We start from the raw sequence: 72,089 nt of genomic DNA on the forward strand, positions 1-72,089 counted from the left end.
CAACGATAATAGATGGCAACAAAACTCAACATCAAATTTCAAGGCCATTCAAATAGTGCAAGATGGCTTCATTTGGATGAAACATGGCCGTAACAACGATAAAAGATGACAACAAAACTCAACATCAAATTTCAAGGCCATTGAAATAGTGCAAGATGGCTTCATTTGGATGAAACATGGCCGTAACAACGATAATAAATGACAAATAAACTCAACGTCAAATTTTAAGGCCATTGAAATAGTGCAAGATGGCTTAATTTAGATAACACATGGCCGTAACAACGATAATAAATGACAACAAAACTCAACATCAAATTTCAAGGCCATTGAAATAGTGCAAGATGGCTTCATTTGGATGAAACATGGCCGTAACAACGATAATAGATGGCAACAAAACTCAACATCAAATTTCAAGGCCATTGAAATAGTGCAAGATGGCTCCATTTGGATGAAACATCGCCGCAACAACGATAATAGATGACAACAAAACTCAACATCAAATTTCAAGGCCATTCAACTAGTTGCAAGATGCCTTCATTTGGATGAAACATGGCCGTAACAACGATAATAGATGGCAACAAAACTCAACATCAAATTTCAAGGCCATTGAAATAGTGCAAGATGGCTTCATTTGGATGAAACATGGCCGTAACAACGATAATAGATGGCAACAAAACTCAACATCAAATTTCAATGCCATTGAAATGGTGCAAGATGGCTTCATTTGGATGAAACATGGCCGTAACAACGATAATAGATGGCAACAAAACTCAACATAAAATGTACAAGGCCATTGAAATGGTGCAAGATGGCTTCATTTGGATGAAACATGGCCGTAACAACGATAATAGATGGCAACAAAACTCAACACCAAATTTCAAGGCCATTGAAATAGTGCAAGATGGCTCCATTTGGATGAAACATCGCCGCAACAACGATAATAGATGACAACAAAACTCAACATCAAATTTCAAGGCCATTGAAATAGTGCAAGATGGCTTCATTTGGATGAAACATGGTCGTAACAATGACAATAGATGGCAACAAAACTCAACATCAAATTTCAAGGCCATTCAACTAGTGCAAGATGGCTTCATTTGGATGACACATGGCCGTAACCACGATAATAGATGGCAACAAAACTCAACATCAAATTTCAAGGCCATTCAAATAGTGCAAGATGGCTTCATTTGGATGAAACATGGCCGTAACAACGATGATAGATGGCAACAAAACTCAACATCAAATTTCAAGGCCATTGAAATAGTGCAAGATGGCTCCATTTGGATGAAACATCGCCGTAACAACGATAATAGATGGCAACAAAACTCAACACCAAATTTCAAGGCCATTGAAATAGTGCAAGATGGCTCCATTTGGATGAAACATCGCCGCAACAACGATAATAGATGACAACAAAACTCAACATCAAATTTCAAGGCCATTCAAATAGTGCAAGATGGCTTCATTTGGATGAAACATGGCCGTAACAACGATAATAGATGGCAACAAAACTCAACATCAAATTTCAAGGCCATTGAAATAGTGCAAGATGGCTTCATTTGGATGAAACATGGCCGTAACAACGATGATAGATGGCAACAAAACTCAACATCAAATTTCAAGGCCATTGAAATAGTGCAAGATGGCTCCATTTGGATGAAACATCGCCGCAACAACGATAATAGATGACAACAAAACTCAACATCAAATTTCAAGGCCATTGCAATAGTGCAAGATGCCTTCATTTGGATGAAACATGGCCGCAACAACGATAATAGATGGCAACAAAACTCAACATCAAATTTCAAGGCCATTCAACTAGTTGCAAGATGCCTTCATTTGGATGAAACATGGCCGTAACAACGATAATAGATGGCAACAAAACTCAACATCAAATTTCAAGGCCATTGAAATAGTGCAAGATGGCTTCATTTGGATGAAACATGGCCGTAACAACGATAATAGATGGCAACAAAACTCAACATCAAATTTCAATGCCATTGAAATAGTGCAAGATGGCTTCATTTGGATGAAACATGGCCGTAACAACGATAATAGATGGCAACAAAACTCAACATAAAATACAAGGCCATTGAAATAGTGCAAGATGGCTTCATTTGGATGAAACATGGCCGTAACAACGATAATAAATGACAACAAAACTCAACGTCAAATTTTAAGGCCATTGAAATAGTGCAAGATGGCTTCATTTGGATGAAACATGGCCGTAACAACGATAATAGATGGCAACAAAACTCAACATCAAATTTCAAGGCCATTGAAATAGTGCAAGATGGCTTCATTTGGATGAAACATGGCCGTAACAACGAAAATAGATGGCAACAAAACTCAACATCAAATTTCAAGGCCATTCAACTAGTGCAAGATGGCTTCATTTGGATGACACATGGCCGTAACCACGATAATAGATGGCAACAAAACTCAACATCAAATTTCAAGGCCATTCAAATAGTGCAAGATGGCTTCATTTGGATGAAACATGGCCGTAACAACGATGATAGATGGCAACAAAACTCAACATCAAATTTCAAGGCCATTGAAATAGTGCAAGATGGCTCCATTTGGATGAAACATCGCCGTAACAACGATAATAGATGGCAACAAAACTCAACATCAAATTTCAAGGCCATTGAAATAGTGCAAGATGGCTCCATTTGGATGAAACATCGCCGCAACAACGATAATAGATGACAACAAAACTCAACATCAAATTTCAAGGCCATTCAAATAGTGCAAGATGGCTTCATTTGGATGAAACATGGCCGTAACAACGATAATAGATGGCAACAAAACTCAACATCAAATTTCAAGGCCATTGAAATAGTGCAAGATGGCTTCATTTGGATGAAACATGGCCGTAACAACGATGATAGATGGCAACAAAACTCAACATCAAATTTCAAGGCCATTGAAATAGTGCAAGATGGCTCCATTTGGATGAAACATCGCCGCAACAACGATAATAGATGACAACAAAACTCAACATCAAATTTCAAGGCCATTGCAATAGTGCAAGATGCCTTCATTTGGATGAAACATGGCCGCAACAACGATAATAGATGGCAACAAAACTCAACATCAAATTTCAAGGCCATTGAAATAGTGCAAAATGGCTTCATTTGGATGAACCATGGCCGTAACAACGATGATAGATGGCAACAAAACTCAACATCAAATTTCAAGGCCATTGAAATAGTGCAAGATGGCTTCATTTGGATGAAACATGGCCGTAACAACGATAATAGATGGCAACAAAACTCAACATCAAATTTCAAGGCCATTGAAATAGTGCAAGATGGCTCCATTTGGATGAAACATGGCCGTAACAACGATAATAGATGGCAACAAAACTCAACATCAAATTTCAAGGCCATTGAAATGGTGCAAGATGGCTTCATTTGGATGAAACATGGCCGTAACAACGATAATAGATGGCAACAAAACTCAACATCAAATTTCAAGGCCATTGAAATAGTGCAAGATGGCTCCATTTGGATGAAACATCGCCGCAACAACGATAATAGATGACAACAAAACTCAACATCAAATTTCAAGGCCATTGAAATAGTGCAAGATGGCTCCATTTGGATGAAACATGGCCGTAACAACGATAATAGATGGCAACAAAACTCAACATCAAATTTCAAGGCCATTGAAATAGTGCAAGATGGCTTCATTTGGATGAAACATGGCCGTAACAACGATAATATATGGCAACAAAATTCAACATCGCATCTGAAGGACATTGAAATAGTGAAAGATGGCTTTATTTGGATGAAACATGGTCGTAACAACGATAATAGATGGCAACAAAACCCAACATCAAATTTCAAGGCCATTGAAATAGTGCAAGATGGCTTCATTTGGATGAAACATGGCCGTAACAACGATAATAGATGGCAACAAAACTCAACATCAAATTTCAAGGCCATTGAAATAGTGAAAGATGGCTTTATTTGGATGAAACATGGTCGTAACAACGATAATAGATGGCAACAAAATTCAATATCAAATTTCAAGGCCATTCAAATAGTGCAAGATGGCTTCATTTGGATGAAACATGGCCGTAACAACGATAATAGATGGCAACAAAACTCAACATCGAATTTCAAGGCCATTGAAATAGTGCAAGATGGCTTCATTTGGATGAAACATGGCCGTAACAACGATAATAGATGGCAACAAAACTCAACATCAAATTTCAAGGCCATTGAAATAGTGCAAGATGGCTTCATTTGGATGAAACATGGCCGTAACAACGATAATATATGGCAACAAAATTCAACATCGCATCTGAAGGACATTGAAATAGTGAAAGATGGCTTTATTTGGATGAAACATGGTCGTAACAACGATAATAGATGGCAACAAAATTCAACATCAAATTTCAAGGCCATTCAAATAGTGCAAACTGGCTTCATTTGGATGAAACATGGCCGTAACAACGATAATAGATGGCAACAAAACTCAACATCAAATTTCAAGGCCATTGAAATAGTGCAAGATGGCTTCATTTGGATGAAACATGGCCGATACAACGATAATAGATGACAACAAAACTCAACATCAAATTTCAAAGCCATTGAAATAGTGCAAGATGGCTTCATTTGGATGAAACATGGCCGTAGCAACGATAATAGATGGCAACAAAATTCAACATCAAATTTCAAGGCCATTGAAATAGTGCAAGATGGCTTCATTTGGATGAAACATGGCCGTAACAACGATAATAGATGGCAACAAAATTCAACATCAAATTTCAAGGCCATTGAAATAGTGCAAACTGGCTTCATTTGGATGAAACATGGCCGTAACAACGATAATAGATGGCAACAAAACTCAAGATCTAATTTCAAGGCCATTCAAATAGTGCAAGATGGCTTCATTTGGATGAAACATGGCCGTTACATCGATAATGGATGGCAACAAAACTCAACATCAAATTTCAAGGCCATTGAAATAGTGCAAGATGGCTTCATTTGGATGAAACATGGCCGTAACAAGCAAATTTCAAAGTCATTGAAATAGTGCAAGATGGCGTCATTTGGATGAAACATGGCCGTAACAACGATAATAGATGGCAACAAAATTCAACATCATAATTTCAAGGACATTGAAATAGTGAAAGATGGCTTTATTTGGATGAAACATGGTCGTAACAACGATAATAGATGGCAACAAAATTCAACATCAAATTTCAAGGCCATTGAAATAGTGCAAGCTGGCTTTATTTGGATGCAACATGGCCGTAGCAACGATAATAAATGGCAACAAAATTCAACATCAAATTTCAAGGCCATTCAAGTAGTGCAAACTGGCTTCATTTGGATGAAACATGGCCGTAACAACGATAATAGATGGAAAAAAACTTAACATAAAATTTCAAGGCCATTGAAATAGTGCAAGATGGCTTCATTTGGATGAAACATGGCCGTAACAACGATAATAGATGGCAACAAAATTCAACATCAAAATTGAAGGACATTGAAATAGTGAAAGATGGCTTTATTTGGATGAAACATGGTCGTAACAACGATAATAGATGGCAACAAAATTCAACATCAAATTTCAAGGCCATTCAAATAGTGCAAACTGGCTTTATTTGGATGAAACATGGTCGTAGCAACGATAATAGATGGCAACAAAATTCAACATCAAATTTCAATGCCATTCAAATAGTGCAAGATGGCTTCATTTGGATGAAACATGGCCGTAACAACGATAATAGATGGCAACAAAACTCAACATCAAATTTCAAGACCATTGAAATAGTGCAAGATGGCTTCATTTGGATGAAACATGGCCGTAACAACGATAATAGATGACAACAAAACTCAACATCAAATTTCAAGGCCATTCAACTAGTGCAAGATGGCTTCATTTGGATGACACATGGCCATAACACGATAATAGATGGCAACAAAACTCAACATCAAATTTCAAAGCCATTGAAATAGTGCAAGATGGCTTCATTTGGATGAAACATGGCCGTAACAACGATAATAGATGGCAACAAAATTCAACATCAAAATTCGAAGGACATTGAAATAGTGCAAGATGGCTTTATTTGGATGAAACATGGCCGTAGCAACGATAATAGATGGCAACAAAACTCAACATCAAATTTCAAGGCCATTCAAATAGTGCAAACTGGCTTCATTTGGATGAAACATCGCCGCAACAACGATAATAGATGGCAAAAAACTCAACATCAAATTTCAATGCCATTCAAATAGTGCAAGATGGCTTCATTTGGATGAAACATGGCCGTAACAACGATAATAGATGGAAAAAAACTCAACATAAAATTTCAAGGCCAATGACATAGTGCAAGATGGCTTCATTTGGATGAAACATGGCCGGAACAACGATAATATATGGCAACAAAACTCAACATCAAATTTCAAGGCCATTCAAATAGTGCAAGATGGCTTCATTTGGATGAAACATGGCCGTAACAACGATAATATATGGCAACAAAATTCAACATCGCATCTGAAGGACATTGAAATAGTGAAAGATGGCTTTATTTGGATGAAACATGGCCGTAACAACGATAATAGATGGCAACAAAACTCAAGATCAAATTTCAAGGCCATTGAAATAGTGCAAGATGGCTTCATTTGGATGAAACATGGCCATAACTACGATAATAGATGGCAACAAAATTCAACATCAAATTTCAAGTCCATTCAAATAGTGCAAGATGGCTTCATTTGGATGAAACATGGCCGTAACAACGATAATAGATGGCAACAAAATTCAACATCAAATTTCAAGGCCATTGAAATAGTGCAAGATGGCTTCATTTGGATGAAACATGGCCGTAACAACGATACTAGATGGCAACAAAACTCAACATCAAATTTCAAGGCCATTGAAATAGTGCAAGATGGCTTCATTTGGATGAAACATGGCCGTAACAACGATAATAGATGGCAACAAAACTCAACATCAAATTTCAAGACCATTGAAATAGTGCAAGATGGCTTCATTTGGATGAAACATGGCCGTAACAACGATAATAGATGGCAACAAAACTCAACATCAAATTTCAAGGCCATTGAAATAGTGCAAGATGGCTTCATTTGGATGAAACATGGCCGTAACAACGATAACAGATGGCAACAAAACTCAACATCAAATTTCAAGGCCATTGAAATAGTGCAAGATGGCTTCATTTGGATGAAACATGGCCGTAACAACGATAATAGATGGCAACTCAACATCAATTTCAAGGCCATTGCAATAGTGCAAGATGGCTTCATTTGGATGAAACATGGCCGTAACAACGATAATAGATGGCAACAAAACTCAACATCAAATTTCAAGGCCATTGAAATAGTGCAAGATGGCTTCATTTGGATGAAACATGGCCGTAACAACGATAATAGATGGCAACAAAACTCAACATCAAATTTCAAGACCATTGAAATAGTGCAAGATGGCTTCATTTGGATGAAACATGGCCGTAACAACGATAATAGATGGCAACAAAACTCAACATCAAATTTCAAGACCATTGAAATAGTGCAAGATGGCTTCATTTGGATGAAACATGGCCGTAACAACGATAACAGATGGCAACAAAACTCAACATCAAATTTCAAGGCCATTGAAATAGTGCAAGATGGCTTCATTTGGATGAAACATGGCCGTAACAACGATAACAGATGGCAACAAAACTCAACATCAAATTTCAAGGCCATTGAAATAGTGCAAGATGGCTTCATTTGGATGAAACATGGCCGTAACAACGATAATAGATGGCAACAAAACTCAACATCAAATTTCAAGGCCATTGAAATAGTGCAAGATGGCTTCATTTGGATGAAACATGGCCGATACAACGATAACAGATGGCAACAAAACTCAACATCAAATTTCAAGGCCATTCAAATAGTGCAAAATGGCTTCATTTGGATGAAACATGGCCGTAACAACGATAATAGATGGCAACAAAATTCAACATCAAATTTCAAGGCCATTGAAATAGTGCAAGATGGCTTCATTTGGATGAAACATGGCCGTAACAACGATAATAGATGGCAACAAAACAACATCAAATTTCAAGGCCATTGAAATAGTGCAAGATGGCTTCATTTGGATGAAACATGGCCGTAACAACGATAATAGATGGCAACAAAATTCAACATCAAATTTCAAGGCCATTGAAATAGTGCAAGATGGCTTCATTTGGATGAAACATGGCCGTAACAACGATAATAGATGGCAACAAAACTCAACATCAAATTTCAAGGCCATTGAAATAGTGCAAGATGGCTTCATTTGGATGAAACATGGCCGTAACAACGATAATAGATGGCAACAAAACTCAACATCAAATTTCAAGGCCATTGAAATAGTGCAAGATGGCTTCATTTGGATGAAACATGGCCGTAACAACGATAATAGATGGCAACAAAACTCAACATCAAATTTCAAGGCCATTGAAATAGTGCAAGATGGCTTCATTTGGATGAAACATGGCCGTAACAACGATAATAGATGGCAACAAAATTCAACATCAAATTTCAAGGCCATTGAAATAGTGCAAGATGGCTTCATTTGGATGAAACATGGCCGTAACAACGATAATAGATGGCAACAAAACTCAACATCAAATTTCAAGGCCATTGAAATAGTGCAAGATGGCTTCATTTGGATGAAACATGGCCGTAACAACGATAATAGATGGCAACAAAATTCAACATCAAATTTCAAGGCCATTGAAATAGTGCAAGATGGCTTCATTTGGATGAAACATGGCCGTAACAACGATAATAGATGGCAACAAAACTCAACATCAAATTTCAAGGCCATTGAAATAGTGCAAGATGGCTTCATTTGGATGAAACATGGCCGTAACAACGATAATAGATGGCAACAAAACTCAACATCAAATTTCAAGGCCATTGAAATAGTGCAAGATGGCTTCATTTGGATGAAACATGGCCGTAACAACGATAATAGATGGCAACAAAACTCAACATCAAATTTCAAGGCCATTGAAATAGTGCAAGATGGCTTCATTTGGATGAAACATGGCCGTAACAACGATAATAGATGGCAACAAAACTCAACATCAAATTTCAAGGCCATTGAAATAGTGCAAGATGGCTTCATTTGGATGAAACATGGCCGTAACAACGATAATAGATGGCAACAAAACTCAACATCAAATTTCAAGGTCATTGAAATAGTGCAAGATGGCTTCATTTGGATGAAACATGGCCGTAACAACGATAATAGATGGCAACAAAATTCAACATCAAATTTCAAGGCCATTCAAATAGTGCAAGATGGCTTCATTTGGATGAAACATGGCCGTAACAACGATAATAGATGGCAACAAAATTCAACATCAAATTTCAAGGCCATTGAAATAGTGCAAGATGGCTTCATTTGGATGAAACATGGCCGTAACAACGATAATAGATGGCAACAAAACTCAACATCAAATTTCAAGGCCATTGAAATAGTGCAAGATGGCTTCATTTGGATGAAACATGGCCGTAACAACGATAATAGATGGCAACAAAACTCAACATCAAATTTCAAGGCCATTGAAATAGTGCAAGATGGCTTCATTTGGATGAAACATGGCCGTAACAACGATAATAGATGGCAACAAAACTCAACATCAAATTTCAAGGCCATTGAAATAGTGCAAGATGGCTTCATTTGGATGAAACATGGCCGTAACAACGATAATAGATGGCAACAAAACTCAACATCAAATTTCAAGGCCATTGAAATAGTGCAAGATGGCTTCATTTGGATGAAACATGGCCGTAACAACGATAATAGATGGCAACAAAACTCAACATCAAATTTCAAGGCCATTGAAATAGTGCAAGATGGCTTCATTTGGATGAAACATGGCCGTAACAACGATAATAGATGGCAACAAAATTCAACATCAAATTTCAAGGCCATTCAAATAGTGCAAGATGGCTTCATTTGGATGAAACATGGCCGTAACAACGATAATAGATGGCAACAAAACTCAACATCAAATTTCAAGGCCATTGAAATAGTGCAAGATGGCTTCATTTGGATGAAACATGGCCGTAACAACGATAATAGATGGCAACAAAACTCAACATCAAATTTCAAGGCCATTGAAATAGTGCAAGATGGCTTCATTTGGATGAAACATGGCCGTAACAACGATAATAGATGGCAACAAAACTCAACATCAAATTTCAAGGCCATTGAAATAGTGCAAGATGGCTTCATTTGGATGAAACATGGCCGTAACAACGATAATAGATGGCAACAAAACTCAACATCAAATTTCAAGGCCATTGAAATAGTGCAAGATGGCTTCATTTGGATGAAACATGGCCGTAACAACGATAATAGATGGCAACAAAACTCAACATCAAATTTCAAGGCCATTGAAATAGTGCAAGATGGCTTCATTTGGATGAAACATGGCCGTAACAACGATAATAGATGGCAACAAAACTCAACATCAAATTTCAAGGCCATTGAAATAGTGCAAGATGGCTTCATTTGGATGAAACATGGCCGTAACAACGATAATAGATGGCAACAAAACTCAACATCAAATTTCAAGGCCATTGAAATAGTGCAAGATGGCTTCATTTGGATGAAACATGGCCGTAACAACGATAATAGATGGCAACAAAATTCAACATCAAATTTCAAGGCCATTGAAATAGTGCAAGATGGCTTCATTTGGATGAAACATGGCCGTAACAACGATAATAGATGGCAACTCAACATCAAATTTCAAGGCCATTGAAATAGTGCAAGATGGCTTCATTTGGATGAAACATGGCCGTAACAACGATAATAGATGGCAACAAAATTCAACATCAAATTTCAAGGCCATTGAAATAGTGCAAGATGGCTTCATTTGGATGAAACATGGCCGTAACAACGATAATAGATGGCAACAAAACTCAACATCAAATTTCAAGGCCATTGAAATAGTGCAAGATGGCTTCATTTGGATGAAACATGGCCGTAACAACGATAATAGATGGCAACAAAATTCAACATCAAATTTCAAGGCCATTGAAATAGTGCAAGATGGCTTCATTTGGATGAAACATGGCCGTAACAACGATAATAGATGGCAACAAAATTCAACATCAAATTTCAAGGCCATTGAAATAGTGCAAGATGGCTTCATTTGGATGAAACATGGCCGTAACAACGATAATAGATGGCAACAAAATTCAACATCAAATTTCAAGGCCATTGAAATAGTGCAAGATGGCTTCATTTGGATGAAACATGGCCGTAACAACGATAATAGATGGCAACAAAACTCAACATCAAATTTCAAGGCCATTGAAATAGTGCAAGATGGCTTCATTTGGATGAAACATGGCCGTAACAACGATAATAGATGGCAACAAAATTCAACATCAAATTTCAAGGCCATTGAAATAGTGCAAGATGGCTTCATTTGGATGAAACATGGCCGTAACAACGATAATAGATGGCAACAAAATTCAACATCAAATTTCAAGGCCATTGAAATAGTGCAAGATGGCTTCATTTGGATGAAACATGGCCGTAACAACGATAATAGATGGCAACAAAACTCAACATCAAATTTCAAGGCCATTGAAATAGTGCAAGATGGCTTCATTTGGATGAAACATGGCCGTAACAACGATAATAGATGGCAACAAAATTCAACATCAAATTTCAAGGCCATTCAAATAGTGCAAGATGGCTTCATTTGGATGAAACATGGCCGTAACAACGATAATAGATGGCAACAAAATTCAACATCAAATTTCAAGGCCATTGAAATAGTGCAAGATGGCTTCATTTGGATGAAACATGGCCGTAACAACGATAATAGATGGCAACAAAATTCAACATCAAATTTCAAGGCCATTGAAATAGTGCAAGATGGCTTCATTTGGATGAAACATGGCCGTAACAACGATAATAGATGGCAACAAAATTCAACATCAAATTTCAAGGCCATTGAAATAGTGCAAGATGGCTTCATTTGGATGAAACATGGCCGTAACAACGATAATAGATGGCAACAAAATTCAACATCAAATTTCAAGGCCATTGAAATAGTGCAAGATGGCTTCATTTGGATGAAACATGGCCGTAACAACGATAATAGATGGCAACAAAATTCAACATCAAATTTCAAGGCCATTGAAATAGTGCAAGATGGCTTCATTTGGATGAAACATGGCCGTAACAACGATAATAGATGGCAACAAAACTCAACATCAAATTTCAAGGCCATTGAAATAGTGCAAGATGGCTTCATTTGGATGAAACATGGCCGTAACAACGATAATAGATGGCAACAAAACTCAACATCAAATTTCAAGGCCATTGAAATAGTGCAAGATGGCTTCATTTGGATGAAACATGGCCGTAACAACGATAATAGATGGCAACAAAACTCAACATCAAATTTCAAGGCCATTGAAATAGTGCAAGATGGCTTCATTTGGATGAAACATGGCCGTAACAACGATAATAGATGGCAACAAAACTCAACATCAAATTTCAAGGCCATTGAAATAGTGCAAGATGGCTTCATTTGGATGAAACATGGCCGTAACAACGATAATAGATGGCAACAAAACTCAACATCAAATTTCAAGGCCATTGAAATAGTGCAAGATGGCTTCATTTGGATGAAACATGGCCGTAACAACGATAATAGATGGCAACAAAATTCAACATCAAATTTCAAGGCCATTGAAATAGTGCAAGATGGCTTCATTTGGATGAAACATGGCCGTAACAACGATAATAGATGGCAACAAAATTCAACATCAAATTTCAAGGCCATTGAAATAGTGCAAGATGGCTTCATTTGGATGAAACATGGCCGTAACAACGATAATAGATGGCAACAAAACTCAACATCAAATTTCAAGGCCATTGAAATAGTGCAAGATGGCTTCATTTGGATGAAACATGGCCGTAACAACGATAATAGATGGCAACAAAACTCAACATCAAATTTCAAGGCCATTGAAATAGTGCAAGATGGCTTCATTTGGATGAAACATGGCCGTAACAACGATAATAGATGGCAACAAAACTCAACATCAAATTTCAAGGCCATTGAAATAGTGCAAGATGGCTTCATTTGGATGAAACATGGCCGTAACAACGATAATAGATGGCAACAAAACTCAACATCAAATTTCAAGGCCATTGAAATAGTGCAAGATGGCTTCATTTGGATGAAACATGGCCGTAACAACGATAATAGATGGCAACAAAACTCAACATCAAATTTCAAGGCCATTGAAATAGTGCAAGATGGCTTCATTTGGATGAAACATGGCCGTAACAACGATAATAGATGGCAACAAAATTCAACATCAAATTTCAAGGCCATTGAAATAGTGCAAGATGGCTTCATTTGGATGAAACATGGCCGTAACAACGATAATAGATGGCAACAAAACTCAACATCAAATTTCAAGGCCATTGAAATAGTGCAAGATGGCTTCATTTGGATGAAACATGGCCGTAACAACGATAATAGATGGCAACAAAATTCAACATCAAATTTCAAGGCCATTGAAATAGTGCAAGATGGCTTCATTTGGATGAAACATGGCCGTAACAACGATAATAGATGGCAACAAAATTCAACATCAAATTTCAAGGCCATTGAAATAGTGCAAGATGGCTTCATTTGGATGAAACATGGCCGTAACAACGATAATAGATGGCAACAAAACTCAACATCAAATTTCAAGGCCATTGAAATAGTGCAAGATGGCTTCATTTGGATGAAACATGGCCGTAACAACGATAATAGATGGCAACAAAACTCAACATCAAATTTCAAGGCCATTGAAATAGTGCAAGATGGCTTCATTTGGATGAAACATGGCCGTAACAACGATAATAGATGGCAACAAAACTCAACATCAAATTTCAAGGCCATTGAAATAGTGCAAGATGGCTTCATTTGGATGAAACATGGCCGTAACAACGATAATAGATGGCAACAAAACTCAACATCAAATTTCAAGGCCATTGAAATAGTGCAAGATGGCTTCATTTGGATGAAACATGGCCGTAACAACGATAATAGATGGCAACAAAATTCAACATCAAATTTCAAGGCCATTGAAATAGTGCAAGATGGCTTCATTTGGATGAAACATGGCCGTAACAACGATAATAGATGGCAACAAAATTCAACATCAAATTTCAAGGCCATTGAAATAGTGCAAGATGGCTTCATTTGGATGAAACATGGCCGTAACAACGATAATAGATGGCAACAAAACTCAACATCAAATTTCCAGGCCATTGAAATAGTGCAAGATGGCTTCATTTGGATGAAACATGGCCGTAACAACGATAATAGATGGCAACAAAACTCAACATCACATTTCCAGGCCATTGAAATAGTGCAAGATGGCTTCATTTGGATGAAACATGGCCGTAACAACGATAATAGATGGCAACAAAATTCAACATCAAATTTCAAGACCATTGAATAGTGCAAGATGGCTTCATTTGGATGAAACATGGCCGTAACAACGATAATAGATGGCAACAAAACTCAACATCAAATTTCAAGACCATTGAAATAGTGCAAGATGGCTTCATTTGGATGAAACATGGCCGTAACAACGATAATAGATGGCAACAAAACTCAACATCAAATTTCAAGGCCATTGAAATAGTGCAAGATGGCTTCATTTGGATGAAACATGGCCGTAACAACGATAATAGATGGCAACAAAATTCAACATCAAATTTCAAGGCCATTGAAATAGTGCAAGATGGCTTCATTTGGATGAAACATGGCCGTAACAACGATAATAGATGGCAACAAAACTCAACATCAAATTTCAAGGCCATTGAAATAGTGCAAGATGGCTTCATTTGGATGAAACATGGCCGTAACAACGATAATAGATGGCAACAAAACTCAACATCAAATTTCAAGGCCATTGAAATAGTGCAAGATGGCTTCATTTGGATGAAACATGGCCGTAACAACGATAATAGATGGCAACAAAATCAACATCAAATTTCAAGGCCATTGAAATAGTGCAAGATGGCTTCATTTGGATGAAACATGGCCGTAACAACGATAATAGATGGCAACAAAATTCAACATCAAATTTCAAGGCCATTGAAATAGTGCAAGATGGCTTCATTTGGATGAAACATGGCCGTAACAACGATAATAGATGGCAACAAAACTCAACATCAAATTTCAAGGCCATTGAAATAGTGCAAGATGGCTTCATTTGGATGAAACATGGCCGTAACAACGATAATAGATGGCAACAAAACTCAACATCAAATTTCAAGGCCATTGAAATAGTGCAAGATGGCTTCATTTGGATGAAACATGGCCGTAACAACGATAATAGATGGCAACAAAACTCAACATCAAATTTCAAGGCCATTGAAATAGTGCAAGATGGCTTCATTTGGATGAAACATGGCCGTAACAACGATAATAGATGGCAACAAAACTCAACATCAAATTTCAAGGCCATTGAAATAGTGCAAGATGGCTTCATTTGGATGAAACATGGCCGTAACAACGATAATAGATGGCAACAAAACTCAACATCAAATTTCAAGGCCATTGAAATAGTGCAAGATGGCTTCATTTGGATGAAACATGGCCGTAACAACGATAATAGATGGCAACAAAACTCAACATCAAATTTCAAGGCCATTGAAATAGTGCAAGATGGCTTCATTTGGATGAAACATGGCCGTAACAACGATAATAGATGGCAACAAAACTCAACATCAAATTTCAAGGCCATTGAAATAGTGCAAGATGGCTTCATTTGGATGAAACATGGCCGTAACAACGATAATAGATGGCAACAAAACTCAACATCAAATTTCAAGGCCATTGAAATAGTGCAAGATGGCTTCATTTGGATGAAACATGGCCGTAACAACGATAATAGATGGCAACAAAACTCAACATCAAATTTCAAGGCCATTGAAATAGTGCAAGATGGCTTCATTTGGATGAAACATGGCCGTAACAACGATAATAGATGGCAACAAAACTCAACATCAAATTTCAAGGCCATTGAAATAGTGCAAGATGGCTTCATTTGGATGAAACATGGCCGTAACAACGATAATAGATGGCAACAAAACTCAACATCAAATTTCAAGGCCATTGAAATAGTGCAAGATGGCTTCATTTGGATGAAACATGGCCGTAACAACGATAATAGATGGCAACAAAACTCAACATCAAATTTCAAGGCCATTGAAATAGTGCAAGATGGCTTCATTTGGATGAAACATGGCCGTAACAACGATAATAGATGGCAACAAAACTCAACATCAAATTTCAAGGCCATTGAAATAGTGCAAGATGGCTTCATTTGGATGAAACATGGCCGTAACAACGATAATAGATGGCAACAAAACTCAACATCAAATTTCAAGGCCATTGAAATAGTGCAAGATGGCTTCATTTGGATGAAACATGGCCGTAACAACGATAATAGATGGCAACAAAACTCAACATCAAATTTCAAGGCCATTGAAATAGTGCAAGATGGCTTCATTTGGATGAAACATGGCCGTAACAACGATAATAGATGGCAACAAAACTCAACATCAAATTTCAAGGCCATTGAAATAGTGCAAGATGGCTTCATTTGGATGAAACATGGCCGTAACAACGATAATAGATGGCAACAAAACTCAACATCAAATTTCAAGGCCATTGAAATAGTGCAAGATGGCTTCATTTGGATGAAACATGGCCGTAACAACGATAATAGATGGCAACAAAACTCAACATCAAATTTCAAGGCCATTCAAATAGTGCAAGATGGCTTCATTTGGATGAAACATGGCCGTAACAACGATAATAGATGGCAACAAAACTCAACATCAAATTTCAAGGCCATTGAAATAGTGCAAGATGGCTTCATTTGGATGAAACATGGCCGTAACAACGATAATAGATGGCAACAAAACTCAACATCAAATTTCAAGGCCATTCAAATAGTGCAAGATGGCTTCATTTGGATGAAACATGGCCGTAACAACGATAATAGATGGCAACAAAACTCAACATCAAATTTCAAGGCCATTCAAATAGTGCAAGATGGCTTCATTTGGATGAAACATGGCCGTAACAACGATAATAGATGGCAACAAAACTCAACATCAAATTTCAAGGCCATTGAAATAGTGCAAGATGGCTTCATTTGGATGAAACATGGCCGTAACAACGATAATAGATGGCAACAAAACTCAACATCAAATTTCAAGGCCATTGAAATAGTGCAAGATGGCTTCATTTGGATGAAACATGGCCGTAACAACGATAATAGATGGCAACAAAACTCAACATCAAATTTCAAGGCCATTCAAATAGTGCAAGATGGCTTCATTTGGATGAAACATGGCCGTAACAACGATAATAGATGGCAACAAAACTCAACATCAAATTTCAAGGCCATTGAAATAGTGCAAGATGGCTTCATTTGGATGAAACATGGCCGTAACAACGATAATAGATGGCAACAAAACTCAACATCAAATTTCAAGGCCATTGAAATAGTGCAAGATGGCTTCATTTGGATGAAACATGGCCGTAACAACGATAATAGATGGCAACAAAATTCAACATCAAATTTCAAGGCCATTGAAATAGTGCAAGATGGCTTCATTTGGATGAAACATGGCCGTAACAACGATAATAGATGGCAACAAAACTCAACATCAAATTTCAAGGCCATTCAAATAGTGCAAGATGGCTTCATTTGGATGAAACATGGCCGTAACAACGATAATAGATGGCAACAAAACTCAACATCAAATTTCAAGGCCATTGAAATAGTGCAAGATGGCTTCATTTGGATGAAACATGGCCGTAACAACGATAATAGATGGCAACAAAACAACATCAAATTTCAAGGCCATTGAAATAGTGCAAGATGGCTTCATTTGGATGAAACATGGCCGTAACAACGATAATAGATGGCAACAAAACTCAACATCAAATTTCAAGGCCATTGAAATAGTGCAAGATGGCTTCATTTGGATGAAACATGGCCGTAACAACGATAATAGATGGCAACAAAACTCAACATCAAATTTCAAGGCCATTGAAATAGTGCAAGATGGCTTCATTTGGATGAAACATGGCCGTAACAACGATAATAGATGGCAACAAAACTCAACATCAAATTTCAAGGCCATTGAAATAGTGCAAGATGGCTTCATTTGGATGAAACATGGCCGTAACAACGATAATAGATGGCAACAAAACTCAACATCAAATTTCAAGGCCATTGAAATAGTGCAAGATGGCTTCATTTGGATGAAACATGGCCGTAACAACGATAATAGATGGCAACAAAACTCAACATCAAATTTCAAGGCCATTGAAATAGTGCAAGATGGCTTCATTTGGATGAAACATGGCCGTAACAACGATAATAGATGGCAACAAAACTCAACATCAAATTTCAAGGCCATTCAAATAGTGCAAGATGGCTTCATTTGGATGAAACATGGCCGTAACAACGATAATAGATGGCAACAAAACTCAACATCAAATTTCAAGGCCATTCAAATAGTGCAAGATGGCTTCATTTGGATGAAACATGGCCGTAACAACGATAATAGATGGCAACAAAACTCAACATCAAATTTCAAGGCCATTGAAATAGTGCAAGATGGCTTCATTTGGATGAAACATGGCCGTAACAACGATAATAGATGGCAACAAAACTCAACATCAAATTTCAAGGCCATTGAAATAGTGCAAGATGGCTTCATTTGGATGAAACATGGCCGTAACAACGATAATAGATGGCAACAAAACTCAACATCAAATTTCAAGGCCATTGAAATAGTGCAAGATGGCTTCATTTGGATGAAACATGGCCGTAACAACGATAATAGATGGCAACAAAACTCAACATCAAATTTCAAGGCCATTGAAATAGTGCAAGATGGCTTCATTTGGATGAAACATGGCCGTAACAACGATAATAGATGGCAACAAAACTCAACATCAAATTTCAAGGCCATTGAAATAGTGCAAGATGGCTTCATTTGGATGAAACATGGCCGTAACAACGATAATAGATGGCAACAAAACTCAACATCAAATTTCAAGGCCATTGAAATAGTGCAAGATGGCTTCATTTGGATGAAACATGGCCGTAACAACGATAATAGATGGCAACAAAACTCAACATCAAATTTCAAGGCCATTGAAATAGTGCAAGATGGCTTCATTTGGATGAAACATGGCCGTAACAACGATAATAGATGGCAACAAAACTCAACATCAAATTTCAAGGCCATTGAAATAGTGCAAGATGGCTTCATTTGGATGAAACATGGCCGTAACAACGATAATAGATGGCAACAAAACTCAACATCAAATTTCAAGGCCATTGAAATAGTGCAAGATGGCTTCATTTGGATGAAACATGGCCGTAACAACGATAATAGATGGCAACAAAACTCAACATCAAATTTCAAGGCCATTGAAATAGTGCAAGATGGCTTCATTTGGATGAAACATGGCCGTAACAACGATAATAGATGGCAACAAAATTCAACATCAAATTTCAAGGCCATTGAAATAGTGCAAGATGGCTTCATTTGGATGAAACATGGCCGTAACAACGATAATAGATGGCAACAAAACTCAACATCAAATTTCAAGGCCATTGAAATAGTGCAAGATGGCTTCATTTGGATGAAACATGGCCGTAACAACGATAATAGATGGCAACAAAACTCAACATCAAATTTCAAGGCCATTGAAATAGTGCAAGATGGCTTCATTTGGATGAAACATGGCCGTAACAACGATAATAGATGGCAACAAAACTCAACATCAAATTTCAAGGCCATTGAAATAGTGCAAGATGGCTTCATTTGGATGAAACATGGCCGTAACAACGATAATAGATGGCAACAAAACTCAACATCAAATTTCAAGGCCATTCAAATAGTGCAAGATGGCTTCATTTGGATGAAACATGGCCGTAACAACGATAATAGATGGCAACAAAACTCAACATCAAATTTCAAGGCCATTGAAATAGTGCAAGATGGCTTCATTTGGATGAAACATGGCCGTAACAACGATAATAGATGGCAACAAAACTCAACATCAAATTTCAAGGCCATTGAAATAGTGCAAGATGGCTTCATTTGGATGAAACATGGCCGTAACAACGATAATAGATGGCAACAAAACTCAACATCAAATTTCAAGGCCATTGAAATAGTGCAAGATGGCTTCATTTGGATGAAACATGGCCGTAACAACGATAATAGATGGCAACAAAACTCAACATCAAATTTCAAGGCCATTGAAATAGTGCAAGATGGCTTCATTTGGATGAAACATGGCCGTAACAACGATAATAGATGGCAACAAAACTCAACATCAAATTTCAAGGCCATTGAAATAGTGCAAGATGGCTTCATTTGGATGAAACATGGCCGTAACAACGATAATAGATGGCAACAAAATTCAACATCAAATTTCAAGGCCATTGAAATAGTGCAAGATGGCTTCATTTGGATGAAACATGGCCGTAACAACGATAATAGATGGCAACAAAACTCAACATCAAATTTCAAGGCCATTGAAATAGTGCAAGATGGCTTCATTTGGATGAAACATGGCCGTAACAACGATAATAGATGGCAACAAAACTCAACATCAAATTTCAAGGCCATTCAAATAGTGCAAGATGGCTTCATTTGGATGAAACATGGCCGTAACAACGATAATAGATGGCAACAAAACTCAACATCAAATTTCAAGGCCATTGAAATAGTGCAAGATGGCTTCATTTGGATGAAACATGGCCGTAACAACGATAATAGATGGCAACAAAACTCAACATCAAATTTCAAGGCCATTCAAATAGTGCAAGATGGCTTCATTTGGATGAAACATGGCCGTAACAACGATAATAGATGGCAACAAAACTCAACATCAAATTTCAAGGCCATTGAAATAGTGCAAGATGGCTTCATTTGGATGAAACATGGCCGTAACAACGATAATAGATGGCAACAAAACTCAACATCAAATTTCAAGGCCATTGAAATAGTGCAAGATGGCTTCATTTGGATGAAACATGGCCGTAACAACGATAATAGATGGCAACAAAACTCAACATCAAATTTCAAGGCCATTGAAATAGTGCAAGATGGCTTCATTTGGATGAAACATGGCCGTAACAACGATAATAGATGGCAACAAAATTCAACATCAAATTTCAAGGCCATTGAAATAGTGCAAGATGGCTTCATTTGGATGAAACATGGCCGTAACAACGATAATAGATGGCAACAAAACTCAACATCAAATTTCAAGGCCATTGAAATAGTGCAAGATGGCTTCATTTGGATGAAACATGGCCGTAACAACGATAATAGATGGCAACAAAATTCAACATCAAATTTCAAGGCCATTGAAATAGTGCAAGATGGCTTCATTTGGATGAAACATGGCCGTAACAACGATAATAGATGGCAACAAAATTCAACATCAAATTTCAAGGCCATTGAAATAGTGCAAGATGGCTTCATTTGGATGAAACATGGCCGTAACAACGATAATAGATGGCAACAAAACTCAACATCAAATTTCAAGGCCATTCAAATAGTGCAAGATGGCTTCATTTGGATGAAACATGGCCGTAACAACGATAATAGATGGCAACAAAATTCAACATCAAATTTCAAGGCCATTGAAATAGTGCAAGATGGCTTCATTTGGATGAAACATGGCCGTAACAACGATAATAGATGGCAACAAAACTCAACATCAAATTTCAAGGCCATTGAAATAGTGCAAGATGGCTTCATTTGGATGAAACATGGCCGTAACAACGATAATAGATGGCAACAAAATTCAACATCAAATTTCAAGGCCATTGAAATAGTGCAAGATGGCTTCATTTGGATGAAACATGGCCGTAACAACGATAATAGATGGCAACAAAACTCAACATCAAATTTCAAGGCCATTGAAATAGTGCAAGATGGCTTCATTTGGATGAAACATGGCCGTAACAACGATAATAGATGGCAACAAAATTCAACATCAAATTTCAAGGCCATTCAAATAGTGCAAGATGGCTTCATTTGGATGAAACATGGCCGTAACAACGATAATAGATGGCAACAAAATCAACATCAAATTTCAAGGCCATTGAAATAGTGCAAGATGGCTTCATTTGGATGAAACATGGCCGTAACAACGATAATAGATGGCAACAAAACTCAACATCAAATTTCAAGGCCATTGAAATAGTGCAAGATGGCTTCATTTGGATGAAACATGGCCGTAACAACGATAATAGATGGCAACAAAACTCAACATCAAATTTCAAGGCCATTCAAATAGTGCAAGATGGCTTCATTTGGATGAAACATGGCCGTAACAACGATAATAGATGGCAACAAAACTCAACATCAAATTTCAAGGCCATTGAAATAGTGCAAGATGGCTTCATTTGGATGAAACATGGCCGTAACAACGATAATAGATGGCAACAAAACTCAACATCAAATTTCAAGGCCATTCAAATAGTGCAAGATGGCTTCATTTGGATGAAACATGGCCGTAACAACGATAATAGATGGCAACAAAACTCAACATCAAATTTCAAGGCCATTGAAATAGTGCAAGATGGCTTCATTTGGATGAAACATGGCCGTAACAACGATAATAGATGGCAACAAAACTCAACATCAAATTTCAAGGCCATTCAAATAGTGCAAGATGGCTTCATTTGGATGAAACATGGCCGTAACAACGATAATAGATGGCAACAAAACTCAACATCAAATTTCAAGGCCATTCAAATAGTGCAAGATGGCTTCATTTGGATGAAACATGGCCGTAACAACGATAATAGATGGCAACAAAATTCAACATCAAATTTCAAGGCCATTCAAATAGTGCAAGATGGCTTCATTTGGATGAAACATGGCCGTAACAACGATAATAGATGGCAACAAAATTCAACATCAAATTTCAAGGCCATTGAAATAGTGCAAGATGGCTTCATTTGGATGAAACATGGCCGTAACAACGATAATAGATGGCAACAAAACTCAACATCAAATTTCAAGGCCATTCAAATAGTGCAAGATGGCTTCATTTGGATGAAACATGGCCGTAACAACGATAATAGATGGCAACAAAACTCAACATCAAATTTCAAGGCCATTGAAATAGTGCAAGATGGCTTCATTTGGATGAAACATGGCCGTAACAACGATAATAGATGGCAACAAAACTCAACATCAAATTTCAAGGCCATTGAAATAGTGCAAGATGGCTTCATTTGGATGAAACATGGCCGTAACAACGATAATAGATGGCAACAAAATTCAACATCAAATTTCAAGGCCATTGAAATAGTGCAAGATGGCTTCATTTGGATGAAACATGGCCGTAACAACGATAATAGATGGCAACAAAATTCAACATCAAATTTCAAGGCCATTCAAATAGTGCAAGATGGCTTCATTTGGATGAAACATGGCCGTAACAACGATAATAGATGGCAACAAAACTCAACATCAAATTTCAAGGCCATTGAAATAGTGCAAGATGGCTTCATTTGGATGAAACATGGCCGTAACAACGATAATAGATGGCAACAAAATTCAACATCAAATTTCAAGGCCATTCAAATAGTGCAAGATGGCTTCATTTGGATGAAACATGGCCGTAACAACGATAATAGATGGCAACAAAACTCAACATCAAATTTCAAGGCCATTGAAATAGTGCAAGATGGCTTCATTTGGATGAAACATGGCCGTAACAACGATAATAGATGGCAACAAAATTCAACATCAAATTTCAAGGCCATTGAAATAGTGCAAGATGGCTTCATTTGGATGAAACATGGCCGTAACAACGATAATAGATGGCAACAAAATTCAACATCAAATTTCAAGGCCATTGAAATAGTGCAAGATGGCTTCATTTGGATGAAACATGGCCGTAACAACGATAATAGATGGCAACAAAACTCAACATCAAATTTCAAGGCCATTCAAATAGTGCAAGATGGCTTCATTTGGATGAAACATGGCCGTAACAACGATAATAGATGGCAACAAAATTCAACATCAAATTTCAAGGCCATTGAAATAGTGCAAGATGGCTTCATTTGGATGAAACATGGCCGTAACAACGATAATAGATGGCAACAAAATTCAACATCAAATTTCAAGGCCATTGAAATAGTGCAAGATGGCTTCATTTGGATGAAACATGGCCGTAACAACGATAATAGATGGCAACAAAACTCAACATCAAATTTCAAGGCCATTCAAATAGTGCAAGATGGCTTCATTTGGATGAAACATGGCCGTAACAACGATAATAGATGGCAACAAAATTCAACATCAAATTTCAAGGCCATTGAAATAGTGCAAGATGGCTTCATTTGGATGAAACATGGCCGTAACAACGATAATAGATGGCAACAAAATTCAACATCAAATTTCAAGGCCATTCAAATAGTGCAAGATGGCTTCATTTGGATGAAACATGGCCGTAACAACGATAATAGATGGCAACAAAACTCAACATCAAATTTCAAGGCCATTGAAATAGTGCAAGATGGCTTCATTTGGATGAAACATGGCCGTAACAACGATAATAGATGGCAACAAAACTCAACATCAAATTTCAAGGCCATTGAAATAGTGCAAGATGGCTTCATTTGGATGAAACATGGCCGTAACAACGATAATAGATGGCAACAAAACTCAACATCAAATTTCAAGGCCATTCAAATAGTGCAAGATGGCTTCATTTGGATGAAACATGGCCGTAACAACGATAATAGATGGCAACAAAATTCAACATCAAATTTCAAGGCCATTGAAATAGTGCAAGATGGCTTCATTTGGATGAAACATGGCCGTAACAACGATAATAGATGGCAACAAAACTCAACATCAAATTTCAAGGCCATTGAAATAGTGCAAGATGGCTTCATTTGGATGAAACATGGCCGTAACAACGATAATAGATGGCAACAAAATTCAACATCAAATTTCAAGGCCATTGAAATAGTGCAAGATGGCTTCATTTGGATGAAACATGGCCGTAACAACGATAATAGATGGCAACAAAACTCAACATCAAATTTCAAGGCCATTCAAATAGTGCAAGATGGCTTCATTTGGATGAAACATGGCCGTAACAACGATAATAGATGGCAACAAAACTCAACATCAAATTTCAAGGCCATTCAATAGTGCAAGATGGCTTCATTTGGATGAAACATGGCCGTAACAACGATAATAGATGGCAACAAAACTCAACATCAAATTTCAAGGCCATTGAAATAGTGCAAGATGGCTTCATTTGGATGAAACATGGCCGTAACAACGATAATAGATGGCAACAAAACTCAACATCAAATTTCAAGGCCATTGAAATAGTGCAAGATGGCTTCATTTGGATGAAACATGGCCGTAACAACGATAATAGATGGCAACAAAACTCAACATCAAATTTCAAGGCCATTGAAATAGTGCAAGATGGCTTCATTTGGATGAAACATGGCCGTAACAACGATAATAGATGGCAACAAAACTCAACATCAAATTTCAAGGCCATTCAAATAGTGCAAGATGGCTTCATTTGGATGAAACATGGCCGTAACAACGATAATAGATGGCAACAAAACTCAACATCAAATTTCAAGGCCATTGAAATAGTGCAAGATGGCTTCATTTGGATGAAACATGGCCGTAACAACGATAATAGATGGCAACAAAACTCAACATCAAATTTCAAGGCCATTGAAATAGTGCAAGATGGCTTCATTTGGATGAAACATGGCCGTAACAACGATAATAGATGGCAACAAAACTCAACATCAAATTTCAAGGCCATTGAAATAGTGCAAGATGGCTTCATTTGGATGAAACATGGCCGTAACAACGATAATAGATGGCAACAAAACTCAACATCAAATTTCAAGGCCATTCAAATAGTGCAAGATGGCTTCATTTGGATGAAACATGGCCGTAACAACGATAATAGATGGCAACAAAACTCAACATCAAATTTCAAGGCCATTGAAATAGTGCAAGATGGCTTCATTTGGATGAAACATGGCCGTAACAACGATAATAGAGATGGCAACAAAATTCAACATCAAATTTCAAGGCCATTGAAATAGTGCAAGATGGCTTCATTTGGATGAAACATGGCCGTAACAACGATAATAGATGGCAACAAAACTCAACATCAAATTTCAAGGCCATTCAAATAGTGCAAGATGGCTTCATTTGGATGAAACATGGCCGTAACAACGATAATAGATGGCAACAAAACTCAACATCAAATTTCAAGGCCATTGAAATAGTGCAAGATGGCTTCATTTGGATGAAACATGGCCGTAACAACGATAATAGATGGCAACAAAATTCAACATCAAATTTCAAGGCCATTGAAATAGTGCAAGATGGCTTCATTTGGATGAAACATGGCCGTAAAACGATAATAGATGGCAAAAATCTCAACATCAAATTTCAAGGCCATTCAAATAGTGCAAAATGGCTTCATTTGGATGAAACATGGCCGTAACAACGATAATAGATGGCAAAAAACTCAACATCAAATTTCAAGGCCATTCAAATAGTGCAAGATGGCTTCATTTGGATGAAACATGGCCGTAACAACGATAATAGATGGCAAAAATCTCAACATCAAATTTCAAGGCCATTCAAATAGTGCGAAATGGCTTCATTTGGATGAAACATGGCCGTAACAACGATAATAGATGGCAACAAAACTCAACATCAAATTTCAAGGATGCAAATAGTGCAAGATGGCTTCATTTGGATGAAACATGGCCGTAACAACGATAATAGATGGCAACAAAATTCAACATCAAATTTCAAGGCCATTGAATTCGTGCAAGATGGCTTCATTTGGATGAAACATGGCCGTAACAACGATAATAGATGGCAACAAAATTCAACATCAAATTTCAAGGCCATTCAAATAGTGCAAGATGGCTTCATTTGGATGAAACATGGCCGGAACAACGATAATAGATGGCAACAAAATTCAACATCAAATTTCAAGGCCATTCAAATAGTGCAAGATGGCTTCATTTGGATGAAACATGGCCGTAACAACGATAATAGATGGCAACAAACTCAACATCAAATTTCAAGGCCATTCAAATAGTGCAAGATGGCTTCATTTGGATGAAACATGGCCGTAACAACGATAATAGATGGCAACAAAACTCAACATCAAATTTCAAGGCCATTCAAATAATGCAATATGGCTTCATTTGGATGAAACATGGCCGTAACAACGATAATAGATGGCAACAAAACTCAACATCAAATTTCAAGGCCATTCAAATAATGCAATATGGCATCATTTGGATGAAACATGGCCGTAACAACGATAATAGATGGCAAAAACTCAACATCAAATTTCAAGGACATGCAAATAGTGCAAGATGGCTTCATTTGGGTGAAACATGGCCGTAACAACGATAATAGATGGCAACAAAATTCAACATCAAATTACAAGGCCATTGAATTAGTGCAAGATGGCTTCATTTGGATGTAACATGGCCGTAACAACGATAATAGATGGCAACAAAACTCAACATCAAATTTCAAGGCCATTGAAATAGTGCAAGATGGCTTCATTTGGATGAAACATGGCCGTAACAACGATAATAGATGGCAACAAAATTCAACATCAAATTTCAAGGCCATTCAAATAGTGCAAGATGGTTTCATTTGGATGAAACATGGCCGTAACAACGATAATAGATGGCAACAAAATTCAACATCAAATTTCAAGGCCATTCAAATAGTGCAAGATGGCTTCATTTGGATGAAACATGGCCGTAACAACGATAATAGATGGCAACAAAATTCAACATCAAATTTCAAGGCCATTGAATTAGTGCAAGATGCCTTTATTTGGATGAAACATGGCCGTAACAACGATAATAGATGGCAACAAAATTCAACATCAAATTTCAAGGCCATTGAATAAGTGCGAGATGGCTTCATTTAGAAGAAACATGGCCGTAACAACGATAATAGATGGCAACAAAACTCAACATCAAATTTCAAGACCATTCAAATAGTGCAAGATGGCTTCATTTTGATTAAACATGGCCGTAACAACGATAATAGATGGCAACAAAATTCAACATCAAATTTAAAGGCCATTGAATTAGTGCAATATGGCTTCATTTGGATGAAACATGGCCGTAACAACGATAATAGATGGCGACAAAACTCAACATCAAATTTCAAGGCCATTGAATTAGTGCAAGATGCCTTTATTTGGCTGAAACATGGCCGTAACAACGATAATAGATGGCACAAACTCAACATCAAATTTCAAGGCCATTGAAATAGTGCAAGATGGCTTCATTTGGATGAAACATGGCCGTAACAACGATAATAGATGGCAACAAAATTCAACATCAAATTTCAAGGCCATTGAAATAGTGCAAGATGGCTTCATTTGGATGAAACATGGCCGTAACAACGATAATAGATGGCAACAAAATTCAACATCAAATTTCAAGGCCATTGAAATAGTGCAAAATGGCTTCATTTGGATGAAACATGGCCGTAACAACGATAATAGATGGCAACAAACTCAACATCAAATTTCAAGGCCTTTGCAATAGTGCAAGATGGCTTCATTTGGATGAAACATGGCCGTAACAACGATAATAGATGGCAACAAAATTCAACATCAATTTCAAGGCCATTGAAATAGTGCAAGATGGCTTCATTTGGATGAAACATGGCCGTAACAACGATTATAGATGGCAACAAAATTCAACATCAAATTTCAAGGACATTCAAAAGTGCAAGATGGCTTCATTTGGATGTAACATGGCCGTAACAACGATAATAGATGGCAAAAACTCAACATCAAATTTCAAGGCCATTCAAATAGTGCGAGATGGCTTCATTTGGATGAAAAATGGCCGTAACAACGATAATAGATGGCAAAAAAACTCAACATCAAATTTCAAGTCCTTTCAAATAGTGCAAGATGGCTTCATTTGGATGAAACATGGCCGTAACAACGATAATAGATGGCAACAAAATTCAACATCAAATTTCAAGGCCATTGAAATGAAGCAAGATGGCTTCATTTGGATGAAACATGGCCGTAACAACGATTATAGATGGCAACAAAATTCAACATCAAATTTCAAGGCCATTGAATTAGTGCAAGATGGCTCATTTGGATGAAACAAGGCCCTAACAACGATAATAGATGGCAACAAAATTCAACATCAAATTTCAAGGCCATTGCAATAGTGCAAGATGGCTTCATTTGGATGAAACATGGCCGTAACAACGATAATAGATGGCAACAAAATTCAACATCAAATTTCAAGGCCATTGCAATAGTGCAAGATGGCTTCATTTGGATGAAACATGGCCGTAACAACGATAATAGATGGCAACAAAATTCAACATCAAATTTCAAGGCCATTGCAATAGTGCAAGATGGCTTCATTTGGATGAAAGTTGGCCGTAACAACGATAATAGATAGCAACAAAATTCAACATCAAATTTCAAGGCCATTGAATTAGTGCAAGATGGCTTCATTTGGATGAAACATGGCCGTAAAAACAATAATAGATGGCAACAAAATTCAACATCAAATTTCAAGGCCATTGAATTAGTGCAAGATGGCCTCATTTGGATGAAACATGGACGTAACAACGATAATAGATGGCAACAAAACTCAACATCAAATTTCAAGGCCATTGAATTAGTGCAAGATGGCTTCATTTGGATGAAACATGGCCGTAACAACGATAATAGATGGCAACAAATTCAACATCAAATTTCAAGGCCATTGAAATAGTGAAGATGGCATCATTTGGATGAAACATGGCCGTTAACAACGATAATAGATGGCAACAAAATTCAACATCAAATTTCAAGGCCATTCAAATAGTGCAAGATGGCTTCATTTGGATGAAACATGGCCGTAACAACGATAATAGATGGCAACAAACTCAACATCAAATTTCAAGGCCATTCAAATAGTGTAATATGACTTCATTTGGATGAAACATGGCCGCAACAACGATAATAGATGGCAACAAAATTCAACATCGAATTTCAAGGACATTCAAATAGTGCAAGATGGCTTCATTTGGATGAAACATGGCCGTTACAACGATAATAGATGGCGAAAAAACTCAACATCAAATTTCAAGGCCATTCAAATAATGCAATATGGCTTCATTTGGATGAAACATGGCCGTAACAACGATAATAGATGGCAAAAAACTCAACATCAAATTTCAAGGCCATTCAAATAGTGCGAGATGGCTTCATTTGGATGAAAAATGGCCGTAACAACGATAATAGATGGCAACAAAATTCAACATCAAATTTCAAGGCCATTGCAATAGTGCAAGATGGCTTCATTTGGATGAAACATGGCCGTAACAACGATAATAGATGGCAACAAACTCAACATCAAATTTCAAGGCCATTCAAATAGTGCAATATGACTCCATTTGGATGAAACATGGCCGTAACAACGATAATAGATGGCAACAAAATTCAACATCAAATTTCAAGGCCATTGCAATAGTGCAAGATGGCTTCATTTGGATGAAACATGGCCGTAACAACGATAATAGATGGCAACAAAATTCAACATCAAATTTCAAGGCCATTGCAATAGTGCAAGATGGCTTCATTTGGATGAAACATGGCCGTAACAACGATAATAGATGGCAACAAAATTCAACATTTTATTTCAAGGCCATTGAAATAAAGCAAGATGGCTTCATTTGGATGAAACATGGCCGTAACAACGATTATAGATGGCAACAAAATTCAACATCAAATTTCAAGGCAATTCAAATAGTGCAAGATGGCTTCATTTGGATGAAACATGGCTGTAACAACGATAATAGATGGCAACAAAATTAAACATCAAATTTCAAGGCCATTCAAATAGTGCAAGATGGCTTCATTTGGATGAAACATGGCCGTAACAACGATAATAGATGGCAACAAAATTCAACATCAAATTTCAAGGCCATTGCAATAGTGCAAGATGGCTTCATTTGGATGAAACATGGCCGTAACAACGATAATAGATGGCAACAAAATTCAACATCAAATTTCAAGGCCATTCAAATAAAGCAAGATGGCTTCATTTGGATGAAACATGGCCGTAACAACGATAATCGATGGCAACAAAATTCAACATCAAATTTCAAGGACATTCAAATAGTGCAAGATGGCTCATTTGGATGAAACATGGCCGTAACAACGATAATAGATGGCAACAAAATTCAACATCAAATTTCAAGGCCATTGCAATAGTGCAAGATGGCTTCATTTGGATGAAACATGGCCGTAACAACGATAATAGATGGCAACAAAATTCAACATCAAATTTCAAGGCCATTGCAATAGTGCAAGATGGCTTCATTTGGATGAAACATGGCCGTAACAACGATAATAGATGGCAACAAAATTCAACATCAAATTTCAAGGCCATTGCAATAGTGCAAGATGGCTTCATTTGGATGAAACATGGCCGTAACAACGATAATAGATGGCAACAAAATTCAACATTTAATTTCAAGGCCATTGAAATAAAGCAAGATGGCTTCATTTGGATGAAACATGGCCGTAACAACGATTATAGATGGCAACAAAATTCAACATCAAATTTCAAGGACATTCAAATAGTGCAAGATGGCTCATTTGGATGAAACATGGCCGTAACAACGATAATAGATGGCAAAAAAACTCAACATCAAATTTCAAGGACATTCAAATAGTGCAAGATGGCTTCATTTGGATGAAACATGGCCGTAACAACGATAATAGATAGCAACAAAATTCAACATCAAATTTCAAGGCCATTGAATTAGTGCAAGATGGCTTCATTTGGATGAAACATGGCCGTAACAACGATAATAGATGGCAACAAAATTCAACATCAAATTTCAAGGCCATTGAATTAGTGCAAGATGCATTTATTTGGATGAAACATGGACGTAACAACGATAATTTTTTTTTTATTTGGCACAACAACCACTCTTGGTCAAGAGCCTGCCAAGTATCCACTAGTGAAGTGAGCTTGGCTTTCAGTGACTTATTGTTACCATAGCAGGATAGTTGGTCCTACGTATGGGAGCACGGTCTATTTGGGGCTTGAACCCATGACGGGCATGTTGTAAAGTACGTTAACAACGATAATAGATGGCAACAAAATTCAACATCAAATTTCAAGGCCATTCAAATAGTGCAAGATGGCTTCATTTGGATGAAACATGGCCGTAACAACGATAATAGATGGCAACAAACTCAACATCAAATTTCAAGGCCATTCAAATTGTTGGAAACTGTTATAAGGCTCCAACAAACTGTCAGCTAAGGCGATGTTTTTGTGTATGTACATAAGCATAAAAAGGGAGAAAACCGCGCAAAATAGGAGAATTGCGATAAAAACATCCAAGAGCGAGGATTACGGAGAATAAAGAAAAAACTAATTTTTTGGTGCACCCTCAGTGCTTACCTAACAAATTCACTTTGTTCTCTTTTTTGGTTAGAGCGCCAGTTTCTAACATTCCAAAAATTAGTTTGGAACACATCGACGCTTAAAACTAAATCGCAAATCGAAAAATATCGGTAGCCACCGAAGTACCGTTAGTGTTGAATCGCGCGCGTGATAAAAGGAAAACGTTCACTAGGTCGAGTAGTGCAAACAGCATGGATTTCGTTCAGTATTTACACGGAGTGGAACGGGAGGCAAACATTCCCGTAGCGAGTCGGACGACAGGACGCAATAGTTACTTCACATCGTCATTTGGCTCTCTCTTAATGTGTGAAGCTGTAGCAGAATCTTCGCGTGAGGCGGGCACGAGCAGGTGCGTCACGGGCCGTGACGCGACACCAAAATGCAGGTGCGGGACCACATCGCGACAGATTCGATCCATGAATCCAAGGCTGCAATAATGACTACCGGCAACGTAGATGACACCTTTTCCAACTATCGGGACGTAGCGTATCGTGTCTATCGGGAATTGGTGCTTCAATTTACGCAAGCGGAAGCGTTGCGTCTGCAAAACGCTGAGACCCAGCGTAAGATCCGCGAATCACACAAAAGACAGCAACGAATAAAGCAACTAGAGCGTGAGTTAAATGATATACGTGAGCTTGAAAAGGATGAGGAACGGTGCCGGGCAACATATCGTTCGGATGCACCGTATACTGATCAATTTGGTCACGGGCATCACGAGCCGCACGGGGACATGTTCCGGGGTCAAACCCCTTCCCCGCCGTGTATTGACCTCGACCGCAATGATGGTGCGAATCGGACGCACGTCAGTGGCGACACAACTACACACACGTGCCCTGATAAACGTCATAACCGCGCGGTAATCCATAACACACACAATCTAGAATCGTCCACTAATACTACAAACGCGACATGGCTCACAAACACTGTCTTAGAAGACACGTACATCGAGGCTCATCACCGTTTCTGGCTGCGTCCTGCGGGGTTGAATGATGCTACAAGTGGCGGTGGGGCCACCTTTGAAAGACAGGAATTGATAGAGGAAAGCGAAGCTTTGGAACCATCGGAGTCAGGTGCTTACTCCGAACCCTGCGTTGCAATCGAGCTTGAGGATATCATGCCACGACTGAGCTTGAAAACATGGCCTGAAGAGCTGCAGCTAAGAGAACGAAGTACTGGAGGGGAGACATCCTCGCATGACGACTCGAACCATGTCCCACGTTCGTCAAGGAACGGAATTTCTATCCCGGAATCCAGAGAGATTGGGAGGATGGAGTCTTCTGTGTCATCGAGAAGGGATCCGGTCTGGTCGATCGTGAAGGATCTTGCCACTAAATGTAACCGGCTGCAGTGCAATATGGAACTATTTCATGGAAAAATAAACGGCTTGTGGCGGTATGTACGGCTGAAACAAAAATTTAATTTAATTTCAGCAACAGACAAAAGGACGTCAGGATACTTATGCCAAATCATTCGTGCGTATCGTGATACCATCCGGTGCTGGGAAACGTTTATAGACAGCTGTGCGAGTATGTATGTGCGGTCTGGTTGCAGAAGCTGTGAGCGATTGAATCATTGCGTACAGAGGAGAGGTGTGAGGTACAGAAGCGGGGAACGCACGGTACTCCGTACTGCGCTGATAGCTAATTCGCTAGGTAAAGTGAGAGGCGCCGTTACAAAAAGTTTGTGTGCAGCGAACAAATCCATGTGTGTAGTATGCGATCCACTTATGTGTGGAAACAGTTTTGATCAGTTTAGGCACACAACAATATCGAAATGAATTGTAACTCGTCTTTCTTGTTCAGCTACACGTGTAACCACGTTTATTTAGCGGAAGGTAAACAAACATTAGCTGACAGTCAGAATAGGAGTGTGACAACAGTTAATGTGGTCTAGTTCGGTGGTTAGAAAGAGAGCTAACTTTGTCGCACTGGAGGGGAGAATGTTGGAAACTGTTATAAGGCTCCAACAAACTGTCAGCTAAGGCGATGTTTTTGTGTATGTACATAAACATAAAAAGGGAGAAAACCGCGCAAAATAGGAGAATTGCGATAAAAACATCCAAGAGCGAGGATTACGGAGAATAAAGAAAAAACTAATTTTTTGGTGCACCCTCAGTGCTTACCTAACAAATTCACTTTATTCTCTTTTTTTTGGTTAGAGCGCCAGTTTCTAACACAAATAATGCAATATGGCTTCATTTGGATGAAACATGGCCGTAAAAACGATAATAGATGGCAAAAAATCTCAACATCAAATTTCAAGGCCATTCAAATAGTGCGAAATGGCTTCATTTGGATGAAACATGGCCGTAACAACGATAATAGATGGCAAAAAAACTCAACATCAAATTTCAAGGATATGCAAATAGTGCAAGATGGCTTCATTTGGATGAAACATGGCCGTAACAATGATAATAGATGGCAACAAAATTCAGCATCAAATTTCAAGGCCATTGAATTCGTGCAAGTTGCCTTTATTTGGATGAAACATGGCCGTAACAACGATAATTTTTTTTTTCTTTGGCACAACAACCACTGTCGGTCAAGGGCCTGCCAAGTACCCACTAGTGAAGTGAGCTTGGCTTTCAGTGACTTATTGTTACCATAGCAGGATAATCAGTCCTACGTATGGGAGCACGGTCTATTTGGGGCTTGAACCCATGACGGGCATGTTGTTAAGTACGTTAACAACGATAATAGATGGCAACAAAATTCAACATCAAATTTCAAGGCCATTCAAATAGTGCAAGATGGCTTCATTTGGATGAAACATGGCCGTAACAACAATAATAGATGGCAACAAACTCAACATCAAATTTCAAGGCCATTCAAATAGTGCAAGATGGCTTCATTTGGATGAAACATGGCCGTAACAACGATAATAGATGGCGAAAAAACTCAAAATCCAATTTCAAGGCCATTCAAATAATGCAATATGGCTTCATTTGGATGAAACATGGCCGTAACAACGATAATAGATGGCAACAAAACTCAACATCAAATTTCAAGGCCATTCAAATAATGCAATATGGCATCATTTGGATGAAACATGGCCGTAACAACGATAATAGATGGCAAAAAAACTCAACATCAAATTTCAAGGATATTCAAATAGTGCAAGATGGCTTCATTTGGATGAAACATGGCCGTAACAACGATAATAGATGGCAACAAAATTCAACATCAAATTACAAGGCCATTGAATTAGTGCAAGTTGCCTTTATTTGGATGTAACATGGCCGTAACAACGATAATTTTTTTTTCTTTGGCACAACAACCACTGTCGGTCAAGGGCCTGCCAAGTACCCACTAGTGAAGTGAGCTTGGCTTTCAGTGACTTATTGTTACCATAGCAGGATAGTTGGTCCTACGTATGGGAGCACGGTCTATTCGGGGCTTGAACCCATGACGGGCATGTTGTTAAGTACGTTAACAACGATAATAGATGGCAACAAAATTCAACATCAAATTTCAAGGACATTCAAATAGTGCTAAATGGTTTCATTTGGATGAAACATGGCCGTAACAACGATAATAGATGGCAACAAAATTCAACATCAAATTTCAAGGCCATTCAAATAGTGCAAGATGGCTTCATTTGGATGAAACATGGCCGTAACAACGATAATAGATGGCAACAAAATTCAACATCAAATTTCAAGGCCATTGAAATAGTGCAAGATGCCTTTATTTGGATGAAACATGGCCGTAACAACGATAATAGATGGCAACAAAATTCAACATCAAATTTCAAGGCCATTGAATAAGTGCGAGATGGCTTCATTTAGAAGAAACATGGCCGTAACAACGATAATAGATGGCAACAAAACTCAACATCAAATTTCAAGACCATTCAAATAGTGCAAGATGGCTTCATTTTGATTAAACATGGCCGTAACAACGATAATAGACGGTAACAAAATTCAACATCAAATTTAAAGGCCATTGAATTAGTGCAATATGGCTTCATTTGGATGAAACATGGCCGTAACAACGATAATAGATGGCGACAAAACTCAACATCAAATTTCAAGGCCATTGAATTAGTGCAAGATGCCTTTATTTGGCTGTAAAATGGCCGTAACAACGATAATTTTTTTTTCTTTGGCACAACAACCACTCTTGGTCAAGAGCCTGCCAAATATCCACTAGTGAAGTGAGCTTGGCTTTCAGTGACTTATTGTTACCATAGCAGGATAGTTAGTCCTACGAATGGGAGCACGGTCTATTTGGGGCTTGAACCCATGACGGGCATGTTGTTAAGTACGTTAACAACGATAATAGATGGCAACAAAATTCAACATCAAATTTCAAGGCCATTGAAATAGTGCAAAATGGCTTCATTTGGATGAAACATGGCCGTAACAACGATAATAGATGGCAACAAACTCAACATCAAATTTCAAGGCCTTTGCAATAGTGCAAGATGGCTTCATTTGGATGAAACATGGCCGTAACAACGATAATAGATGGCAACAAAATTCAACATTTAATTTCAAGGCCATTGAAATAGTGCAAGATGGCTTCATTTGGATGAAACATGGCCGTAACAACGATTATAGATGGCAACAAAATTCAACATCAAATTTCAAGGACATTCAAAAAGTGCAAGATGGCTTCATTTGGATGTAACATGGCCGTAACAACGATAATAGATGGCAAAAAAACTCAACATCAAATTTCAAGGCCATTCAAATAGTGCGAGATGGCTTCATTTGGATGAAAAATGGCCGTAACAACGATAATAGATGGCAAAAAAACTCAACATCAAATTTCAAGTCCTTTCAAATAGTGCAAGATGGCTTCATTTGGATGAAACATGGCCGTAACAACGATAATAGATGGCAACAAAATTCAACATCAAATTTCAAGGCCATTGAATTAGTGCAAGATGGCTTCATTTGGATGAAACATGGCCGTAACAACGATAATAGATGGCAAAAAAAGCTCAACATCAAATTTCAAGGCCATTGCAATAGTGCAAGATGGCTTCATTTGGATGAAACATGGCCGTAACAACGATAATAGATGGCAACAAAATTCAACATTTAATTTCAAGGCCATTGAAATAGTGCTAGATGGCTTCATTTGGATGAAACATGGCCGTAACAACGATTATAGATGGCAACAAAATTCAACATCAAATTTCAAGGACATTCAAATAGTGCAAGATGGCTTCATTTGGATGAAACATGGCCGTAACAACGATAATAGATGGCAAAAAACTCAACATCAAATTTCAAGGCCATTCAAATAGTGCGAGATGGCTTCATTTGGATGAAAAATGGCCGTAACAACGATAATAGATGGCAAAAAACTCAACATCAAATTTCAAGGATATTCAAATAGTGCAAGATGGCTTCATTTGGATGAAACATGGCCGTAACAACGATAATAGATGGCAACAAAATTCAACATCAAATTTCAAGGACATTCAAATAGTGCAAGATGGCTCATTTGGATGAAACATGGCCGTAACAACGATAATAGATGGCAAAAAAACTCAACATCAAATTTCAAGTCCTTTCAAATAGTGCAAGATGGCTTCATTTGGATGAAACATGGCCGTTACAACGATAATAGATGGCAAAAAAACTCAACATCAAATTTCAAGGCCATTGAATTAGTGCAAGATGCCTTTATTTGGATGAAACATGGCCGTAACAACGATAATTTTTTTTTCTTTGGCACAACAACCACTCTTGGTCAAGAGCCTGCCAAGTATCCACTAGTGAAGTGAGCTTGGCTTTCAGTGACTTATTGTTACCATAGCAGGATAGTTGGTCCTACGTATGGGAGCACGGTCTATTTGGGGCTTGAACCCATGACGGTCATGTTGTTAAGTACGTTAACAACGATAATAGATGGCAACAAAACTCAACATCAAATTTCAAGGCCATTGAAATAGTGCAATATGGCTTCATTTGGATGAAACATGGCCGTAACAACGATTATAGATGGCAACAAAACTCAACATCAAATTTCAAGGCCATTCAAATAATGCAATATGGCTTCATTTGGATGAAACATGGCCGTAACAACGATAATAGATGGCAAAAAAACTGAACATCAAATTTCAAGGCCATTCAAATAGTGCGAGATGGCTTTAATTGGATGAAAAATGGCCGTAACAACGATAATAGATGGCAACAAAATTCAATATCTAATTTCAAGGCCATTCAAATAGTGCAAGATGGCTTCATTTGGATTAAACATGGCCGTAACAACGATAATAGTTGGCAACAAAATTCAACATCAAATTTCAAGGACATTCAAATAGTGCAAGATGGCTTCATTTGGATGAAACATGGCCGTAACAACGATAATAGATGGCAAAAAAACTCAACATCAAATTTCAAGTACTTTCACATAGTGCAAGATGGCTTCATTTGGATGAAACATGGCCGTAACAACGATATTTTTTTTTTCTTTGGCACAACAACCACTCTTGGTCAAGAGCCTGGCAAGTATCCACTAGTGAAGTGAGCTTGGCTTTCAGTGACTTATTGTAACCATAGCAGGATAGTTGGTCCTACGTATGGGAGCACGGTCTATTTGGGGCTTGAACCCATGACGGGCATGTTGTTAAGTACGTTAACAACGATAATAGATGGCAACAAAATTCAACATCAAATTTCAAGGCCATTCAAATAGTGCAAGATGGCTTCATTTGGATGAAACATGGCCGTAACAACGATTATAGATGGCAACAAAATTCAACATCAAATTTCAAGGCCATTCAAATAATGCAATATGGCTTCATTTGGATGAAACATGGCCGTCAAAACGATAATAGATGGCAAAAAAACTCAACATCAAATTTCAAGGCCATTCAACTAGTGCGAGATGGCTTCATACGGATGAAAAATGGCCGTAACAACGATAATAGATGGCGAAAAAACTCAACATCAAATTTCAAGGATATTCAAATAGTGCAAGATGGCTTCATTTGGATGAAACATGGTCGTAACAACGATAATAGATGGCAACAAAACTCAACATCAAATTTCAAGGCCATTCAAATAATGCACTATGGCATCATTTGGATGAAACATGGCCGTAACAACGATAATAGATGGCAAAAAAAGCTCAACATCAAATTTCAAGGATATTCAAATAGTGCAAGATGGCTTCATTTGGATGAAACATGGCCGTAACAACTATAATAGATGGCAACAAAATTCAACATCAAATTACAAGGCCATTGAATTAGTGCAAGTTGCCTTTATTTGGATGTAACATGGCCGTAACAACGATAATAGATGGCAACAAAATTCAACATCAAATTTTAAATCCATTCAAATAGTGCAAGATGGCTTCATTTGGATGAAACATGGCCGTAACAACGATAATAGATGGCAACAAAATTCAACATCAAATTTCAAGGCCATTGAATTAGTGCGAGATGGCTTCATTTGGATGAAACATGGCCGTAACAACGATAATTTTTTTTTTCTTTGGCACAACAACCACTGTCGGTCAAGGGCCTGCCAAGTACCCACTAGTGAAGTGAGCTTGGCTTTCAGTGACTTATTGTTACCATAGCAGGATAGTCAGTCCTACGTATGGGAGCACGGTCTATTCAGGGCTTGAACCCATGACGGGCATGTTGTTAAGTACGTTAACAACGATAATAGATGGCAACAAAATTCAACATCAAATTTCAAGGCCATTGAAATAGTGCAAGATGGCTTCATTTGGATGAAACATGGCCGTAACAACGATAATAGATGGCAACAAAATTCAACATCAAATTTCAAGGCCATTGAAATAGTGCGAGATGGCTTCATTTGGATGAAACATGGCCGTAACAACGATAATAGATGGCAACAAAATTCAACATCAAATTAAAAGACCATTCAAATAGTGCAAGATGGCTTCATTTGGATTAAACATGGCCGTAACAACGATAATAGATGGCAACAAACTCAACATCAAATTTCAAGGCCATTAAAATAGTGCAGTATGGCTTCATTTGGATGAAACATGGCCGTAACAACGATAATAGATGGCAACAAAACTCAACATCAAATTTCAAGGCCATCGAATTAGTGCAAGATGCCTTTATTTTCCTGTAAAATGGCCGTAACAACGATAATAGATGGCAAAAAAATTCAACATCAAATTTCAAGGCCATTGAAATAGTGCAAAATGGTTTCATTTGGATGAAACATGGCCGTAACAACGATAATAGATGGCAACAAAATTCAACATCAAATTTTAAGGCCATTGAATTAGTGCGAGATGGCTTCATTTGGATGAAACATGGCCGTAACAACGATAATAGATGGCAACAAAATTCAACATCAAATTAAAAGACCATTCAAATAGTGCAAGATGGCTTCATTTGGATTAAACATGGCCGTAACAACGATAATAGACGGCAACAAAATTCAACATCAAATTTAAAGGCCATTGAATTAGTGCAATATGGCTTCATTTGGATGAAACATGGCCGTAACAACGATAATAGATGGCAACAAACTCAACATCAAATTTCAAGGCCATTGAATTAGTGAAAGATGCCTTTATTTGGCTGTAAAATGGCCGTAACAACGATATTTTTTTTAACTTTGGCACAACCACCACTGTTGGTCAAGGGCCTGCCAATTATCCACTAGTGAAGTGAGCTTGGCTTTCAGTGACTTATTGTTACCATAACAGGATAGTTAGTCCTACGAATGGGAGCACGGTCTATTTGGGGCTTGAACCCATGACGGGCATGTTGTAAAGTACGTTAACAACGATAATAGATGGCAACAAAATTCAACATCAAATTTCAAGGCCATTGAAATAGTGCAAAATGACTTCATTTGGATGAAACATGGCCGTAACAACGATAATAGATGGCAAAAAAACTGAACATCAAATTTCAAGGCCATTCAAATAGTGCAATATGACTTCATTTGGATGAAACATGGCCGTAACAACGATAATAGATGGCAAAAAAATTCAACATCAAATTTCAAGGACATTCAAATAGTGCAAGATGGCTTCATTTGGATGAAACATGACCGTAAGAACGATAATAGATGGCAAAAAACTCAACATCAAATTTCAAGGCCATTCAAATAGTGCAAGATGGCTTCATTTAGATGAAACATGGCCGTTAAAACGATAATAGATGGCAAAAAAACTCAACATCAAATTTCAAGGCCATTCAAATAGTGCAATATGGCTTCATTTGGATGAAACATGGCCGTAACAACGATAATAGATGGCAACAAAATTCAAAATCAAATTTCAAGGACATTCAAATAGTGCAAGATGGCTCATTTGGATGAAACATGGCCGTAACAACGATAATAGATGGCAAAAAAACTCAACATCAAATTTTAAGTCCATTCAAATAGTGCAAGATGGCTTCATTTGGATGAAACATGGCCGTAACAACGATAATAGATGGCAACAAAATTCAACATCAAATTTCAAGGCCATTCAAATAGTGCCAGATGGCTTCATTTGGATGAAACATGGCCGTAACAACGATAATAGATGGCAAAAAAACTCAACATCAAATTTCAAGGCCATTCAAATAGTGCAATATGGCTTCATTTGGATGAAAAATGGCCGTAACAACAATAATAGATGGCAAAAAAACTCACGTCAAATTTCAAGGCCATTGAAATAGTGCATTATGGCTTCATTTGGATGAAACATGGCCGTAACAACGATAATAGATGGCAACAAAATTCAACATCAAATATCAAGGCCATTGAATTAGTGCGAGATGGCTTCATTTGGATGAAACATGGCCGTAACAACGATAATAGATGGCAACAAAATTCAACATCAAATTTCAAGGACATTCAAATAGTGCAAGATGGCTTCATTTGGATGAAACATGGCCGTAACAACGATAATAGATGGCAAAAAACTCAACATCAAATTTTAAGTCCTTTCAAATAGTGCAAGATGGCTTCATTTGGATGAAACATGGCCGTAACAACGATAATAGATGGCAACAAAATTTAACATCAAATTTCAAGGCCATTCAAATAGTGCAAGATGGCTTCATTTGGATGAAACATGGCCGTAACAACGATAATAGATGGCAACAAAATTCAACATCAAATTTCAAGACCATTCAAATAGTGCAAGATTGTTTCATTTGGATGAAACATGGCCGTAACAACGATAATAGATGGCAACAAAATTCTACATCAAATTTCAAAGTCATTGAATTAGTGCAAGATGGCTTCATTTGGATGAAACATGGCCGTAACAACGATAATAGATGGCAAAAAACTCAACATCAAATTTTAAATCCATTCAAATAGTGCAAGATGGCTTCATTTGGATGAAACATGGCCGTAACAACGATAATAGATGGCAACTAAATTCAACATCAAATTTCAATGCCATTGAATTAATGCAAGATGGCTTCATTTGGATAAAACATGGCCGTAACAACGATAATCTTCTTCTTCTTCTTTGGCTCAACAACCGATGTCGGTCAAGGCCTGCCTGTACCCACTCGTGGGCTTGGCTTTCAGTGACTAATTGATTCCCCCCCATTGCAGGATAGTCAATCCTACGTATGGCGGCGCGGTCTATTTGGGGATTGAACCCATGACGGGCATGTTGTTAAGTCGTACGAGCTGACGACTGTACTACGAGACCGGCTATACAACGATAATAGATGGCAACAAAATTCAACATCAAATTTCAAGGCCATTCAAATAGTGCAAGATGGCTTCATTTGGATGAAACATGGCCGTAACAACGATAATAGATGGCAACAAAATTCAACATCAAATTTCAAGGCCATTGCAATAGTGCAAGATGGCTTCATTTGGATGAAACATGGCCGTAACAACGATAATAGATGGCAACAAAATTCAACATTTTATTTCAAGGCCATTGAAATAAAGCAAGATGGCTTCATTTGGATGAAACATGGCCGTAACAACGATTATAGATGGCAACAAAATTCAACATCAAATTTCAAGGCAATTCAAATAGTGCAAGATGGCTTCATTTGGATGAAACATGGCCGTAACAACGATAATAGATGGCAACAAAATTCAACATCAAATTTCAAGGCCATTGCATTAGTGCAAGATGGCTTCATTTGGATGAAACATGGCCGTAACAACGATAATAGATGGCAACAAAATTCAACATCAAATTTCAAGGCCATTGCAATAGTGCAAGATGGCTTCATTTGGATGAAACATGGCCGTAACAACGATAATAGATGGCAACAAAATTCAACATTTAATTTCAAGGCCATTGAAATAAAGCAAGATGGCTTCATTTGGATGAAACATGGCCGTAACAACGATAATCGATGGCAACAAAATTCAACATCAAATTTCAAGGACATTCAAATAGTGCAAGATGGCTCATTTGGATGAAACATGGCCGTAACAACGATAATAGATGGCAACAAAATTCAACATCAAATTTCAAGGCCATTGCAATAGTGCAAGATGGCTTCATTTGGATGAAAAATGGCCGTAACAACGATAATAGATGGCAACAAAATTCAACATCAAATTTCAAGGCCATTGCAATAGTGCAAGATGGCTTCATTTGGATGAAAAATGGCCGTAACAACGATAATAGATGGCAACAAAATTCAACATTTAATTTCAAGGCCATTGCAATAGTGCAAGATGGCTTCATTTGGATGAAACATGGCCGTAACAACGATAATAGATGGCAACAAAATTCAACATTTAATTTCAAGGCCATTGAATTAAAGCAAGATGGCTTCATTTGGATGAAACATGGCCGTAACAACGATTATAGATGGCAAAAAATTCAACATCAAATTTCAAGGCCATTCAAATAGTGCAAGATGGCTCATTTGGATGAAACATGGCCGTAACAACGATAATAGATGGCAAAAAACTCAACATCAAATTTCAAGTCCTTTCACATAGTGCAAGATGGCTTCATTTGGATGAAACATGGCCGTAACAACGATAATAGATGGCAACAAAATTCAACATCAAATTTCAAGGCCATTGAATTAGTGCAAGATGGCTTCATTTGGATGAAACATGGCCGTAACAACGATAATAGATGGCAACAAAATTCAACATCAAATTTCAAGGCCATTCAAATAGTGCCAGATGGCTTCATTTGGATAAAACATGCCCGTAACAACAATAATAGATGGCAAAAAAACTCAACATCAAATTTCAAGGCCATTCAAATAGTGCAATATGGCTTCATTTGGATGAAAAATGGCCGTAACAACAATAATAGATGGCAAAAAAACTCACGTCAAATTTCAAGGCCATTGAAATAGTGCATTATGGCTTCATTTGGATGAAACATGGCCGTAACAACGATAATAGATGGCAACAAAATTCAACATCAAATTTCAAGGCCAATGAATTAGTGCGAGATGGCTTCATTTGGATGAAACATGGCCGTAACAACGATAATAGATGGCAACAAAATTCAACATCAAATTTCAAGGACATTCAAATAGTGCAAGATGGCTTCATTTGGATGAAACATGGCCGTAACAACGATAATAGATGGCAAAAAAACTCAACATCAAATTTTAAGTCCTTTCAAATAGTGCAAGATGGCTTCATTTGGATGAAACATGGCCGTAACAACGATGATAGATGGCAACAAAATTTAACATCAAATTTGAAGGCCATTCAAATAGTGCAAGATGGCTTCATTTGGATGAAACATGGCCGTAACAACGATAATAGATGGCAACAAAATTCAACATCAAATTTCAAGGCCATTGAATTAGTGCAAGATGGCTTCATTTGGATGAAACATGGCCGTAACAACGATAATAGATGGCAACAAAATTCAACATCAAATTTCAAGACCATTCAAATAGTGCAAGATGGTTTCATTTGGATGAAACATGGCCGTAACAACGATAATAGATGGCAACAAAATTCAACATCAAATTTCAAGGCCATTGAATTAGTGCAAGATGCCTTTATTTGGATGAAACATGGCCGTAACAACGATAATTTTTTTTTCTTTGGCACAACAACCACTCTTGGTCAAGAGCCTGCCAAGTATCCACTAGTGAAGTGAGCTTGGCTTTCAGTGACTTATTGTTACCATAGCAGGATAGTTGGTCCTACGTATGGGAGCACGGTCTATTTGGGGCTTGAACCCATGACGGTCATGTTGTTAAGTACGTTAACAACGATAATAGATGGCAACAAAACTCAACATCAAATTTCAAGGCCATTGAAATAGTGCAATATGGCTTCATTTGGATGAAACATGGCCGTAACAACGATTATAGATGGCAACAAAACTCAACATCAAATTTCAAGGCCATTCAAATAATGCAATATGGCTTCATTTGGATGAAACATGGCCGTAACAACGATAATAGATGGCAAAAAAACTGAACATCAAATTTCAAGGCCATTCAAATAGTGCGAGATGGCTTTATTTGGATGAAAAATGGCCGTAACAACGATAATAGATGGCAACAAAATTCAACATCAAATTAAAAGACCATTCAAATAGTGCAAGATGGCTTCATTTGGATTAAACATGGCCGTAACAACGATAATAGATGGCAACAAAATTCAACATCAAATTTCAAGGACATTCAAATAGTGCAAGATGGCTCATTTGGATGAAACATGGCCGTAACAACGATAATAGATGGCAAAAAAACTCAACATCAAATTTCAAGGCCATTGAATTAGTGCAAGATGCCTTTATTTAGATGAAACATGGCCGTAACAACGATAATAGATGGCAACAAATTTCAACATCAAATTTCAAGGCCATTCAAATAGTGCAAGATGGCTTCATTTTAATGAAACATGGCCGTAACAACGATAATAGATGGCGAAAAAATTCAACATCAAATTTCAAGTACTTTCACTTAGTGCAAGATGGCTTCATTTGGATGAAACATGGCCGTAACAACGATAATTTTTTTTTCTTTGGCACAACAACCACTCTTGGTCAAGAGCCTGCCAAGTATCCACTAGTGAAGTGAGCTTGGCTTTCAGTGACTTATTGTAACCATAGCAGGATAGTTGGTCCTACGTATGGGAGCACGGTCTATTTGGGGCTTGAACCCATGACGGGCATGTTGTTAAGTACGTTAACAACGATAATAGATGGCAACAAAATTCAACATCAAATTTCAAGGCCATTCAACTAGTGCGAGATGGCTTCATTTGGATGAAAAATGGCCGTAACAACGATAATAGATGGCGAAAAAACTCAACATCAAATTTCAAGGATATTCAAATAGTGCAAGATGGCTTCATTTGGATGAAACATGGTCGTAACAACGATAATAGATGGCAACAAAACTCAACATCAAATTTCAAGGCCATTCAAATAATGCAATATGGCATCATTTGGATGAAACATGGCCGTAACAAGGATACTAGATGGCAAAAAAACTCAACATCAAATTTCAAGGATATTCAAATAGTGCAAGATGGCTTCATTTGGATGAAACATGGCCGTAACAACGATAAAAGATGGCAACAAAACTCAACATCAAATTACAAGGCCATTGAATTAGTGCAAGTTGCCTTTATTTGGATGTAACATGGCCGTAACAACGATAATTTTTTTTTCTTTGGCACAACAACCACTGTCGGTCAAGGGCCTGCCAAGTACCCACTAGTGAAGTGAGCTTGGCTTTCAGTGACTTATTGTTACCATAGCAGGATAGTCAGTCCTACGTATGGGAGCACGGTCTATTCAGGGCTTGAACCCATGACGGGCATGTTGTTAAGTACGTTAACAACGATAATAGTTGGCAACAAAATTCAACATCAAATTTCAAGGCCATTGAAATAGTGCAAAATGGCTTCATTTGGATGAAACATGGCCGTAACAACGATAATAGATGGCAACAAACTCAACATCAAATTTCAAGGCCATTAAAATAGTGCAGTATGGCTTCATTTGGATGAAACATGGCCGTAACAACGATAATAGATGGCAACAAAACTCAACATCAAATTTCAAGGCCATCGAATTAGTGCAAGATGCCTTTATTTGCCTGTAAAATGGCCGTAACAACGATAATAGATGGCGAAAAAACTCAACATCAAATTTCAAGGATATTCAAATAGTGCAAGATGGCTTCATTTGGATGAAACATGGTCGTAACAACGATAATAGATAGCAACAAAACTCAACATCAAATTTCAAGGCCATTCAAATAATGCAATATGGCATCATTTGGATGAAACATGGCCGTAACAACGATAATAGATGGCAAAAAAACTCAACATCAAATTTCAAGGATATTCAAATAGTGCAAGATGGCTTCATTTGGATGAAACATGGCCGTAACAACTATAATAGATGGCAACAAAACTCAACATCAAATTACAAGGCCATTGAATTAGTGCAAGTTGCCTTTATTTGGATGTAACATGGCCGTAACAACGATAATTTTTTTTTCTTTGGCACAACAACCACTGTCGGTCAAGGGCCTGCCAAGTACCCACTAGTGAAGTGAGCTTGGCTTTCAGTGACTTATTGTTACCATAGCAGGATAGTCAGTCCTACGTATGGCAGCACGGTCTATTCAGGGCTTGAACCCATGACGGGCATGTTGTTAAGTACGTTAACAACGATAATAGATGGCAACAAAATTCAACATCAAATTTCAAGGCCATTGAAATAGTGCAAAATGGCTTCATTTGGATGAAACATGGCCGTAACAACGATAATAGATGGCAACAAACTCAACATCAAATTTCAAGGCCATTGAAATAGTGCAAAATGGTTTCATTTGGATGAAACATGGCCGTAACAACGATAATAGATGGCAACAAAACTCAACATCAAATTTCAAGGCCATTGAATTAGTGCGAGATGGCTTCATTTGGATGAAACATGGCCGTAACAACGATAATAGATGGCAACAAAATTCAACATCAAATTAAAAGACCATTCAAATAGTGCAAGATGGCTTCATTTGGATTAAACATGGCCGTAACAACGATAATAGACGGCAACAAAATTCAACATCAAATTTCAAGGCCATTGAATTAGTGCAATATGGCTTCATTTGGATGAAACATGGCCGTAACAACGATAATAGATGGCAACAAAACTCAACATCAAATTTCAAGGCCATTGAATTAGTGCAAGATGCCTTTATTTGGCTGTAAAATGGCCGTAACAACGATAATTTTTTTTTCTTTGGCACAACAACCACTGTTGGTCAAGGGCCTGCCAATTTTCCACTAGTGAAGTGAGCTTGGCTTTCAGTGACTTATTGTTACCATAACAGGATAGTTAGTCCTATGAATGGGAGCACGGTCTATTTGGGGCTTGAACCCATGACGGGCATGTTGTAAAGTACGTTAACAACGATAATAGATGGCAACAAAATTCAACATCAAATTTCAAGGCCATTGAAATAGTGCAAAATGGCTTCATTTGGATGAAACATGGCCGTAACAACGATAATAGATGGCAAAAAAACTGAACATCAAATTTCAAGGCCATTCAAATAGTGCAATATGACTTCATTTGGATGAAACATGGCCGTAACAACGATAATAGATGGCAAAAAAATTCAACATCAAATTTCAAGGACATTCAAATAGTGCAAGATGGCTTCATTTGGATGAAACATGACCGTAACAACGATAATAGATGGCAACAAAATTCAAAATCAAATTTCAAGGCCATTCAAATAGTGCCAGATGGCTTCATTTGGATAAAACATGCCCGTAACAACGATAATAGATGGCAAAAAAACTCAACATCAAATTTCAAGGCCATTCAAATAGTGCAATATGGCTTCATTTGGATGAAAAATGGCCGTAACAACAATAATAGATGGCAACAAAACTCACGTCAAATTTCAAGGCCATTGAAATAGTGCATTATGGCTTCATTTGGATGAAACATGGCCGTAACAACGATAATAGATGGCAACAAAATTCAACATCAAATTTCAAGGCCATTGCAATAGTGCAAGATGGCTTCATTTGGATGAAACATGGCCGTAACAACGATAATAGATGGCAACAAAATTCAACATCAAATTTCAAGGACATTCAAATAGTGCAAGATGGCTTCATTTGGATGAAACATGGCCGTAACAACGATAATAGATGGCAAAAAACTCAACATCAAATTTTAAGTCCTTTCAAATAGTGCAAGATGACTTCATTTGGATGAAACATGGCCGTAACAACGATGATAGATGGCAACAAAATTTAACATCAAATTTCAAGGCCATTCAAATAGTGCAAGATGGCTTCATTTGGATGAAACATGGCCGTAACAACGATAATAGATGGCAACAAAATTCAACATCAAATTTCAAGGCCATTGAATTAGTGCAAGATGGCTTCATTTGGATGAAACATGGCCGTAACAACGATAATAGATGGCAACAAAATTCAACATCAAATTTCAAGACCATTCAAATAGTGCAAGATTGTTTCATTTGGATGAAACATGGCCGTAACAACGATAATAGATGGCAACAAAATTCAACATCAAATTTCAAAGCCATTGAATTAGTGCAAGATGGCTTCATTTGGATGAAACATGGCCGTAACAACGATAATAGATGGCAAAAAAACTCAACATCAAATTTTAAATCCATTCAAATAGTGCAAGATGGCTTCATTTGGATGAAACATGGCCGTAACAACGATAATAGATGGCAACAAAATTCAACATCAAATTTCAATGCCATTGAATTAATGCAAGATGGCTTCATTTGGATAAAACATGGCCGTAACAACGATAATAGATGGCAACAAAATTCAACATCAAATTTCAAGGCCATTCAAATAGTGCAAGATGGCTTCATTTGGATGAAACATGGCCGTAACAACGATAATAGATGGCAACAAAATTCAACATCAAATTTCAAGGCCATTGAAATAAAGCAAGATGGCTTCATTTGGATGAAACATGGCCGTAACAACGATTATAGATGGCAACAAAATTCAACATCAAATTTCAAGGCAATTCAAATAGTGCAAGATGGCTTCATTTGGATGAAACATGGCCGTAACAACGATAATAGATGGCAACAAAATTCAACATCAAATTTCAAGGCCATTGCATTAGTGCAAGATGGCTTCATTTGGATGAAACATGGCCGTAACAACGATAATAGATGGCAACAAAATTCAACATCAAATTTCAAGGCCATTGCAATAGTGCAAGATGGCTTCATTTGGATGAAACATGGCCGTAACAACGATAATAGATGGCAACAAAATTCAACATTTAATTTCAAGGCCATTGAAATAAAGCAAGATGGCTTCATTTGGATGAAACATGGCCGTAACAACGATAATCGATGGCAACAAAATTCAACATCAAATTTCAAGGACATTCAAATAGTGCAAGATGGCTCATTTGGATGAAACATGGCCGTAACAACGATAATAGATGGCAACAAAATTCAACATCAAATTTCAAGGCCATTGCAATAGTGCAAGATGGCTTCATTTGGATGAAACATGGCCGTAACAACGATAATAGATGGCAACAAAATTCAACATCAAATTTCAAGGCCATTGCAATAGTGCAAGATGGCTTCATTTGGATGAAACATGGCCGTAACAACGATAATCGATGGCAACAAAATTCAACATTTAATTTCAAGGCCATTGCAATAGTGCAAGATGGCTTCATTTGGATGAAACATGGCCGTAACAACGATAATAGATGGCAACAAAATTCAACATTTAATTTCAAGGCCATTGAATTAAAGCAAGATGGCTTCATTTGGATGAAACATGGCCGTAACAACGATTATAGATGGCAACAAAATTCAACATCAAATTTCAAGGCCATTCAAATAGTGCAAGATGGCTCATTTGGATGAAACATGGCCGTAACAACGATAATAGATGGCAAAAAAACTCAACATCAAATTTCAAGTCCTTTCACATAGTGCAAGATGGCTTCATTTGGATGAAACATGGCCGTAACAACGATAATAGATGGCAACAAAATTCAACATCAAATTTCAAGGCCATTGAATTAGTGCAAGATGGCTTCATTTGGATGAAACATGGCCGTAACAACGATAATAGATGGCAACAAAATTCAACATCAAATTTCAAGGCCATTCAAATAGTGCCAGATGGCTTCATTTGGATAAAACATGCCCGTAACAACGATAATAGATGGCAAAAAAACTCAACATCAAATTTCAAGGCCATTCAAATAGTGCAATATGGCTTCATTTGGATGAAAAATGGCCGTAACAACGATAATAGATGGCAAAAAAACTCACGTCAAATTTCAAGGCCATTGAAATAGTGCATTATGGCTTCATTTGGATGAAACATGGCCGTAACAACGATAATAGATGGCAACAAAATTCAACATCAAATTTCAAGGCCATTGAATTAGTGCGAGATGGCTTCATTTGGATGAAACATGGCCGTAACAACGATAATAGATGGCAACAAAATTCAACATCAAATTTCAAGGACATTCAAATAGTGCAAGATGGCTTCATTTGGATGAAACATGGCCGTAACAACGATAATAGATGGCAAAAAAACTCAACATCAAATTTTAAGTCCTTTCAAATAGTGCAAGATGGCTTCATTTGGATGAAACATGGCCGTAACAACGATGATAGATGGCAACAAAATTTAACATCAAATTTCAAGGCCATTCAAATAGTGCAAGATGGCTTCATTTGGATGAAACATGGCCGTAACAACGATAATAGATGGCAACAAAATTCAACATCAAATTTCAAGGCCATTGAATTAGTGCAAGCTGGCTTCATTTGGATGAAACATGGCCGTAACAACGATAATAGATGGCAAAAAACTAAACATCAAATTTCAAGGCCATTCAAATAGTTCAATATGACTTCATTTGGATGAAACATGGCCGTAACAACGATAATAGATGGCAAAAAAATTCAACATCAAATTTCAAGGACATTCAAATAGTGCAAGATGGCTTCATTTGGATGAAACATGGCCGTAACAACGATAATAGATGGCGAAAAAACTCAAAATCCAATTTCAAGGCCATTCAAATAATGCAATATGGCTTCATTTGGATGAAACATGGCCGTAACAACGATAATAGATGGCAACAAAACTCAACATCAAATTTCAAGGCCATTCAAATAATGCAATATGGCATCATTTGGATGAAACATGGCCGTAACAACGATAATAGATGGCAAAAAAACTCAACATCAAATTTCAAGTCCTTTCACATAGTGCAAGATGGCTTCATTTGGATGAAACATGGCCGTAACAACGATAATAGATGGCAACAAAACTCAACATCAAATTTCAAGGCCATCGAATTAGTGCAAGATGCCTTTATTTGCCTGTAAAATGGCCGTAACAACGATAATAGATGGCAACAAAATTCAACATCAAATTTCAAGGCCATTGAAATAGTGCAAAATGGTTTCATTTGGATGAAACATGGCCGTAACAACGATAATAGATGGCAACAAAATTCAACATCAAATTTCAAGGCCATTGAATTAGTGCGAGATGGCTTCATTTGGATGAAACATGGCCGTAACAACGATAATAGATGGCAACAAAATTCAACATCAAATTAAAAGACCATTCAAATAGTGCAAGATGGCTTCATTTGGATTAAACATGGCCGTAACAACGATAATAGACGGCAACAAAATTCAACATCAAATTTAAAGGCCATTGAATTAGTGCAATATGGCTTCATTTGGATGAAACATGGCCGTAACAACGATAATAGATGGCAACAAAACTCAACATCAAATTTCAAGGCCATTGAATTAGTGCAAGATGCCTTTATTTGGCTGTAAAATGGCCGTAACAACGATAATTTTTTTTTATTTGGCACAACAACCACTCTTGGTCAAGAGCCTGCCAAGTATCCACTAGTGAAGTGAGCTTGGCTTTCAGTGACTTATTGTTACCATAGCAGGATAGTTGGTCCTACGTATGGGAGCACGGTCTATTTGGGGCTTGAACCCATGACGGGCATGTTGTTAAGTACGTTAACAACGATAATAGATGGCAACAAAATTCAACATCAAATTTCAAGGCCATTCAAATAGTGCAAGATGGCTTCATTTGGATAAAACATGGCCGTAACAACGATAATAGATGGCAAAAAACTCAACATCAAATTTCAAGGCCATTCAAATAGTGCAAGATGGCTTCATTTGGATGAAACATGGCCGTAACAACGATAATAGATGGCGAAAAAACTCAAAATCCAATTTCAAGGCCATTCAAATAATGCAATATGGCTTCATTTGGATGAAACATGGCCGTAACAACGATAATAGATGGCAACAAAACTCAACATCAAATTTCAAGGCCATTCAAATAATGCAATATGGCATCATTTGGATGAAACATGGCCGTAACAACGATAATAGATGGCAAAAAAACTCAACATCAAATTTCAAGGATATTCAAATAGTGCAAGATGGCTTCATTTGGATGAAACATGGCCGTAACAACGATAATAGATGGCAACAAAACTCAACATCAAATTTCAAGGCCATCGAATTAGTGCAAGATGCCTTTATTTGCCTGTAAAATGGCCGTAACAACGATAATAGATGGCAACAAAATTCAACATCAAATTTCAAGGCCATTGAAATAGTGCAAAATGGTTTCATTTGGATGAAACATGGCCGTAACAACGATAATAGATGGCAACAAAATTCAACATCAAATTTCAAGGCCATTGAATTAGTGCGAGATGGCTTCATTTGGATGAAACATGGCCGTAACAACGATAATAGATGTCAACAAAATTCAACATCAAATTTCAAGGCCATTCAAATAGTGCAAGATGGCTTCATTTGGATTAAACATGGCCGTAACAACGATAATAGACGGCAACAAAATTCAACATCAAATTTAAAGGCCATTGAATAAGTGCAATATGGCTTCATTTGGATGAAACATGGCCGTAACAACGATAATAGATGGCAAAAAAACTCAACATCAAATTTAAAGGCCATTGAATAAGTGCAATATGGCTTCATTTGGATGAAACATGGCCGTAACAACGATAATAGATGGCAAAAAAACTCAACATCAAATTTCAAGGCCATTGAATTAGTGCAAGATGCCTTTATTTGGCTGTAAAATGGCCGTAACAACGATAATTTTTTTATTTGGCACAACAACCACTCTTGGTCAAGAGCCTGCCAAGTATCCACTAGTGAAGTGAGCTTGGCTTTCAGTGACTTATTGTTACCATAGCAGGATAGTTGGTCCTACGTATGGGAGCACGGTCTATTTGGGGCTTGAACCCATGACGGGCATGTTGTTAAGTACGTTAACAACGATAATAGATGGCAACAAAATTCAACATCAAATTTCAAGGCCATTCAAATAGTGCAAGATGGCTTCATTTGGATGAAACATGGCCGTAACAACGATAATAGATGGCGAAAAAACTCAAAATTCAATTTCAAGGCCATTCAAATAATGCAATATGGCTTCATTTGGATGAAACATGGCCGTAACAACGATAATAGATGGCAACAAAACTCAACATCAAATTTCAAGGCCATTCAAATAATGCAATATGGCATCATTTGGATGAAACATGGCCGTAACAACGATAATAGATGGCAAAAAAACTCAACATCAAATTTCAAGGATATTCAAATAGTGCAAGATGGCTTCATTTGGATGAAACATGGCCGTAACAACGATAATAGATGGCAACAAAACTCAACATCAAATTTCAAGGCCATCGAATTAGTGCAAGATGCCTTTATTTGCATTTTTTATTGCCTGTAAAATGGCCGTAACAACGATAATAGATGGCAACAAAATTCAACATCAAATTTCAAGGCCATTGAAATAATGCAAAATGGTTTCATTTGGATGAAACATGGCCGTAACAACGATAATAGATGGCAACAAAATTCAACATCAAATTTCAAGGCCATTGAATTAGTGCGAGATGGCTTCATTTGGATGAAACATGGCCGTAACAACGATAATAGATGGCAACAAAATTCAACATCAAATTAAAAGACCATTCAAATAGTGCAAGATGGCTTCATTTGGATTAAACATGGCCGTAACAACGATAATAGACGGCAACAAAATTCAACATCAAATTTAAAGGCCATTGAATTAGTGCAATATGGCTTCATTTGGATGAAACATGGCCGTAACAACGATAATAGATGGCAACAAAACTCAACATCAAATTTCAAGGCCATTGAATTAGTGCAAGATGCCTTTATTTGGCTGTAAAATGGCCGTAACAACGATAATTTTTTTTTATTTGGCACAACAACCACTCTTGGTCAAGAGCCTGCCAAGTATCCACTAGTGAAGTGAGCTTGGCTTTCAGTGACTTATTGTTACCATAGCAGGATAGTTGGTCCTACGTATGGGAGCACGGTCTATTTGGGGCTTGAACCCATGACGGGCATGTTGTTAAGTACGTTAACAACGATAATAGACGGCAACAAAATTCAACATCAAATTTAAAGGCCATTCAAATAGTGCAATATGGCTTCATTTGGATGAAACATGGCCGTAACAACGATAATAGATGGCAACAAAACTCAACATCAAATTTCAAGGCCATTGAATTAGTGCAAGATGCCTTTATTTGGCTGTAAAATGGCCGTAACAACGATATTTTTTTTTTATTTGGCACAACAACCACTCTTGGTCAAGAGCCTGCCAAGTATCCACTAGTGAAGTGAGCTTGGCTTTCAGTGACTTATTGTTACCATAGCAGGATAGTTGGTCCTACGTATGGGAGCACGGTTTATTTGGGGCTTGAACCCATGACGGGCATGTTGTTAAGTACGTTAACAACGATAATAGATGGCAACAAAATTCAACATCAAATTTCAAGGCCATTCAAATAGTGCAAGATGGCTTCATTTGGATGAAACATGGCCGTAACAACGATAATAGATGGCAACAAACTCAACATCAAATTTCAAGGCCATTCAAATAGTGCAAGATGGCTTCATTTGGATGAAACATGGCCGTAACAACGATAATAGATGGCGAAAAAACTCAAAATCCAATTTCAAGGCCATTCAAATAATGCAATATGGCTTCATTTGGATGAAACATGGCCGTAACAACGATAATAGATGGCAACAAAACTCAACATCAAATTTCAAGGCCATTCAAATAATGCAAGATGGCATCATTTGGATGAAACATGGCCGTAACAACGATAATAGATGGCAAAAAAACTCAACATCAAATTTCAAGGATATTCAAATAGTGCAAGATGGCTTCATTTGGATGAAACATGGCCGTAACAACGATAATAGATGGCAACAAAACTCAACATCAAATTTCAAGGCCATTGAAATAGTGCAAGATGCCTTTATTTGGCTGTAAAATGGCCGTAACAACGATAATTTTTTTTTCTTTGGCACAACAACCACTCTTGGTCAAGAGCCTGCCAAGTATCCACTAGTGAAGTGAGCTTGGCTTTCAGTGACTTATTGTTACCATAGCAGGATAGTTGGTCCTACGTATGGGAGCACGGTCTATTTGGGGCTTGAACCCATGACGGGCATGTTGTTAAGTACGTTAACAACGATAATAGACGGCAACAAAATTCAACATCAAATTTAAAGGCCATTGAATTAGTGCAATATGGCTTCATTTGGATGAAACATGGCCGTAACAACGATAATAGATGGCAACAAAACTCAACATCAAATTTCAAGGCCATTGAATTAGTGCAAGATGCCTTTATTTGGTTGTAAAATGGCCGTAACAACGATAATTTTTTTTTATTTGGCACAACAACCACTCTTGGTCAAGAGCCTGCCAAGTATCCACTAGTGAAGTGAGCTTGGCTTTCAGTGACTTATTGTTACCATAGCAGGATAGTTGGTCCTACGTATGGGAGCACGGTCTATTTGGGGCTTGAACCCATGACGGGCATGTTGTTAAGTACGTTAACAACGATAATAGATGGCAACAAAATTCAACATCAAATTTCAAGGCCATTCAAATAGTGCAAGATGGCTTCATTTGGATGAAACATGGCCGTAACAACGATAATAGATGGCAACAAACTCAACATCAAATTTCAAGGCCATTCAAATAGTGCAAGATGGCTTCATTTGGATGAAACATGGCCGTAACAACGATAATAGATGGCGAAAAAACTCAAAATCCAATTTCAAGGCCATTCAAATAATGCAATATGGCTTCATTTGGATGAAACATGGCCGTAACAACGATAATAGATGGCAACAAAACTCAACATCAAATTTCAAGGCCATTCAAATAATGCAATATGGCATCATTTGGATGAAACATGGCCGTAACAACGATAATAGATGGCAAAAAAACTCAACATCAAATTTCAAGGATATTCAAATAGTGCAAGATGGCTTCATTTGGATGAAACATGGCCGTAACAACGATAATAGATGGCAACAAAACTCAACATCAAATTTCAAGGCCATTGAATTAGTGCAAGATGCCTTTATTTGGCTGTAAAATGGCCGTAACAACGATAATTTTTTTTTATTTGGCACAACAACCACTCTTGGTCAAGAGCCTGCCAAGTATCCACTAGTGAAGTGAGCTTGGCTTTCAGTGACTTATTGTTACCATAGCAGGATAGTTGGTCCTACGTATGGGAGCACGGTCTATTTGGGGCTTGAACCCATGACGGGCATGTTGTTAAGTACGTTAACAACGATAATAGACGGCAACAAAATTCAACATCAAATTTCAAGGCCATTGCAATAGTGCAAGATGGCTTCATTTGGATGAAAAATGGCCGTAACAACGATAATAGATGGCAACAAAATTCAACATCAAATTTCAAGGCCATTGCAATAGTGCAAGATGGCTTCATTTGGATGAAACATGGCCGTAACAACGATAATAGATGGCAACAAAATTCGACATTTAATTTCAAGGCCATTGCAATAGTGCAAGATGGCTTCATTTGGATGAAACATGGCCGTAACAACGATAATAGATGGCAACAAAATTCAACATTTAATTTCAAGGCCATTGAAATAAAGCAAGATGGCTTCATTTGGATGAAACATGGCCGTAACAACGATTATAGATGGCAACAAAATTCAACATCAAATTTCAAGGCCATTGAAATAGTGCAAGATGGCTCATTTGGATGAAACATGGCCGTAACAACGATTGTTGCGAAACGATTAAAAGAAGGAGAAAAATGTAGATATTTCGGTGTTGAAAAATCACAAATTTAGTTTTATTCTTCCTTCTTAATCTGTGGTGCAAATAAGAGCCCGAAGGCGTTCCCTTCGGCTGTATTTATACCGCTTCGTTTTCTCCCGCCATCGCCCTTTCCGTTAGCAATGGAGGGCACTGTAGCCCTACGTTGACCTTTGCCGCGGAACCCTACAAAGTCGTATCATGACGAGAAATTGTGTGGTTCTGCCAACGTAAACAAACGACGTTTTCACAACATTCTCCCCACCAGTGCGACGCTCACAAGCGTTACACTCTCTTTACGTTTGTTTCGTAACGCCTGTCAACTTTCCTGTCTGATCGACCTGTCACTCGCAATGAACCACGCGGTTCTATTGTTAAACGCGACTAGAATTGTGCATATTTTACATTGTCTTTTCCCCAGGTGTTCTAAATAAATTGGTCGCCTCGTAATCTGATCGCCAGATTGCGACTGGACTGCTTTATACAGTCAAACTCGGGTTTCGTCCCGTCGGCCGCGCCGATACAGTTCCCTCTCTCGCTACTCCTGTCTCGCTCCACTGTTCTGGCAGGTATTGTATACGTATACAGCTGTACGGGAGCGTGGTGCTTTTTATCCATCTGGTCCATATCGTTCCCACCTTCACTTTTAGGTCGTCCGGGGAAAACCACACTACCAGCGACGAATCATTTCGGTTTTCCGCCAATTTGCTGTCGTCGACGCTGTCGTGAAGTGACGGAAATAGTAAACGGACCTGCAATGGATCTTTAAAGAAACGGGAAAGCGCTCCAAACAGCTCTAGCAACCCGCGGATTAATATTACTGTGTAAGAAAGTGCATAGCTTGCACAATTCCAACCGCCAGAAATGCAACCCCTTACCAGTTTCTTACCACCATTTGCTTTTCTATCTCGTTTAAGTATCACCGCGCTTGTCTCGCGGTTGCAAGGAAGCTGTAGTTCATTGTCCCTCCGGAACAATGTTGGGCTGGGGCAAATTTGCTGCAGTGTTGCGAAGTGCGGACGGACACCTTGTTCCCGTTTTGTTTCGATTCCTTTCGTATCGCACGGGAAGTATTTCTGTATAGAGTTATCCGTGACCTTATTTCCTTTACGTTTGCAGATGCCGCCATGGCGGTCATTGCTTGCGACATCAGCAACAAGGGCATTTGAGAAACAAGGACCAAACACCGTCCATCCTAGCCTGGTCTTAACCGCGATCGGTTCATGTATGTCACCCTCGATGCATCGCGACGGCTTCCCTAGGTAAACATTATCCATGCCGATAATGATGCGCGGCACTATTCCGCTGTAGGACGAGATTTTAAGCCCTTTGAGGTGCGGATACTCCTCGCTCAACTTTTGAACCGACAGCGTCTGCGCTGGAAGTTCGAGTTTTTTCAGGGTATGCACCGTTGGCAGGTTGTATATCGAAGCACCTTTGCTTATACCCGATACTCGCAGCGATAACTCCAAAGAGCTGACTTCGTTGCGGGTCGTGTTATCAGTCCACTTCAAACTGACTGGGTGCAATTTACCGTCCATACCCAGCTCGTCTATCAGCTCACGATCAACGAATGTCGCCGATGAACCTTCATCAAGGAACGCGAAGGTCTTTACCGAGCCCTTCTCGCCGTGCACTATTATGGGAACATATCGGAAAAGCGTGTTAGTGTTAGTGATGAAGTGAGTGTTTACCGAGTGTTGCGTGCTATTGCTCGATCTTGGTGTTTCATCTTCACAGTGAAGTAGTGTATGATGGTTTTCCTGGCAGCTCTCTCTTTGGCAACGTGTCCTCACGAAACATGCACCCCTGTGTGTTCCGAGGCAGGTGCTACACATGCCATGTTTGTTTACATACGCACGGCGTTCTCGGATCGTGAGTTCACAAAACCTGGCACAATCAGTCAGTGTGCGGCACGAGTCGTGACAAAGTTTACATGTCCTGGTGACGTGAACATTCAAGTGATGGTTGTTCATTGGTGGTTTTCGAGCTGGCTGTGATCGTGATTGTTCAACGTGGAGATTCCTTTCGAAAGGGTTTACTTCCGTGCTCGCGGCAATCGCTATCTCTGTGAACCACTTTCCAAACTCTACGACGGACTTTCTTGGTAATTTCATCTTGTGACGTGCCCACTCTAGGCGTCTTTCTGCTGGTAGTTTTGCAACAAGTTCTTTCAGCAGTGTCACATTACAATCGTACTCTTTTAGTCCGGAAGCTTTTATTGTTGCACACATTTTGCGCACCGCCTTCCCGAAGATTGCCAGTGACTCTAGGCGCTCCGATCTAACTGGTGGCAGCCTTCTAACCTTTTCCACTAAACTGTCCACTATCAGATCTGGCCGGCCATACTCCGACCGTAGGATGTCTAAAACATCCGCCAAACCGTCAGGTAGCAATAGGAGATGGTCCACGGACTCCAATGCCGGTCCCTTAAGTGCTCGTTGGAGGCGAATCAGGTTCTCCTCATCGGTGAAACCGCACGCCGCCGTGGATCGGTCATACGCTGTTATGAATAACGGCCATTGCTCTACCATCCCGGAAAATATAGGAAGCTCCTTGGGGGTATTTTCCCGCGCCGCCTTTTGGCTTGGCGTCAAGGATGCATCGACAAATGCGCTCTGTATAGAGGGTAGTTGCTTAACCGTGGAGTTGGTACTACATGGTGCCGCCATCGCCACTGCTCCAGCCCCACATGACTGGCCAAAATATTTGGTGCGGTGCACCTTAATGGAGTCCTCTACCGCACGTCTCCACTGCGTATACTCACGTTCCATTGCAGCGGCTTGTTCTACCGCCATGGTCCGGTCGTAATCCGGAGGGACGCTAGCCGACGTCGGAGTTGAGGGTTGATGACCTCGATCCGCTTTCGCCATCGCGCCATCACTCCGTTGTGATGCGACTGCTGCTACCCGCGTTGCACCTACCGTTGTCGGTCCGATTCCAACCGGAGTTGGTGTTGAACAACTCAAGCGGTCGCCGCCATCGCGATAAGCAGTAGCAGTGGCTCCTACGTGATCTGTTTCTCGCATCCAGATCTCCGTCTTTTCTGCGTATTCGCTTATCCGACTGTGGTGGTCAGAAATCTCTTCTTCCAGCTCCAGTTCGCAGAGCTGGAGCTCCAGCTCCTTCTGAGCCTTTTCCACCTCAAATTTCCTCCTTAGGATTTCGAGGCGCTTCTTCTTAACCTCCATGCCGTGGGATAAACTCGCGGATTGGGAGGCTGTCTCATCTTTTGCCGCATCTTCCACGACGCTCACGCGCCTTCCCGGGGAAATGTCGGACATTTCGCCTAGCTGCTGCTGTGGCTCTACCACTTCACAGCTTGCGTCCTGTTCTGCTCGTGCATCCATTTTCCGCAACCACGGGTTTTCACTGCCTGTCGAAAAGGGTCACTCGCGAATTTGTGCTGCTCCCAACGGTGAGACTTATACACGGTTGTTCCACGCGCGTATATTTTTTACGATTTCGACGACCACGGGATCGTTACACGACACTTTTTTCAACCGCACGGTGTATCACTAGACTCTCAACGAAGAGATTTATAAGTGTCTTCAGTGCGATTTCTGCGTAACACTTTGGTGAAGATTCACATACGCTAGTGTAGTTAACGAATAACCGAGTGAAATCCCGTACAGTGAAAGTAAATTTGTGAAATGTTGCGAAACGATTAAAAGAAGGAGAAAAATGTAGATATTTCGGTGTTGAAAAATCACAAATTTAGTTTTATTCTTCCTTCTTAATCTGTGGCGCAAATAAGAGCCCGAAGGCGTTCCCTTCGGCTGTATTTATACCGCTTCGTTTTCTCCCGCCATCGCCCTTTCCGTTAGCAATGGAGGGCACTGTAGCCCTACGTTGACCTTTGCCGCGGAACCCTACAAAGTCGTATCATGACGAGAAATTGTGTGGTTCTGCCAACGTAAACAAACGACGTTTTCACAACAACGATAATAGATGGCAAAAAAACTCAACATCAAATTTCAAGTCCTTTCACATAGTGCAAGATGGCTTCATTTGGATGAAACATGGCCGTAACAACGATAATAGATAGCAACAAAATTCAACATCAAATTTCAAGGCCATTGAATTAGTGCAAGATGGCTTCATTTGGATGAAACATGGCCGTAACAACGATAATAGATGGCAACAAAATTCAACATCAAATTTCAAGGCCATTGAATTAGTGCAAGATGCATTTATTTGGATGAAACATGGCCGTAAAAACGATAATTTTTTTTTTCTTTGGCACAACAACCACTCTTGGTCAAGAGCCTGCCAAGTATCCACTAGTGAAGTGAGCTTGGCTTTCAGTGACTTATTGTTACCATAGCAGGATAGTTGGTCCTACGTATGGGAGCACGGTCTATTTGGGGCTTGAACCCATGACGGGCATGTTGTTAAGTACGTTAACAACGATAATAGATGGCAACAAAATTCAACATCAAATTTCAAGGCCATTCAAATAGTGCAAGATGGCTTCATTTGGATGAAACATGGCCGTAACAACGATAATAGATGGCAACAAACTCAACATCAAATTTCAAGGCCATTCAAATTGTTGGAAACTGTTATAAGGCTCCAACAAACTGTCAGCTAAGGCGATGTTTTTGTGTATGTACATAAGCATAAAAAGGGAGAAAACCGCGCAAAATAGGAGAATTGCGATAAAAACATCCAAGAGCGAGGATTACGGAGAATAAAGAAAAAACTAATTTTTTGGTGCACCCTCAGTGCTTACCTAACAAATTCACTTTGTTCTCTTTTTTTTGGTTAGAGCGCCAGTTTCTAACATTCCAAAAAATTAGTTTGGAACACATCGACGCTTAAAACTAAATCGCAAATCGAAAAATATCGGTAGCCACCGAAGTACCGTTAGTGTTGAATCGCGCGCGTGATAAAAAGGAAAACGTTCACTAGGTCGAGTAGTGCAAACAGCATGGATTTCGTTCAGTATTTACACGGAGTGGAACGGGAGGCAAACATTCCCGTAGCGAGTCGGACGACAGGACGCAATAGTTACTTCACATCGTCATTTGGCTCTCTCTTAATGTGTGAAGCTGTAGCAGAATCTTCGCGTGAGGCGGGCACGAGCAGGTGCGTCACGGGCCGTGACGCGACACCAAAAATGCAGGTGCGGGACCACATCGCGACAGATTCGATCCATGAATCCAAGGCTGCAATAATGACTACCGGCAACGTAGATGACACCTTTTCCAACTATCGGGACGTAGCGTATCGTGTCTATCGGGAATTGGTGCTTCAATTTACGCAAGCGGAAGCGTTGCGTCTGCAAAACGCTGAGACCCAGCGTAAGATCCGCGAATCACACAAAAGACAGCAACGAATAAAGCAACTATAGCGTGAGTTAAATGATATACGTGAGCTTGAAAAGGATGAGGAACGGTGCCGGGCAACATATCGTTCGGATGCACCGTATACTGATCAATTTGGTCACGGGCATCACGAGCCGCACGGGGACATGTTCCGGGGTCAAACCCCTTCCCCGCCGTGTATTGACCTCGACCGCAATGATGGTGCGAATCGGACGCACGTCTGTGGCGACACAACTACACACACGTGCCCTGATAAACGTCATAACCGCGCGGTAATCCATAACACACACAATCTAGAATCGTCCACTAATACTACAAACGCGACATGGCTCACAAACACTGTCTTAGAAGACACGTACATCGAGGCTCATCACCGTTTCTGGCTGCGTCCTGCGGGGTTGAATGATGCTACAAGTGGCGGTGGGGCCACCTTTGAAAGACAGGAATTGATCGAGGAAAGCGAAGCTTTGGAACCATCGGAGTCAGGTGCTTACTCCGAACCCTGCGTTGCAATCGAGCTTGAGGATATCATGCCACGACTGAGCTTGAAAACATGGCCTGAAGAGCTGCAGCTAAGAGAACGAAGTACTGGAGGGGAGACATCCTCGCATGACGACTCGAACCATGTCCCACGTTCGTCAAGGAACGGAATTTCTATCCCGGAATCCAGAGAGATTGGGAGGATGGAGTCTTCTGTGTCATCGAGAAGGGATCCGGTCTGGTCGATCGTGAAGGATCTTGCCACTAAATGTAACCGGCTGCAGTGCAATATGGAACTATTTCATGGAAAAATAAACGGCTTGTGGCGGTATGTACGGCTGAAACAAAAATTTAATTTAATTTCAGCAACAGACAAAAGGACGTCAGGATACTTATGCCAAATCATTCGTGCGTATCGTGATACCATCCGGTGCTGGGAAACGTTTATAGACAGCTGTGCGAGTATGTATGTGCGGTCTGGTTGCAGAAGCTGTGAGCGATTGAATCATTGCGTACAGAGGAGAGGTGTGAGGTACAGAAGCGGGGAACGCACGGTACTCCGTACTGCGCTGATAGCTAATTCGCTAGGTAAAGTGAGAGGCGCCGTTACAAAAAGTTTGTGTGCAGCGAACAAATCCATGTGTGTAGTATGCGATCCACTTATGTGTGGAAACAGTTTTGATCAGTTTAGGCACACAACAATATCGAAATGAATTGTAACTCGTCTTTCTTGTTCAGCTACACGTGTAACCACGTTTATTTAGCGGAAGGTAAACAAACATTAGCTGACAGTCAGAATAGGAGTGTGACAACCGTTAATGTGGTCTAGTTCGGTGGTTAGAAAGAGAGCTAACTTTGTCGCACTGGAGGGGAGAATGTTCGAAACTGTTATAAGGCTCCAACAAACTGTCAGCTAAGGCGATGTTTTTGTGTATGTACATAAGCATAAAAAGGGAGAAAACCGCGCAAAATAGGAGAATTGCGATAAAAACATCCAAGAGCGAGGATTACGGAGAATAAAGAAAAAACTAATTTTTTGGTGCACCCTCAGTGCTTACCTAACAAATTCACTTTATTCTCTTTTTTTTGGTTAGAGCGCCAGTTTCTAACACAAATAATGCAATATGGCTTCATTTGGATGAAACATGGCCGTAAAAACAAGGCCATTGAATTACAAGGCCATTGAATTAGTGCAAGTTGCCTTTATTTGGATGAAACATGGCCGTAACAACGATAATTTGTTTTTTCTTTGGCACAACAACCACTGTCGGTCAAGGGCCTGCCAAGTATCCACTAGTGAAGTGAGCTTGGCTTTCAGTGACTTATTGTTACCATAGCAGGATAATCAGTCCTACGTATGGGAGCACGGTCTATTTGGGGCTTGAACCCATGACGGGCATGTTGTTAAGTACGTTAACAACGATAATAGATGGCAACAAAATTCAACATCAAATTTCAAGGCCATTGAAATAGTGCAAAATGGCTTCATTTGGATGAAACATGGCCGTAACAACGATAATAGATGGCAAAAAACTCAACATCAAATTTCAAGGCCATTCAAATAGTGCAATATGACTTCATTTGGATGAAACATGGCCGTAACAACGATAATAGATGGCAACAAAATTCAACATCAAATTTCAAGGACATTCAAATAGTGCAAGATGGCTTCATTTGGATGAAACATGACCGTAACAACGATAATAGATGGCAACAAACTCAACATCAAATTTCAAGGCCATTCAAATAGTGCAAGATGGCTTCATTTGGATGAAACATGGCCGTAACAACGATAATAGATGGCGAAAAAACTCAAAATTCAATTTCAAGGCCATTCAAATAATGCAATATGGCTTCATTTGGATGAAACATGGCCGTAACAACGATAATAGATGGCAACAAAACTCAACATCAAATTTCAAGGCCATTCAAATTATGCAATATGGCATCATTTGGATGAAACATGGCCGTAACAACGATAATAGATGGCAAAAAAACTCAACATCAAATTTCAAGGATATTCAAATAGTGCAAGATGGCTTCATTTGGATGAAACATGGCCGTAACAACGATAATAGATGGCAACAAAACTCAACATCAAATTTCAAGGCCATCGAATTAGTGCAAGATGCCTTTATTTGCCTGTAAAATGGCCGTAACAACGATAATAGATGGCAACAAAATTCAACATCAAATTTCAAGGCCATTGAATTAGTGCGAGATGGCTTCATTTGGATGAAACATGGCCGTAACAACGATAATAGATGGCAACAAAACTCAACATCAAATTTCAAGGCCATTGAATTAGTGCAAGATGCCTTTATTTGGCTGTAAAATGGCCGTAACAACGATAATTTTTTTTTCTTTGGCACAACAACCACTGTTGGTCAAGGGCCTGCCAATTATCCACTAGTGAAGTGAGCTTGGCTTTCAGTGACTTATTGTTACCAAAACAGGATAGTTAGTCCTACGAATGGGAGCACGGTCTATTTGGGGCTTGAACCCATGACGGGCATGTTGTAAAGTACGTTAACAACGATAATAGATGGCAACAAAATTCAACATCAAATTTCAAGGCCATTGAAATAGTGCAAAATGGCTTCATTTGGATGAAACATGGCCGTAACAACGATAATAGATGGCAAAAAACTCAACATCAAATTTCAAGGCCATTCAAATAGTGCAATATGACTTCATTTGGATGAAACATGGCCGTAACAACGATAATAGATGGCAACAAAATTCAACATCAAATTTCAAGGACATTCAAATAGTGCAAGATGGCTTCATTTGGATGAAACATGACCGTAACAACGATAATAGATGGCAACAAACTCAACATCAAATTTCAAGGCCATTCAAATAGTGCAAGATGGCTTCATTTAGATGAAACATGGCCGTAAAAACGATAATAGATGGCAAAAAAACTCAACATCAAATTTCAAGGCCATTCAAATAGTGCAATATGGCTTCATTTGGATGAAACATGGCCGTAACAACGATAATAGATGGCAACAAAATTCAAAATCAAATTTCAAGGACATTCAAATAGTGCAAGATGGCTCATTTGGATGAAACATGGCCGTAACAACGATAATAGATGGCAAAAAAACTCAACATCAAATTTTAAGTCCATTCAAATAGTGCAAGATGGCTTCATTTGGATGAAACATGGCCGTAACAACGATAATAGATGGCAACAAAATTCAACATCAAATTTCAAGGCCATTCAAATAGTGCCAGATGGCTTCATTTGGATAAAACATGCCCGTAACAACGATAATAGATGGCAAAAAAACTCAACATCAAATTTCAAGGCCATTCAAATAATGCAATATGGCTTCATTTGGATGAAAAATGGCCGTAACAACAATAATAGATGGCAAAAAAACTCACGTCAAATTTCAAGGCCATTGAAATAGTGCATTATGGCTTCATTTGGATGAAACATGGCCGTAACAACGATAATAGATGGCAACAAAATTCAACATCAAATTTCAAGGCCATTGAATTAGTGCGAGATGGCTTCATTTGGATGAAACATGGCCGTAACAACGATAATAGATGGCAACAAAATTCAACATCAAATTTCAAGGACATTCAAATAGTGCAAGATGGCTTCATTTGGATGAAACATGGCCGTAACAACGATAATAGATGGCAAAAAAACTCAACATCAAATTTTAAGTCCTTTCAAATAGTGCAAGATGGCTTCATTTGGATGAAACATGGCCGTAACAACGATGATAGATGGCAACAAAATTTAACATCAAATTTCAAGGCCATTGAAATAGTGTAAGATGGCTTCATTTGGATGAAACATGGCCGTAACAACGATAATAGATGGCAACAAAATTCAACATCAAATTTCAAGGCCATTGAATTAGTGCAAGATGGCTTCATTTGGATGAAACATGGCCGTAACAACGATAATAGATGGCAACAAAATTCAACATCAAATTTCAAGACCATTCAAATAGTGCAAGATGGCTTCATTTGGATGAAACATGGCCGTAAAAACGATAATAGATGGCAAAAAAACTCAACATCAAATTTTAAGTCCTTTCAAATAGTGCAAGATGGCTTCATTTGGATGAAACATGGCCGTAACAACGATAATAGATGGCAACAAAATTCAACATCAAATTTCAAAGCCATTGAATTAGTGCAAGATGGCTTCATTTGGATGAAACATGGCCGTAACAACGATAATAGATGGCAAAAAACTCAACATCAAATTTTAAATCCATTCAAATAGTGCAAGATGGCTTCTGTTGGCACGTTTGCCATGCGGTTTGTCAGCACATAAAATGTTTGTTTATAAAGATCGGTTGTCACTTGTCCATTATTCGCTTGTGAAATCGCCGTTACAAAAACCCGGAAATAAAATTAATTGTTTAGTGAATTCTAAAACTTGTTTAGTGAATTCTAAAGCAACAAATTTTAAAAATAGTCAGCATTCAAAGAATATTCGATCCGTTTGCAAATCTACATTGTGCAAGATGCCGAAAGCCGCGAAAGGACACGATTGCATTGCATGCGATCGCAAGAATAGTGCGTCGAATATGGTGCAGTGCGATAAGTGCAACGGATGGAGCCATTTCGACTGTGCAAATGTTTCGTGGAGCGTAAAAAACGAAAAGTGGTCATGTGAAAAGTGCAAAGCCGCGGAAAAGGTCGACGAGTATCATGCTGAAGGTGAAAGTAAAATGGTGCCCGGCAGTAAGCCTCAAGCTAGCTGCGATTTGGTTCATCAAGAAGAAACCAAAGCAGCCCATGGCGATGGCGATCAGGAGCCGACAAGGAAGCCAATCCACACCGAGCAGCAGGAAGCGACCGGGCGAGAATCCGAGCAACGAGCACCAGAACGTGGATCGCGCCACGCAGTTAGTGAAATGTCGAGAAGTTCATCCAAATGCACGTTGATGAAGCTTCTGACCGAGCAAAATGAAACGGTGAAGCGTCTCCTCGCGGAAAAGGAAAAGATGATGGCCGACCATTTGAAGCTGCAGATGGACTTGCAGCGTAGAATGGACGAACTCGAGAAACGGTCCAATCGGAGCGATGGAAAAAGTGCCTCTGAAATCTCATCGGTCGTTAGAGGTGAGATGAAGACCGCGAATTGGGTGCAAAAGCAAAATGCGTACTTACCACATGCCGCTAGCAGCTGGGAGCCCCAAGCAACTATGCAGGAACACCTTACACCTTCGACGAGTAACCAAGAAAGGTACAGTGATATGGTGAGAGACAAGTTGCACAGAGAGAGGACAGTGAACTGTCTGAGACCAACTGCAGATCAGATTGCAGCCAGACAAGCATGGCCACGAAAATTACCTGCGTTTAGCGGAACGCCTAGGGACTGGCCACGATTTTATAATAGCTACGTGGAGTCAACAGCAGCATGTGGATTTTCAAACGTGGAAAATCTAGCTAGACTGGAAGAGTGTTTGTTTGGCGCAGCACGGGATGTGGTTGAAGGCTGGTTGGATTCACCTTCATCCGTGCCGTTAGTAATTAAAACCCTCCAGCGTCTGTTTGGCAAACCATCCCTCGTGGTTACGGATATGGTGCAGAAAATCCGACAAGTGCATCCACCTAGACCCGAACGCTTGGACGACTTAATTACATTTGGGTTGGCTGTTCAACACTTATGCAGCCAGCTTAGTTCCGATGACCGAAAGCACTACTTAGCTAATCACGAGTTGCTGGAAGAGCTTGTCGATAAGCTACCAGCGTCAAGGCAGTTGGATTGGGCCACATACAAACGAGCAATCCAAGCCAAACGCCAAATAGAGCCTACGCTATATGAATTTGGCCTATTCATGGAAGACCTGGTAGAAAAGGCTAGCGATGTAACTAAGTACATTCCTCCTAAATCCAGCACGTCAAGGCCTGCAAGGAATCATGACCGTTCGCACGTCTTCCTACATGCACCAGCAACCAACAGCATCGAACAAGACAGGAATACCAGTCCTTCAAGCTTCACCTCAAGTGCTAGAAACCAACCACAAGGTCCAGAGAGAGTTTCCTATGGGACAGATGAATGTCTAGTCTGCCACGATCCAGCACATCGCGTTAAACACTGCGATAGCTTTAAACGCATGAGCCTTGAAGCACGACAAGCTACCGTGAGGAAATTCAAACTGTGCTATGTATGTTTGGGAATGCATGCGTCCAATCTATGCAGATCCAGATACGTCTGCCAAGTTTCGGGTTGTCGAGAACGACACCACACGCTACTTCACGAGGGTCCACCAGATTCCACACCCACGGTAGCTGACTGCAGAGTCCATCAGATGAAGGAGAAGCCGTCTGATACCTTATTCCGGATTGTGCCTGTTTCAGTATACAACGGCACAGTAACCGTCGAAACCTTGGCGTTCCTGGATGAAGGATCGTCTCTCACACTGGTGGAAGCAGCGTTAGCGGAACAACTTGGGCTGAAAGGGGATCCGGATCCGCTAGAGCTTCATTGGACTTCCGACGTCAAAAGGAATGAAGCTACTTCTGGTCGCGTCAGTCTGCAGATCTCGGCAAAAGGGGGTGAGCGGCGCTATTCAATAGCGGCCGCTCACACTATCAACAAGCTAAGTCTTCCACCACAAAACCCAAATTTAAAACATCTGATAAGAAACCTTTACTACTTGCAGGACATTCCACTTCTCACCGTCGACCACCCCGTTCCACAACTGCTCATCGGGTTAGCAGACGTAGAATTGCTAAAACCGCTGGAAACACGTTCGGGGCAGCCTGGAGAGCCGATCGCCGTTCGCAGTGCGCTAGGGTGGGCCATTTATGGAACGATAAATGCAAGTAATAAGGAGAGATGTCAAAGCGCTCATTATCACAACACCCATCTGATTGAGGATAGCCACCGATCCTCCAGCAACAAAGAAAACAATGATCAAGAACTGAACGAGACCATGCGGCAGTACTTTGCGTTAGAGGAAAGTGCTATGTGTTCCTTTAACAAGTTCCTGTCAGAACCTGAAGATGTGCGTAGGGCAAAAATAATATTAGAAACCACTACAACTAAGTGCAATGGCCGTTACACTACGGGCTTGTTGTGGAAAAGCGATGATTTCCGTTTTCCAGACAGTAAACCGATGGCGATGGCAAGGCTTCGATCCCTCGAGAGAAAGTTAGAAAAGGACCCAGACCTGAAAGAAAACGTACATAATCAGATACGATTGTATGTTGAAAAGGGTTTCGCACATAGGGCAGAGGAGTCTGAGTTGAACTCGGTCGAACAAAAAAGGGTCTGGTACTTACCGCTCAATGTAGTTGGGCATCCCCGAAAACCAGATAAAAAGCGTTTAGTGTGGGATGCAGCAGCCAAAGTAAGAGGAGTATCGTTGAACTCGGAGCTGTTGAAAGGGCCCGACCTGTTAGTGCAGCTGCCCACCGTTCTTTGCAAATTCCGCCAACGCCTGGTGGCATTTGGGGGAGACATTGAGAAAATGTTCCACCAAATCCGTATAAGAGAAGAGGACAAGCACTCACAAAGATTCCTCTTTCGTTTCG

The sequence above is a fragment of the Anopheles arabiensis genome, unplaced genomic scaffold, assembly GCF_016920715.1.
Source record: "Anopheles arabiensis isolate DONGOLA unplaced genomic scaffold, AaraD3 Autosomal_pericentromeric_contig0015, whole genome shotgun sequence".
NCBI classification, from domain to species: Eukaryota; Metazoa; Arthropoda; class Insecta; order Diptera; family Culicidae; genus Anopheles; species Anopheles arabiensis.